Source organism: Humulus lupulus, chromosome 8, assembly GCF_963169125.1.
Source record: "Humulus lupulus chromosome 8, drHumLupu1.1, whole genome shotgun sequence".
In the NCBI taxonomy this organism is placed as follows: Eukaryota; Viridiplantae; Streptophyta; class Magnoliopsida; order Rosales; family Cannabaceae; genus Humulus; species Humulus lupulus.
The window spans coordinates 1,863,912-1,936,000 of NC_084800.1; the positions used below are offsets into that span (position 1 = coordinate 1,863,912).

Genomic DNA, 72,089 nt, shown 5'->3' on the forward strand with positions numbered 1-72,089 from the left:
ATTACCATCTTACTAGTGGTATTTCCCACAAATTAATTCTCCCTCCTCAATGTAAAAGAGTGTTGTTATTTGGCACCTTAAGGTGTCCAACACCACATGAGGTGTCGCCTCATGATTGGTTAGCGATACCCCATAACTCTTATTAAATTCAAATAAATGGGACTCGATATTAGATTATACCAATAACGGTATGCCACCTACTTGTGGTGTTGGGCACCAGTGGTGCCCCTTAGCAATTCTCCAATGTAAAAACATAAGATAAAAATCCCCATATTTAAAGATCAAAACTTGAAATAATTTTAAGTACCTATATACTATATAGATTATTCACTTGAGCTGACCGTTTTAGTCCAAAATAGTGGCGACCTACGATATAATATATATACATATAGGTGACCATCATCTACCGCCCAATGGATAATCTTAGTTTAGCCATAAATTTCGCCAATCAACTTAGGTCACTAACACAAAATCACACGCAATGATTTTGATACTTAGATACTTACTTATTATATTATCATAATGATCAGCACTCCACGACTTCACTGAAAGATTATGTCATCATAAGATAAGTATATGTTATTTTTCATTATATATGTATTATATGCTTACAATAAGGACATCGTCATTATTATTATTATTATTGATTAATGACAAATTTATGTATTCTTTTTTTTATTATTATTATTATTTCAAAGAATCAAATTGTAAAGAATCTCATTCCACGTATCTGGGACTCCAGCGAGACACCAATGGCTACAGTCCATGGCAGTGGGCCCTCCGTAGCCATAGATCGAAGGATGTCCATCTTTACGTAAGAGTGACAGGTTGGTGATGTCGAGCAGCGTCACAGGCTTCCTCATTCTGCTCAACACGTCTTTTACCACAAACAAAGCCGGTGGCAGACCGCCGGGGTAAGTTGAACCCCTCACCGGCAGTGACTGCCCTTTGCAGCTCCTTGCCCTTGGCTCGTCCCAAAGTGTGCCACTGTTTTTTTTTTTTTTTTTATAAAAAAAAAATAAATGCAAAAATTTAAATTTAAATAATAAGCTTAAATTGGTAATCAATTGAGAAAAAAAAAAGGCTAAGAGAATTAAAGTGCACATGTGAAGTGAGAACAATTGTCATGATCTAAAGAATTAAATAACCTTTCGTGATGTTAATGTTGCATCATGAAAGGCTATCATAGTTAATGTCATTGTTAAATGCCACCATGCATAAATTAAGACAAGACAATACCGGTTTTTTTTAAATCATTTATTACTAAAATTATGAGGGAATTGGTGTAAGAGCTCTACTACAAATAGATATTATACTTTATTTTTGTAAATACATCACCAAAGCTCTTACTTTTTTTTATTTTATATTAAACATTTACATTGCAACATTAATCGAATTTCTCTATTTTTTATGTTATTTAAATATTATTTTTTATTTATTAAAATACTAAAATAAAAAGAAACAAAATAAAATTTAATATAATATAATTAATATAAAAAGAGAAAAAAAATGATAATAATAAAATAATTTTAAAAATATAGAAAATAGCTCAAATTTAAGGCATTTATTGTCAGCTCATTTTTCTATTTTTTTTTATTTTTTAAAATTAACTAATTTAACTTATTTATTGTGAGTGCTTTCACGATCGTGACAGGTAATATGGATTTTTACATTAAAAAAATAAGTACTATTTGTCTATTAAAAAAATAGTAAGAAAGAATTGTTGGACGTCTTTTCCAATTATTGATTAGTAGATAGAGACTCCACTTAAATCATAAATGTACACTGTATGGGAAAAGATTGCGTAATGTACTTATTATGCTCGAAACGATATTAATCCCCAACTTGATGTAACTCTTAGAATAGCTAGAAAATGATGTAATGATCATATCATAATTGAAAGAAAAAAAAAACTAGTTACAACGAAAAGGTCAATATCGTAACAAAAGCCAAGCTAACTTTATCATTTTATTAAGTAACGGTTGTGTAGGGTAAAAATTTTGTTTTTAAATATAAAATTTGAAGTATTATTTTTAATTTTTTTCTTTACTTTTTAAAAATAAAAATATGTTTTAAAACTATTTTTGTTTTTTTGTTTTTAAATGTGTTTAATAATTTTTATTTTTATCTTTTGTTTAATAATACAAAATTAAATTAGGTGTTGATTTGAAGAAGAGAAGAAAAAAAGAAATAAAAATTTACAAAAAGGTTTGAAAAAAATTTAAAAGTAAAAAAATTCTATTTTTGAAATTTAATGAATTTTAATTAAAATTTTTAAAAATAATAAATAAATATATAGTTATTAAATACAATTTTATGCTTAATTATTAAAATTTTAATTAATTATATAAAAAACTATTTTTTTTTAAGTGTTATCAAATAGCACTAATATTTTTACTCAACCGCTTCATAAATGATAACAGTGAGTATATAGTTGTGTCCAAACCTAATAATTATTCTAAATTATATGGGTATCCTATGCCCAATAATTATTGGTTTATTGCCCCAAATTTAAGTAACATTACAATTAGTGTATAAAGTTTAAGAGTAAGGGGAATTCTCACTTATTGGTCTAGAAACCAGGCCACCCAGCAGCTATAACTAATAAGACTAATGACTTTATCAGCTAGTAATGACAAATACTAAAAGTTGGTGTTTATCCCTTTTTAGAAAGAAAGATAATATATGATATTTAATGATTATCTGTATATGTAAAGAAAAGAACAATAGTTAAATCACCATAACTACTCTGTATATGAAAAAACAACTAATAGGAAGAAAACTAAAAAGAGGAGAGTGAATAAGATAAGATAAGATATTTCTTACTTGTAATGAGATGGAGAAATTCCTTGAAAGAAAACCTTAGTTTTTGTAAAATCAACTTTTGCATCAACCCACCCTGCCCATGTGGACAGTGCTCTCTGGAAAGCAAGCATACGATCCATGTCTTTACTGACCTGCTGCCCTACTTGAATGAAATCCCACCTGCAACGTTGCATCAATCGGTCACCCACGCCACCAAAAAATAATGTGAAATCAGTCTGTGAATAAGACCGTTCATATAAATGTCATTTATATATATGGGACCTGCTGCCCTAATTGAAACTCTAATATTTGTTACATAAGAGGGTATAATGGAGATGTAGAGAATCTTTCACAAATTTTTTAAAGAAATTTTAAATAATTTAAGATGTACATTATACGTGTATGTTTGTTTTAATATTTATATGCGCATATGCAGTAAGTTAATTAAATTATGATTTCGACGCTCTAAATTATTCAAAATTTACCGAAAAATTTGTGAGAGATCTCCTATAACTACATTATACACTATCGTGTAAGAAAAATAAAATTACAATACTAAAAATAGTTTATATATAGACATACGGTTGGCTGGGACCCCTACGGTTCCACCAATGCCATGTGTTGAAAATAAGCATGTCAATTCCCAGCCATAGCTTGCTTCCCTCAATTGAATCCAATTTCAATACTCTACCAATGCTCTCTCTCACAACATCAACCAAGTAAACATTTCGGTCAAGCATGACTTTGACTCCATAATCCTGTAAAAAAAAAAAAAAAAGTCGTGGGATGAGAGTTAGAGGAGCCAAACTTAGTGATCATGACAAAAATAAAAGAGATGCAAGAAAATTCAAACTTAAAACTCTTAATAGTTGAAATGTTGGAGATTTAAGGGGAAAAAGAAAAGAGAAAAGTTGGCAAGAAAATATAAATTGTTGTGAACACATCGAGTGGAGAGTTATTAGAAAGATGCTTTGCTACGTACGATGATGAATAGTATAATCAACTCTGAATTATTTTATAGTATCTATAAAAATGTGGGACACGCTATATAAATTGATGTCTCTAGCATTAATATTTTACTTATCTTAACATGTGTGTGTCATTAAAGTGATTGGTTGGCATATAATCATCACCACTTTCTTACTCTTTGTAGGTCACAACTCATTCTCAAGACAAGACAAGACACATCTCTTGCAAATTTCAACAAAGTTGCTTAACTACGTTGAAGAAAACAAAAAACGCCAACAATTGAGCAGTAATTGAAAATTTTCAGTTGAAGAAGGAAAACAATTTCAACACATTGACATGAGAAAAGGAAAAATTGCATTGCAGCCCCACACAGATCACACCGAGGCCAGTTGTTTCTCAGGAACAGTAGAGCCTCATTAATAAACAATGGCTGTGAAAATGGGCCAGCTAAAGAGGACCACATTGTTGGTACAATGATGACAAAAGCTTTTAAGGTCTGGAAAAAGCATGAATTGGGGTTTGAAAGGTTACCATATAAAGCCATGGCCAGATATCTCATGTGATGCCTTAAAGTATATCTATAGCTAATACTATTCCACAAGAGATCACTGTTTGATATTGTTAATCAATTGAGTAGGCTTATTATTTGAAGGGTTTCTTGTTTTAGATTCTGTATTTTGTCTCATTATTTATTTGGATTCTATATTTTGATAAATTAGTGTTTTGTAAAATGATTCAAATAGACTTCTAAATAGGATTTTGATGAACAAAAAATTGAATATAACAACATAATTCTCAAGCAGAATGACTGTATTTTTATTCTGAATTGTTAGTTTGATGAATTATTTGTGATTTTAGTTCAAAAAAATTTGATCAAAATCGGATTTAGGGGTCTATTTGAACTATTTTAGATTACACAAGGTCCAAAAAATAATTTTTCAAAATACAGGGTCTAAAAAAGTATAAACCCCTTATTTTAACCAATATTTATGACATGAACATATAGTTTTAAATTAATAGCAACCTATGTTTGACACATCCTAGTTTAAATAAATTTGCATTGTGTAATTAGTGATTATTATTATCATGAATAGGAGGATATTATTTAAGAAAATGACTTACTACAATCTCAAAAGTGGACACATCATCAACTCTGGTAATGGTGTATTCGGCATAAGGTACAGCAGAGTAGAGCAAGCACGTGAGTGACTGCCATTGGTTTCGGCTTAGAGAATCTCCAACAAACATAATGCTCTTCCCTCTTAACCTCTCCAAGAAATCATTTCCATCAAATCTACATTAACAAAAAAAATTACAAGACATTTAAACCAATTAAGCTCATCTCTACAACTACCATCAATATGATCAAATAGTGTGAATAAAAAAACATGAAGTAACACCACATTACTGTCATAAAAATGTGAGATTATTCATTACATTACACCACACTTCACGTGAGTGACTCTATCTCTAAGTAACACTGAAAAGTCAATTGCCCCATAATTTAGAGAAGAAGAAGAAAAAAAACCAGGACAGTTCACCATTGTTATCAAAGCGAAATGCAACTACCATCACTTACTCCAAACTCAATTCACATGGAATAATTATGTAATTTCATTCCAACCTCTCTTTGACAAAAAACACAACAAAAAAATGTGATTGGTTTTGTCTTTTGATTTTTCGAGATGTGTGTGCGTTGGAATCTTATCATTAGGAACTTTGTTTCAAAAAATTCTTCGAATCCCACAAATAGAGCATGAATGTACTATGTGGGATGTGACCATCTCATAAATGAAAAATGGCAGATCACATGGAGAAAAGCCACAGCTACCGCAGAGCCCGTGAGCTTTCACGGCTCTAAACTACTAGTTTTATTCATATTTCAACCAAGAATGAATGTTGGGCCATTAAGTTGGCACCGACTTACTCCTAAACTTACTTGATCTCTCCTCCACAACAAGTTTAATTTTTTCAAGATATTCTTCTTTAATCCCTTTTATCAATATATGCATTAAAATACTTTACGACCAAATATCTTCTTTTATTCAGATTAATTTTTTTAATATTTATTTCATCAATGTAAAACTATGCCTAAGCTAAAAGTAGACATGTTATGCCAATAGATCGTGGGGTGTGTTACAAACTGGCATACAATTCAACTTTCAAACACATGCCACTATCTAAAGTTTTTAATAATAATAATTAAGATTTTTTAGCTTAAATCTAATTCTACATAGATTTCACATTATGTTAAAACTTTGGCTTATGTTATGTACTCATTATTCATTTTTTATTTTTTTAAAATATATATATATTTATAGAGTTTGACTTGTGGAGTTTTAATGACCCCCCACAAACACATTCAACAAAAAAAAAAGTATTGCCTAAAGCCAACTGTAAAATTAAAGCAGCAATTAATACCAAAAAAGCGTTATTTTCTAATGGGAAAAAAATATACAGCCAATAATAATAAATACATATTTAATCATTTATGCCACGTCATGAAAATTTTAGAGGAAAAAGAGAAGTTTATACTATTGTGCCCCAAGCGCGCAACGTGGGCGTGAGATTGTCAACAGTGACACACTAACAGCCCTATAATGACAGTAAAATAATTAATTTTTTTGTATTAAATATATAATTTTAGATAAATATTTTCCTTTTATTATTAATATAGTATGATAATATTTTAGTTTTGGCAAATATTCTCGTTAATAAGAACAACAACAATCTGATCTGCTCTCTTATCTACCATGCGCAGCGCTTCACGCGCTTTATTGTGAGTGAGACACACACAAATACACAATGGATCCACCAAAACAAAATTTCACATGTCTCCAGGCTCACCAGTCACCACATGGTGACATAATAGGACAGATCTATCTTTATTATAATTTTACCTCGAAAGCCTCCTTTAGTAATTATAATAATAATAATAATGTAATTAAAGTAAATTAGGGGAGCCATAAAGGAAGGATTGTCTCTCATTCTCATTAATAATAATAATAATAATAATAACAATAATAATAGATAAGAAAATGCTTGAAAATGGGTATAATGTAATTTTAGTGCATGGTGGCAAGTAGCTAAGTTATAATATCACCTAAAAGTATATAAAAAAAATAATAATATTAAGTGAACACAAAATATACATATAAATATTATAATAAGAGAGTGTTTAGTATAAGGTATAATAAAGACAGGAATGAGAATCTAAATCTATTTTTATGTTTAGTTCAAATTTTAAGGAAGTAAAGTTAATAATTTATGTGAGCCCGACGTGCATTTTAAGAGTAAAGTTAAGACTTTTGTACACAAAAATTTAATATTACCTTCATCCTAAATTGGTGATTTATATTTTCCAAAACAACTCATATGCTCAAATCAAATACCCCAAGACATTTTCTAACCAATTACACAACTTTAAAATAGTATCATTACTTATACTAAAATACACAACTTTATATTTGTGAGACTTGTGTACTAAAATGTTATGAATGAACCACATGCGTGACTCACTAGGCTAAGTTGTAACACAGATTTAATACCAACCGGTAAATACATTATCGCACGTAAACTAATAACGCCGCTGCTATTATACCGACAACTCACAAATCTTTCTACCAAAAAGAGATTTAATACAGACAATTCGTTTGCTTTTTCTTTATAGCAAGTAACTGAAACCAATTGGACCATAACTCGGAATATTTTACCAATACCATAATAATTGGTTACTTATTTTTACAAACTAATCATAAAATGCATAACCCTTTATAAACGAGGTTAAGTTGAAAAAATAAAAAAGAGTAAAGATTGTATTTGCAGGTTGAAATGGTTATTGACTTATTGTCGAACACTTAGCAATCACACATGAGACAATGTAGTGATAAAATAATTCACATACTCAACAACCATATAATATTATAACCCCTGTAATTTGAATTTGAATACTATGCCAGAGCACGATGAACGATGAAGAAACTAGATATGGAAGGCAGCTTAATAGTAATCAGAATAGTAATGAGTGAGAAGAAGTTTTGGGGCAGAGCGAGTGGTGAGAAAAGCATACCTTACCAAGGAGCAGCCTTGTGGCTGCCATTTGAACTTGGTGTAAATCAGATCAGGACGGCCATTCCTCCGGCAGGTGAACTCGTGCTCGATGAATGGGCACACAGACGGGTCGTAGAGAGGGTAAGACTGGTCCAAAACCCAACTCCCTTTGTAGAAATCACACTGGTTACTGCTACTGTTACCACTACTCTGGTTTCTTCTTTTTTTGGCTTCGGTTAGGCCATGTTGAAGAAGGAACAAAACTAGAAGACGAAGAAGAAGAGAGACCTTGAAAACAGAGGGATCCCTCTGAATCCCAAAACCCATTTGTGAATTTGCTTTCCAAACCCACTCGAGTGGAGAGAAGAGAGAATTTTAAATGGAAGAATGGGCCTAGAAGAGAAGAAGACTAGATAGAAAGAAAAGAAAGCTCTTTCTCTTTGTTTTATATTATTGTTATGTATTCAATTATTTATTACATTTGGGTATGATTTAATGAGAAAGAGGTGAAAATCAGATTACACATTAAATGGTCCAATGGGAAACAGCAGAGTTCTCCTTTTCTGTCAAAGTTGTCAGCTTTTAGATTTGCAAGTAAATTACCTTTTAGAAATATATAAATAAGTAAACGATTGCACATCATTTTGTGTTTAAAATTCCCGCCTTTAACTAGGATAGGAAGGAGGAGGCTCCTCCCACATTCACTCATTCAACTTTTTCTTCTTTTCTTTTCAAGTAATAACTTCGTACACAATTTAATCATTTATAGCAAAAATATTTTCACATTTATAATGTTTTTGGTGTAAATCATAGGTGCATGTATCATTACCTTTCATATGTAGAGAGGGTATTGCTATGATGCATACCTAAAAAGGTATGTACTAGTGTATATTTTTTCTGATTTTTTTTGTGTTTTTTGGTTTTTGAATATTTTTTAGTACGATTTTTTTTATTACCGTGTTTATTGTAGTTATTTAGAGTATCCTGCAAATTTTCAGAAAATTCCGAATAATTTAAAGTACAGAAATCTAGGTTTAAATAGGTTGTTGCATACGTGATTAATTTTTTTTATACGAGTGGAAAACAGTTTATTTGAACCTAGTTTCGGCACTTTAAATTATTCGGAATTTGCTGAAAATTTGCAGGATGCTCTAAATAACTATAATAAACACGGTCATAACAAAAATCGCGTCGAAAACTATTCACGAGCCAAGAAACACAAAAAATCACAAAAGATATACACCATAGAATTATCCTATATATATATATGGGTGAAAGGAGCAACCTTCAATTAATTTGAATAGTAACAAATTAGTTTTTTTTTTAAGAAATTATAATTAAAAACAAATTTCTTGTTTCATTAACTAAAAAAAAAATTGTCAAATTTGGCTAGAGGAATAAACATATGTGATGGGTATTAGTATTACATATAAAATAATTTTTTACACGATAATAAATAATGTTAAATTAATTTGATATGATCATTAATACTAATCTAAAAGAGACATGCTATAATTTAAGTTATCATATTAACATAATTTAACCGTATTTTGTATTATGTAAAAAAAATATATGTCTATTTACATGTCTCTCGTCCGTATTTGTATGTATACTAGATACAAATAACGTGCAATATGCACGTTTACTTAGTTTTATTTATAGATTTTTTTAATATTTTTATTAAATTTATATTAATGTCATATAAAATTCAAATAAATATCCTATTTTAATTAAATAATTTATTTATTTTTGTTTAAGTTTATATTTGTTATAATTTTTGAATTTGTAAGTGACAACAAGAGATTGCATATTATATGTTTAATGTTATATTAAATGTTATACGTGGATTTTAAATTTAAGTTTCTTGCTATTTTTTTTAAAAGCAATTTGTTGCTGATTAACAATATATTATATTATATGTTTAATATGATATTATTCTAAGTGAGTTTAAGTTTAATTAAAATTTTATTTAAATTATAAAATGTATGATTTTATTATTTTTAAATAATTATCATTGTAAAATATCTAAAAAAATATCATATGGAATTTGTTTAATTATTTATTATTTTTAAATAATTATCATTGTAAAATATCTAAAAAATATCATATTTTGATTTATTTAATTATTTATTATTGTTAAATAATTATCATTATAAAATATCTCAAAAATATCCTATTTTAATTTTTTTAACTATTTATTTTATTTTATGTATGTTAAGTGTTTACAAACTACGGTTAAATATAAGAATATTCTGTTAAATATAAGAATATTCCGTTAAAATTAACAGAAAAAAAAAAAACCGTTAAAACTAAGAATTTCCGTTATCTACACACTTATTATATAGAAGAGATATAGACATAGTCATTATATCTTACTTTATTGTGACACAACACAAATTTGGATATGTTTTAGTGTAATTTCATATTTAATATTATGGACCCAACTGTATAAAGTATACTATATATATATATATATATATATATATATGGAGTATGGACGGATGGACCCAACGTTTAATTATGTCTTGGGAGTATGATATTTTATATTGCTATGTTTTAATACTCATTTGCAGAATTAGTAAAAAAAACAAAATCTTATTTGCACTAATGTCTTTCAATAATATTAAAATAGAATATTATAGTTTACTAAACCAAGACGGATCTTGATATTCTTGCGTCTTAATAGAATTGTATTTAGAGCTCGTATTTCTCTCACGGGTATATCCAAATCTTGTTCTGGAAAAGACAGATTAGGCCTGTATTTAAGGCCCTCACACAATAAGATCCTGAAATTAAAAAAATATCAATTTTTTTTTATAAATATAAAGGTTTCAAATTTTTTAAAATGGTCACTTTATATATAATTTTTAAAAATAACATATTTTGTATAAAGTCTCTCACAATTCAGAGTTAGCCCTAAGCATATCTTCTAAACCCTTCATCTTTTTTTCTTCCTAAATGAAACACAAATGTAAAGAGGAAGATAAAAATTATTTTCTCTAATTTTGTTCAATCTCTATCACAAGAGCAATTTGTCTCATTTTTAGGTGTCGATTCTGAATTGTTATTTTGATTAATTATTTGTGATTTCAGTTTAAAAAGCTTTGATCAAAATCGAGTTTATGAGTATATTTGAAATATTTTACTAAACACAAGTTCCAAAATAATTTATCAAAACACATAATTCAAATAGATAATGAGACAAAATATAAGGCCCAAAAAAATATGAACCATTTTTTTTAAACTAAATTCCAAATAAACTTCATATTCCTTATTTTAGCTAACATTGATCTACTTTATTATTTTTTTACAAATTTGAATTTTTTTTTTAAATTAAATAATAAAGGCAAAACTAATTTAAGAGAATGAATATAAATAGTTAGATTACTATTCTAATAATGTGTGGAGCAAAATTATGCACCAAAACATTATACCAACTGATGCGATACTGTTTTTTAGAACAGTGCGTATTGCCTTAAATAAATTTGATTAGTTAGATGAAACTGTCATGACAGATGATGTAATTTTTGTGTGCATAATTTTGGGACACATTTCAATTCTATTTACTATTATAGATAAAAAACTTGAAAAATAGATTGAAGATGCTCTCAATTACTAACTACTATCTAAAAGAATGAGTCAAACTAGTTTTCATTTAGAGAATCGGTGTCAATTATAAACAATGAATATGTATGTGTTCCATTTTTGATCTCCTATGGAAAGCAATAATTTTTTCTTCTAATTTATGTATATTTCATCAAATTGATTTTTTTTAAATATATTCTTAATTTTGAATGTAAATTTCAATTTTTTAATTATCTTATTTCATCATCATCAACTTTAACTACAAGAGACTAAAATGGTGTTACAAAATGTAGTAATTGAAACTTTTGCGGTAAAACAAAACAAAGCAAAAACAAAAATTGGAAACCCAAGGGTAACAAAATTTTTATAAATTAAAAATAATTAAACTTAAAAATTATCCCAAACTATATAAACTTCCTATAAAAAAAAAACATCGAAAGATCCTCATTTTATTGATGGAGCCATGAATTTCATTTCGTTGTGCTTCTTCACTCTGGCTCTTCCAAGAAAAACAAGATAGTGAGAGCTCCAACCTCCCAGTATAATATAATCTCAGGTTGTCAAAAAGGCTAAACTTAGAACTCTGCAGATGAAAAGTATTAGACATAAAATAAAATATTCTATCATTTTCTGCTTAACTTTTTATCATCAACTAATTAGCAAAAGGGTTTATACTTTTTTAAACCTTGTATTTTGTCTCATTACTTGTTTAGATTTTATATTTTGTTAAATTACTTTTTGGACCCTATGTTTTGTAAAATAGTTCAAATAGAATGTTAAACCCGATTTTGGTCAAAGTTTTCTCAATTAAAATCACAAATAATTCACTAAACTAACAATTCAGAACAAAAATAAAATTATTCTGTTTAAAAACTGTATTGTTATATTCAATTTTTTCTTCATAAAAATTGAGTTTAGAGACTTATTTGAACTATTTTACAAAATATAGAGTCCAAAAATAAATTTTTTAAAACACAGAATCTAAATAAATAATAAAAAAAATACAAGATCAAAAAAGTATAAACACTTAGTAAAATGTAATTACATACATTCAATATTTACTATAAAGGATATTAACTATGATATGATTACCTTATTCTAACCTACATATACGACGAACACTACTGCAGCCACAAAATCTGCCAAATTAAACAAAAGAGGAAAATTGTAAGAAAATTACACTAGCACTACAAGAAAATAGAATTTTAAAAGCACACTTTCACGTTGATTATGCTCAAATTAATGCATGAAGATAAATATTGTAACTGTTCAAAGGATTTCGTTCATATACAGAAAACCACAAACAAAGTGTGTGTGCCTAGTATGTAGTTGTTATGGATTCTGTTATTAAATCTTAAATCAAATTAACAAAAATAAAATAGATGGAAAAAAAAAAGAGCATATGCAGATGGATAATCAAACAAAATGGAATTAGAAATTGGGAAACAAAATTGGGCCCTAAGGTTTATTGGGCCTAGCCAGCAACAAAATTGGGAAATCTACAAAAATATATGAAAAATATGGCGCTTTACAAAATTACAGAGCTTTTGTACAAAAACATGGAGGGGCATAAATGTAAATACGAAGTTGCAAAACTATAAATAAAAACTAGTTATATATGGTGTTTTTGTGAACAACGTTGACAAACTTGTAAACATTTGTTACAAGTGTAAATAGCTATTACATTTTTATAAATATCTCTTACAAAAATCAATTTTTAACAAAACTAGTTTTATAACTTAAAAAGTATATTATTGTAACTAACATTTACAAAAATAATTTATAATTTTAACATCAAAATGATGGTAACAAAGATTTATAAATCTAATCTAAAAATATTCAAAATTTAAAATGGCGACTATTAACAACTATATTGTAACATACAATTATTTAACCTATAACAATTGTTACTACATTATAACAAATAAACATATGTTACATTTTAGTAAAATAACTTTTACATTTTTGTGAACAATTTATAGAAAAAAAAAATTATAGCTACTTTATAACTAAAAAAATCATTTTTGTAATAAATTTTTTTAAAACTAGAAAGTAAGAAATTTATTTTGTAGCTAACATTTTTAAAAATATTCAAACAATAATGATATTGTGATTATCCTTAATTGTATATTGTAACATATATTTATTAATATTAACTTCAATTAACTATATATTGTAACGTGTACACTATAATAATCTATATAAATGTAAATATTTCTTTTAATATTAATAAATAAATTTACCTTGTATATATAATATGAAAGTTATAAAATAAAAAAGAAATATATCATTTGTTTAATTAAGAATATTATATATATATATATATATATATGAATATTAATACGCCATCAATATGTCTTTATATTCAATTAATATATCTCATATAAATAATTTAATTTAATTCTATCACAATATAAATGAAAGAGAAAAAAAGATTTATAGTTTGCTTGGAAAGCTAGTACGACTATTTGTATATTAACCGTATTTTAGTAATTATTTTGGATTACTATATAAATAAAAAAAATTAAATTACCGTGTTATTTGTAATTTTTCCAACAAAATTTAGAGCTCTGTTAATAAGAAAGTATTACAAAAATTAATATAATATTGTATTTTAATTGGTATTTTAAAAAAGTTGGGCCTTTGGGCTATGGGGGCCCGTAGGCCAGGGTCAGCCTTGTATCCATGTATAGGTATAAGTAGAATGGGCATCATCAACAAAGTAGCCAGTTTGTTTTGCCTTGAGGAGCCTTTGGCCCCCCAATTTTTTTTTTTTTTGTTGAATTTTTTTTAATAGAATTTTTATTGTTTTTTCAAAAATTATATATTTTACCCCTTCAACTATTTTTTTTACATTTTGGCCCCCTTAAGTGAATGGTTTGCTTCTGTATGTACACCCAACACACATTCATGATTATTGTTAGAATGTGGAAATTATGGTAAGTATGAGGTTTTATCTCAAAATTAATTGGTGATGAATGAAATAAATCATGTTCTTATGTATTGTCGAATTTATCCACACACTTTCTATTTTGGATAGCTCGATCACAAGTGGATCTTTGATTTTTTTTTTTTGCTCACCATTCTCGAATCACAAGTAGAGGTTCTATCTCAAAACCAATTGGTAATGATAGGAATAATCTATACTCTTATGTATTGTTAAATTTACCCATATATTTTCTATGTGAGATATTTTTCTCTAACTATTCTTTTTTCTTTAATATGGCATTTTCCCCTACAAGATAGTTTATACCATTTTGACAACCTTATTCCCAATCCCATATACATTATTCAAATTAGTTATTGAAAAAAAATGAAGAACCTAAAATATGAACTTATTTTTATTAAGATAAATCCTGGTTTTATGTATATAGACATATTCATTCCATGTATCTATACTTATTTTTATTTGATTTGTCCTATGAAAATACATAGAACATGCAAAAACATAATCATATGACGTGTGGGATCTGAATTGAGATAACCCAATTAAATTATTAATATTATGAAGTGACATTCATAGCAAATATTGATTAGTTCTCGGCGGCTTTCTGCCTCTTAGATTTCTTTTTTCCCCTTCCTCTTTCTTTTTGTAATATTTTCTACAGGTATGTTCGACGAAAACATTTAAAGTAGTATTCTTTTTGTGACCATACTACTAAACATCACTGTTGTAAATACCAGACATTGACTCAAATACCTACATGACAATAAATTAATTAAAATAATTTAGAAAATCAATTTTAAAAAACTAAATAAAAATGAATTAAGTCAAAACCTATTTAATCTCATAAAACTTCTAAAATAACTTTAAACTAAAATAGAAAAAAAATAAATAAATCAAAACTTGAAATTAAATAAAAATAAACTAAACTCAAACACTTAAATCTAAGCAACCAATAAGGGGTCACCAACCTTATTGTCGCAGCTGTTCATCTTGTTGTTTGCTAAGGTTTAATTTTTTTTTCTTCCATTAATATAGGTTAAATCATGTCAATGCTTTTTGATGTTTTTTTTTATAATGGGGTACAATCCTTATCATAAGGGTTATCGTTGCTTACACTAATCTACATCTCTAGGAGTGTTAATTTCAATGAAACTGAGTTTCCTTACTTAGAGTTGTTTCCAAAGACTTCGGACTCAAACTCTTCTATGTTTCAACAACATTTTTCCACACCACTGTTTGTTATTCCTCAACCTTCTTCTCAAATTATTTTAATTCCCATCCCATATATCCCTGTCGGGGGTGGGCGGGGAATCCCTGTTGGGGTGAAGAATTCCCACGGGTACCCATTTATTTAAAAATAAAATAAGCAAAATTAAATTATCTAAAATTAATATATATTACACTATTATAATCACTCAAAGTATTAAATATATCCGAAATAAAATTAAAAATCTTTAAAAAGTTATTAATATGCTACAAAATCACATATAAAACAAAAAAATATATAAAATAAATAAAAATTAAACGGGACACTGTTGGAGCGAGGAGTGTTATCACCGTCCCTCGAGATTAGAAAATTGTCTCTGTCCCTATCCTGTTCTCCGTTTAAGCGGGAAATCCTTGCCCCATTAGGGACTAGTACTCGCGTGGCCCCATCCTTGCGGGGAAACTCCATCCCTACTTCCCGTTATTAAATGGTGCCACTTCACGTAGGGCTGTGCAGAAATTTTTACAACCCACCCAACCCGAATAATCCGCCCAAACCAACCCGAAAAAACCGCCAAAAAACACAACCCGAATAAACCGACCAAAATTTAAACCGCCCAATATAACCCAACCCGCCCAATTAAGAATTTATTATTTTTAACATATTCAAATAAATATATAAATTAATTAAGTTTTGTTTTAATTTTTTTACTATAAATTTAAAATATTGTTTTAAGCTTAAAAAGATAAATTTCACATTATTAGTACTAGTATTTAAAAGAAAAAAATTACAAAAATGTAAAAAAAAAAAATACCACTTTTGTTTGGGCGGGTTGACCCGACTAACTCGCCCAACCCGCAAAAAAAAATACAATTTCGGTTTGGGTGGGTTAACCCGCCCAAATTATTGGACGGGTTAAATTTTTTTTTTTTCTTAATTGGGCAAGTTACGGGTCACTTTTGCTAACCCGATAATGATATTGGACAGGTAAAAATGTCTTATAACCTGACCAACCCGCCCAATACTCAGCCCTAACTTCACGTATATAGCTTTTGAAAAGTTCAAAAGCTCCCAGAAAACTTTTGCTCGATCTTACTATAATCTGAACAAGTTAGACAATAAAATATTAATACTACATAATAATTTTATTAAGAAAAAAATATTATATTTAACTGTAATAACATATTTATAAAATAAAAATCCTATTATTTGGGTCTGAAGATGAGACAATGATGACCTAGTTTCTTGCTTATTTGTAGTATATGACTATATGAGATTTGAGGATTAAATTCAAAATTGGGATCTGTGATTTTTTTTAATATTTTAATATTTGTATATATTTTTCAATTCAATGTTCGCAGTCCAATATTTAACAGGGTTGAATATATTTATTCCCATGATAATTTCTTTCAACCTTATACAACCTGCGTACGTTGAGATTGTCTACTATAATTTAGTTTTGGCAATTTTTCTAGTCAAATGTCTAAGTCACTACAATATGATAGAATTAGAATATGTAAACTATGTTATTTATTGCGTGATGGTCTGGTTGAACACTACCAAATGTAAGGTATGCATTTGAAGCTATATCTTACCTATTATATAAATGGCTATCAAACAGAATTTTGTGTGCTTAACAAAATTTGGTATGACTTTAACAGAATATGATAAAAAAAAAAGTTAAATTTAGATAAGTCATCCAAACTGAACAATTGTTTCTATTCTAAAAAAATATAATAATTGGTTCTTTACACAATCAAATAATTAATGTTAAAAAAATTAATCAATACAACACTTCAGAAGTACACATCCTTTTGCATTGAGTAACACATTACAAATACATAAATATTATCTTATATAAATATTATATATATATGTATGTATCTGTACACATAGATGCATATAATAGGAATTTGACTTTTAGAACAACTACCTTATCTGTCAAAGGTCGTTTAGGAAGTTTATAACTTTTCTGCGATAACAAGAAAAGGATCACCACGAACAGAAGACCTTCCAAAAAATAATGACCTAAAAACAAACAAACAATAAATATAATAAGATCAAATACCCGGAAGAAAAAACATAGGAAAAAATTTACAGAATCTAAATTTGAGAAGGTGGAGTACCGCCAATATGAACTCCAAAAACAACAGCTCCAGCATAAGGAGCATCCAGAGCCTGTGTCACCCATTCTAAAGTACTTTTCACCATTTTCAATCCAAAAGATTCCATTTTTTATATCTCAATTTGGTTTGCAGAGAAATACTGATGCAGAGAAGAATATAACCAAAAGATAAAAAAAGAAGAAGACCCAAACGCATTCAAACACACAAAAAATAACTTATTTTATGACTTTTTTTTTAATTTTTAATTTTATGAATTTAGTTCCCCATAAAAATTATTATTTAAATTAGAAGTAAGTATTTTTTATTTGATTATGATAATTTTAAAATGATGATGATTTTATAATGCTATAGCACGTGCCTTGTACGTGCACACTATACTAGTATATATATATATGGGGTTATTATAGTAAGGACTTATCCATCCCTAGAAATTTACGTTGTTTTTGGCATTTATAGAAATTGCAACTCTAATTTTTGGTAGTGTACATTGTAATTATACGAGAATTTTACAAATTTTTATAAAAATATGAATAATTTAGAGTACTGAAATTATAATTTAAATAGTTTGTTGTACGCGTGTTTTATTTGTCTTTTATGCGTGCCGGAAAAAATTATTTGAATTTTAATTTTGGCACCTTACATTGTTAAAAAATTTATGGAAGATTTTCTATAATTATAATACACAACGTTATTTAAAAGAAAATTGAGATTACAACTCATGGATATATCAAAATTAGACAAAATTCTTACGAACTTTTTCAGTATTCCTACCATAAAGTTTAAAAATTCCTACCGATAGGAACTTATGGATCGGTATATAAAAAATTGACAAAATTCCTACTGCTCTTTTTTAATCTTAATGTATAGTTTTTTTGTTAAAGTTTAAAAAAATACGTGATAATATATAACATTTATATATTAGCAGTAGCATTTATTTGACTTACAAAATTAATTATATACGTATTATGGTATTTTTTTTATTGAGATATATTTAATACGATATATTAATTTAATATATTTAGTGTACATAGTATTTTTATGTGCATTTTAGGTGTTTCATTTTTTGCTATTCGTATACTCATATAGAGCCTTTCAATTTTCTTTGATATCATTTTAATTATTAATATATAATTATATAAATACAGTATATTTACTTACAATTTTTTCTACAGCAAATAACATTTTTCGCTTGAACTACAACAAATAAAATTTTGCCCTCCAATTTTTTTTTGCATGGTGAAATTGCCCCCAAACTATAAAAAAATATTAAAAATGTATCTCTTCTATTGCATTTCGATAATTTTTAAAACAATTTGCTCATGTAGCTCTGATATGTTGCTAATGTAGTACAATTCGTGAATTCGAGAGTCCAGACGAAAATTATATACATAAAATAATGGTCTTGTGATAAATTCTAAGAGTATATATCTGCATTCTTAAAACTATTGTTTGTATGTTTGACACTAATAAATTATTTTTTGACTAACTTCAGTTAGTTCAATAAACCATCGTACTGTATGTGACCTATATTCACATAAGCAAATCGTTCAAAAAATGAACACAATGTAACATAAGGAGTACATTTTCAATGATTTCTATAATTAATGAGCATTTTTGTCACACAAAAAAGTTCAAGAATACTAAACTCTAAAAGAGTCATAATTTAGGGAAAAAAATATTATTTGACATTTTTCCAATATCATTTTAATGTATTAATATATAGTTATTTAAATACAATATATGTATAATGTATCCAACATATAGTTCACTTTTTTTTTTCATTTAATTTATACAACAATGTATATAATAAAATAATGTGACCGACGTAAACCCTACTAAAGTCTAAACAATAAATAAAATCAAGGCTAATAATATAAAAATAGTTTACAATTCTACTAAAATATAGTAACCGCATGTCTTTTTTATTTTTATTTTTTTGAAAATGAGTAACCGCTTGTCTTATCAATATAAATGTCTTAAGTTGGAATCTTATCAAGTCAAAAACAAAGAGTTAAATAAGTTCTAATTTAAAAAATGTGACTAAATCCATGAAAATTTAGACAAAAAAAATTTCACCCATTGAAATCAAGTGTTGTTATACCTTTACAAAAACAAAATTAATCTGTTGGCACTAAAAATATATATAGAATATATTTAGGAATTTTATGTCGTACAACCTTTTACTATATAGCATTAATGAAAAGAAAAATTACTATAACAATAATTTATTAGTAATATTATAATTCAAATTACATTTTAAAAAAAGTTATAATTCAATTTAAAACTTGGAGTTGTTAGTGTAATTTAATATCATCGAGTACCATTACTCAAAGAGATTGATTTTTTTATGTTTATATAAAAAAGAATTTACAGTTTTGGAAAGTTTTTTTTCTTTCAAAAATACAATTTTATAACACAAAATATACAATTTAAATATTTTATCAAAAAAAAAAAATATACGGTGTAAATACTCAATATATACTCAACATCAAATATACATATACTATTTGCTCAAAAAAAAAATTATGTATATATACCATATTGAAAATGATTTTGCTGCTTTAATGACAAATTCTAAAGTATTTGTTGTTAATTGGAGAAAATCAATCACAGTTAATAAAAAAAAGACAATCAAAGAAACATCAATTTCTTAATCTAATTAAGATATTACAACTCAGAAATAGTTCAAGAAATTGAGAAGTTCACACATATAATCTTTCAAAGTTTTATTATACAGATTACTTAACGAATCAAGAACCAGCAAACAATGAAAAAAGACCTGATTGAAATCTCTTTAGTTTTTGTCTGAACCAAGCTTTTGCTTCCTATCTAATCTTCAACATCTAGCTAGATTTCTTTAGCTTCTTCTTCAATCTTATGTTATTCTACCTAAAAACAATAAAGCCTGAACTAAGAACACAAAAATCTAGAGTTTATCTTATCAGAGTTAGTTTGCACAGAATAAATGATTAGTCTATTTATAGTAAAGTCCAAGTCACACGTAAGAATTGACTGATTAACCAAAAAACGTTACAGAATTTTTAACCGACTAACTAACCTATTTGGAACTAGAAAAATAACATAGTGATAAAACAAAAGACAACTCAGGCAAAACAACAAAATAATTTTACCAAACATGCCAGCCCAAAAAAGACATTAACATATATATATATATATATATATAGGGGAATTTTCCTACAGGGGCTTCACTTTAAGCCCTATCGGTAGGGCTCTCAGTGTTTACAACCTGTGACAGTTTTTGTGCGCGAATTTTTTTTATGAGCGTGTATATTGTAGCTATTTAAAGCATCTTGCAAATTTTTCAGAAAACTCAGAATAGTTTACAGTGTTATCCCCATTTCCTGCCTTGGGCCCGAGACGGTGGTCCAGGCCCATACTCTGGGCAATTGGATTTGGGCCCAGTCCAGGCCCACTTAGCAGGGGAATGACTGGGAACGACGGTCCAAGTGCGGTCCAGACTCAGACAACGTCCAGGATGGATGATCCAGGACGATAGTCCGGGAGACGTATGGCCAGTTAGGTTTATGGCCGAGGTGTACGCAAAACGGTCCTGGAGCCTGGTAAACAGTCTAGGCCTGTAGTAAACGAAGAGGGACAGAGGTAAACGAACCCAGGTCAAGTCCTCTCGATTGGCAAGAAAAGACATCCGTGACCCTGAAGCCGCCCCACGACGCGTGGGGGTTGTCCCCACTTTTCACATGCGGAAAAGGCCACCTCGGGATTGCACGGCGCTGTTTCAGACCTGCGCTGCCAGTGCACTGACTGGCTTTGTCCCCTGAATCTGCCTCGTAACTCGGAGTGCCCAGACCAAAAGTCCCATTTTGTCGGGTGAAATATAGTTCTTGGGCCGCCCATTGGGCCTTAATAATTCTTGGACTTGTGTATTTTTATCCTTTGTATTGGGCTTCTGCCAGAAAAGCCAAGAGTATCCATATCTTTGATGGGCCCGGGTCATGCCCGGCCCAACCCAGTGTTCCTATGAGCCTATAAATACAGGCGATAGAGCACTGGAGAAGGGACTCTCCCTTCAACTTGTATACAGTTACTCTGTCAAAACATAGAGAAAAACGCCATTGTAAAAGACTTTCCAAGCTCTAATACAATTGTCTCGTGGACTAAGGCTTATTAACGCCCCAACCACGTAAAAACCCTGTTTTTATCTTTCACATTCCATATCATTAATCTTAGTTAATATTCGTTAATATAGTTACCGAAAATCTCGGTTAACAGTACCGAAAACTAGGTTCAAACATGTTGTTGCACGCATGACTAATTTTTTTTATGCGCGTGGAAAACAACATGTTTGAACCTAGTTTTTGGTACTGTAATCTATTCGAAATTTTCTGAAAATTTGCAAGATGCTCTAAATAGCTACAATATACACGATCATAAAAAAAAGTCGTGCCGAAAACTGTTCACGGATCGAGAAACACTAAGAGCCCTACCGGTAGGGCTTAAAGTGAAGCCCCTATAAAAAAATTGTCATATATATATATATACCAACACTGTAAAAATGTAATTGAGAAAAACATAAATGATATATTTTTTTCATCAAAATCTATGAAAGATAAACCAAAATCAAATCTAACTAAAAAGACATTTTTCTTCATTAAAAATAATGTATGAATATAGTGCAATGGATAATATTGTTACTGCTATTTGAACATGGCTTGGTCAATAAAAAAAAATGATAGTTTTCAAACTGAAAATGAGAAAAGTTTCAAACTCCCTCCCTAGGGGACTTTACACGTAAATTTCCCTACTCCCTGCAGCCTAGCCTATGGGCTTTAATCTCGTGTGTTGGTTAAGGCTTTAATAGTAATAGTTTGGCACATAGAATTGCTAAACATGCATTTTGTTTTGTTTTTGATTTGGTTTTTGTTTTGAGAAAGCTTTTGTTATAGTTTGGCCATGTTAATTTCTTTATAAAAATGGTTTGTTTTGAAAAAACTTTATAGATTTAAGTTCAATCAATTAAATGGTATTTGGTATGAGGTTTGAGTTTTGGGGGAGCAGAGTTAAATGAGATTTAGATTAAGACAATGTGAAACTCAAGTATTTAAAGGGTTTAAGATTATCATCAAATCGCTAAAAAATATGACCCACTTAGAAACACAAACCTTCAAGCCATTAAAAATAAATTTACCAAATATAATTTAAATTTGACATTCTCATTTCCACCAAACCAAACCCGACCTCATACCTAACAACTCCTAACAGTTCTACAGGACACGTGATAATTGATTTTGATGGAGGAATTTTATGTATAGTAACATCAATTCTAATTGAAATTTCTGAATAAATTATTTCATTTTGCGGAAACTTTAATTATTTAACTTTTTAAAATGATTGAAGAAAACTACATATTCGTTTCATATTAATTTTTTTTCTAAAGACTAAAAAAATTCAAAAAAAGAGCGAAAATTCCCAAAAATTATTACTACTATAGGTATTTATTTATTTTTGAAATGGAGACCAAGTTACTACTATAGGTATTTAATATGATGTAAAGTTTATTTACATTAATAAATTAAACTTATAAGTCTACTTAATACAATAAATAATAATATATGCTGGGCAATAATAATTATGTAAAATAATGAGTTCCTAACCTCAAATATATATATATATATTTTTCAAAAAAAAAAAACAAATCCTCAATTGTACTTTCTTTTGATTTGATTAGGGCACGGTGGCCGCCCTATTAATACTTTCTTTTTGACAAACTTTAATGCAGTCGTCACTTTTTTTGAAATGCAATCGCCACCTTTTATTCTATTATTGATAATTTGTACAAATACAATTCAACTTGACATTTTATAATTTAGGATTTATATATATATATATATATATTTGGATAATTGTACGATAGGGACTTCAAAAGAAATCTGGTAGGACTTTTTTGTGTTCTCAACTTATGAATGATTTTTGGTACGATTTTTTTTTTATGATCATATATATTGTAGTTATTTAGAGCATCTTGCAAATTTTCAGAAAATTTCGAATAATTTACAGTGTCAAAAACTAGTATAAAAACAGGTTGTTGCATGCACGACTAATTTTTTTTATGCACGTGGAAAATAACATGTTTGAACTTAGTTTTCGGCACTGTAAATTATTCAGAATTTTTTGAAAATTTGTAGGATACTCTAAATAACTACAATATACACGGTTATAAAAAAAAATCGCGCTGAAAACTGTTCACAGGTTAAGAACACAAAAGAGCCCCACCGGTAGGGCTTTTTTTGAAGGCCCTATCAAAAAAATTTCCTATATTTTTTTGACTTTGTGTTTTGTCTCATTATTTGTTTGGATCCTATATTTTTTAAAACTGTTCAAATAAACCCATAAACCCGATTTTAATTAAATTTTTTTGAACTAAAATCACGAATAATTCATCAAACTAACAACTCAGAACAAAAATACAGTCATTCAACCTAAAAACTGTGTTGTTATACTCAATTTTATGTTCATCAAAATCAAGTTCAAATGTCTATTTGAACCATTTTACAAAACCTACTATCCAAAAAATAATTTATCAAAACATAAAGTCTAAACAAACATATAATTAAACAAAACACATAATCTAACAAATATAAACAGCAAATTTTTTTAATATTTATTAAATTTAAATAAATGACATCATATTAAATTACACCAAAAATAACACTGACCGAGTTGGTTTAATCGTAAATGTACATGTGGAATCTGGATAGAATTCAGTACTCCCTCCCATTGAAATTTCTTTTATGAGACGGAAGACGTGACATTTTTACTTCTTCTCATTCCCTTTTGGCGGCTTTCTCTATTTTGATTTGGAACTTCGTAACCTTTCGTGCCTTGATTTGGTTAGCCTTTTTTTTTGTTTTTTTTTTAATGTTGCTGCTTTTACTAGTTTATTCTGAACTATACTACTTTTACTGCTTTCTCTTTCCAATCGAAAACTGATAAATAATTTAAAAATAAAACAAAATCATCTCTTTCTTCCTCTCTTCGTTTTGTTGTCTCACTTTTGAATCCCTTTCGCTTCTCCACTCTTCTTAAACCCCTCTTCGTTCTTCCACAACCCATATTTTTTCTCTCTCTCTCTCGCTCTCTCTAAATGGGGTTTCTGTTGTGTACCAATAAAATTATTGCGGTTTTTGTTTTCGGATTTCTCGTTTTGAATGTTTTCATCTCCGGATTTGGATCCAACGCTCAACTTTTGCCCCAAGATGAAGGTACGCTCTCGACTATTCTATCTTTTAAGTTTTCCGAGATTTTGATTAAATTTTTAGTCACTTCTCTTAGTGAGGACTTTTCTCGTTGTTGTGAGGATTTGTATGACTCTGTTTGGGCTGAGAAAATGTAGATGGAAACCGAAGGAACATTGATAGAACTTCATCTGCGCATGTCTTAGTTTTGTTTTTGAATTTCTGTTCGTTCTTAGTCTGCAAACAGAAGGAATTTGAATATTGTTTCCAAATTTGACTGTTTTTCTCGGAATCGGATTCCTCTCCATGAATTTCTTCAAACACCTTTTTCAACCATTTTATTAATTAAATTAAAAACTTTGCGTTTCCTGGAGTAAACTTTACTTATTTTCAGTCTGATTAACAATACTAAATATGGAATCGAGTTGGAGAGGGACCACAGCGTAGCTGTAGGTGGGAACCCACTATAGTGTCTAAATTTGTAGCATAGTCTAGATATTTATATTTTTAGACTAGAGAACCTGAACAATGTGCATTTATGTGTCACATAATAATTTTTATTGAATAATAGTCAAAACTCCTGTATTTGATTTAGAGGTAGCTATTAAGATTGCTTAGTTAATACTTATTAAATTGAAATATATGAGACTCAATATTGAATTGCATTAATAATACGATGATACCTACCAATAGTAATATGACACCTATTTTTGTAGTTTGTAGTGATAGATATACTTGTGGTGTTAGACACCGTTGGTACCCTCAGCAATTCTCTTTGATTTATTATAAGTTATTTTTCCATGTGATATTACTATTTAAGGTTTGGATCATCTTAAATATCAGGAAACAGTGTACTGCAACTTGGTTGCAAATGGGCAGAATAGTCTTTGTAGTATTAAATACGTGAGCAAGTTGATTCATGGCTGTATTCAATAAAGCGTTGATGCCTTAAAAAAAGAAAGAAAGAAAAAGATCGTATATAATTTATAACTCGTCGCAGGAGTAAAACAACTAAAAGATTATACGGTGTAATTAATTTTAATCACAAAATATTAATTGGTGTGATTTTATTTGAATATTATTAGTGTGTATGATTTTTGTGTCGCTAAATATTATTACATATGTAAATATTGCTTAAGTTTTGGGATTAATTTTATTTTATTTATTTTGTTTTCTGTATTTTAATTTGTAATCTGGGTGTTACTTTTCATCATCATTCTGTTAACAAGCTTTAAATTTTCTAATGAATGAAGATTATGTTGCAATTTGATATTTTAATAATAAAGAAAAACTATTTTAAAATAATTAAAGAAATAGAGAATTGTTAAGGACCTTTACAAAGAGGTGGCATACATGTGCAATCCAATATAGTGTCTGACATATTTAAATTTAATCGTATCCTAGCTACCACCTAACTCTTAAAATATATAAGCTCTAATAAATGATTAATTATGAACTTCTGTGGACTGGAATCGAAAAAGTTGACCATATGTTTTAAAAAGTCTCCAATTTTTGGTCATCTTATCTACTTCATTAATAGGGTCAGTATACAGACATAGGCGCCCATCTTCTCAATGTGAATATTATTGACTACTAACCTGATTCAACATTTATATTTGACTATAGCTTTTTTTTACTATAGTCAGAAGAATTTTTTATGTGTTTTTATATTTTTATGCAACTGTCTTTTTTGTGCATTTTGTTTCTGCTACTTTTAATGCAAATTTACTAATACAAATTATTTTAACTACGAGAATTATGATGGTACATTTTTATATATTTGCCCATTAAATCTTCCAATAAAATAGATGATTAACCAAAGCAAAGAAAATTCTTCAATAGTACACATTTCAAATGGTTTATCTCTAGATGAATTCAGTCCAACTCCAATGTGAATTTATTTTTCTCTATAATAATTATGATGGTAAAAGTAATTTTTCTTTTATTTATAAAAAAAAACGCAACACCAGTAACAAAAAGGATGACATTGGAGATAATAACATCCAATGTTCTTCCGGAGTCAATGGTTCTTGTCCTGTGTGTGTATAAAATATAAATAAACATAGCACATGGAATAAAACAATAACTGAAGAGATCTTAAATAAATAATAATGAACCACATTGAGTTTGACAATATCAATATCAGACTATTGTGTTCCACATGGAATAAGTATAAGAATATTGAACCATTAATAAGAACATGTGCAACTTCACTAATCACTAATTAGTTTTTAGATGGAGTCTCATGATTCTTGTCATAGTATCAAGAACCAATTCCCTAGCGGGCATTCGATCCACACTGATCTAAAAGAGTGAGTCAAGCCACACGAGATCCGCGTGCGAAAAGACACTTTAGATCCAAAAAATAAGCGAGCTTAGATGGAGTCTCATGATTCTTCAGACAAAAAAAACATATATGTTTTGCACTCCCTCATTAGTATATATATACATAATATATATTATTTAGCTGAGTTTCTGTGCCTTATCTTTTTGGTTACTGATGTTGGTATGTGGCAGTGCAAATTCTTGAAACAATATCCAGAAAACTACCGCCGCTGAGCGATATTTGGAACATCACTCGAAGTTCTTGTAGGGATAATGCTGGCTTCAATATGACAATTACCCCTGAGGAAGTTCTAAGCAATGTCACGTGTGACTGTTCTTCACAAAATAGTACTATTTGCCATGTCAAAACCATGTAAGGCTTTTTTCAATTAATATATAATTTTAATTTCTAGAAACACTTATTACCATATCACTAATTGATGCTTCCTTTTCTGACGCTAATTTTTGGCAAGTTATTTATTATTGATTTTCCTTAACAAATAATGAAGTCTGACCTTTTTTAAAACGTAATATATTTAATAAAAAAAATATGATATAACAGCCAGTTGAAGGGTCTCAATCTAGCGGGAGTTTTTCCTGAAGAATTTGGAAATCTTACTCATCTTGAAGAACTGTAAGTGATATTTGGTTACTCTCTCAGTTACAAACTTAAAGTAAACATTCACATTGGATTTTGATTTTATAGAATATTGCTAGAACATGTTACTTTTAGGACATTGAGGAGATTATTAAATCTGGAATATAGCTAGTAGCTATCAAAGCTTGTGAGGCATAACTTTATAATAAATAGATTTAATAACATTCACCTTTAATTCTTACATAAATCAGTTAAGTATTTTCAGAATTTACTCGTATAAATGGTGACTGTAATAATACAACACTTCATTCAGAGTTTAATGACAGAAGTGAGTCTCTTGTGTGTGTGTGTGTGTATATTTGAATATATATATCTTAAAGATAGAAGAAGCATGGTTTTCTGAGTTTATTGCTAGATTATAAAATTAGTGTGCCAGAAGACTAAGATTTTAATAACTAAGCAGTGATCTCACTCGCAACTACATCAATGGATCAATTCCGCTAAGCCTTTCTCGTGCACCCCTGCGCATTCTGTAAGTTAATTGTGCTATTTTATCAACTATTTATATCAATATCTCTATTGCTACTTGATAGGTATAACTAACTGTCGATGTTTAGGAGTACCGGACAAGTCAGTGATTTTGTAACTGTTGGTTGGTGTGGTGCAGGGCTGCTTTGGGAAACCGACTCAGTGGTTCCATTCCTGCGGAGATTGGTGACTTTACTATGCTCAGGGAGCTGTAAGTAATGGAAGCAGTAGAATTCAATAATAACTGAACAAAGTGAAGATTAAATGTTGACTTTGATACATGTAAATGGTACTTTTTTCAGGGTATTAGAGAGTAATCTCTTTGATGGCCGTCTTCCTCCAGAGCTTGGGAAATTGAGTAACTTGGAAAGACTGTAAGATTGCCATCCTAACCCCTGTTCCTTTTTTTTAAATAGAAAAAAAAAATGAAGAGGTGGCAAGCTTGTTATGGATTGGATTTCTTCTATTTATGCTTTGAACAATTTTTTCTTAACATTTTCTATTGAACAGCCTACTGAGTGCGAACAATTTTTCTGGACCAATTCCACAAACGTTTGAAAACTTGTTGAACTTAACAGATTTGTAAGCGAAAGAAGTTCACTTTTAGTTCAAGTTTTTTTATTTTTTTTCAAGGTCAGAAATTTCTCATCATTATTTATGGTTTGCAGTAGGATAGATGGGAACAGAATATCAGGAAGCATACCTGGACTAATTGGGAACTGGACCAAACTTGAAAGACTGTAAGTACTGAATTTTTATTTTATTTATCTTGTTTTTGCTCTCTTATTTTCGAAATAATTAGAAGTTAATTTTTTTTGTGATTGTTATCATAGAAAGTCTAAATTTGTTGCAGGTATATTCAGGGCACATCCATGGTGGGTCCGATTCCTTCCAACATTTCAAATTTGAAAAACTTGACTCAATTGTGAGACCTGGCTCCTTCATCTGTTAATTACTTGTTTGGTTTGGTTTGGTTTGCCAAAGGCGGGTATTAATATTATGATTGAAATACCTGACACTTTTTATCAGGAGAATATCTGATTTGGGGGGATCTAGTACAACTTTCCCTGATTTGAGAGAGTTGAAGCTTTTGCAAGTATTGTAAGTTCAATTTGACTTGAAATGCTGCAGCTGTTATCCTATGAGACTATTTCCATGGTTTTCTGAGACTTACCAAGTTCTTGCACCAACTTTTCTTATTCAGGGCGTTGAGGAATTGCTTAATTAATGATACAATTCCAGAGTACATTGCAGAGCTGACAAAGTTGAAGACATTGTAAGCACTTAAATTGGTCTAAATATTTAACTAATGAATTGGTCTGGCTTGTGTTGCTGAAGTTTCATTTATTACGAGACACCAAATAACAGGGAATAGTAGTGAACTGAATTTGAGAATTTGATTTCCAATTACATAAAAGTTAAACTGGCAATACTGTTGCACTTATATCCCTATACCTTTGTTTAACAAAGTGAGTATTTTTTTATTTTCATAAAAGAGATTAGCTTGTTATTCGATCCAAATTTCCTACACGACTATTGGTAGTTATTAATGCCAGCTATTAACTATCATTTGGTGTCTTTGTCTTTACTTCTAAATAACTCCAGTTTTAGTATAGGATTGCATTAAATATCACTGAACAAGATGGATTGATTCCATGTATTCTTAATTTGATTGTACTCTATGATATAATCTTTGCTGACAAACTACTAAAATATATGCCTGGATTGGAATTTTGTAGGGACCTGAGTTTCAACAAGTTGACTGGTGTAATTCCATCGGTGTTGGAGAGTCTACCCAAACTAGATTTTGTGTAAGTTATGTAGTATTAGTGCACTGGTTTCATTGTCAAGGTTCTCGAGGTCTAATTTACTAAGAAATTTGCTTTGTGTATATCTTTCATTGACGTGTGGTTTATGGATGTAGGTTTTTGACCAACAACTCGCTGACTGGAGAGGTGCCACCTTGGATAATGACCTACAAAGCCAAATTGTTCGTATATTAAGTTTTTTTCCCCTTCTTTTTTCTCATTAAATTTCCTTCATTGAAGTTAGTCTTTATTCTAATGGCTCTTAAACCATTCACTGGAAGCTGCAATTTACAAATCACTGTACTATTTTATAACATGTGGTCAATTTCTAGTGTCTCAACCAGATTTTGTTGGCATAGAAAACTAAGGAATTCATCACCAATTTCATTACTAATCTGTTTGCAGTGATATATCGTACAACAATTTCACGCGGTCATCTCAGCTCAGTTGTTCAAGTTTGCCTGTGTAAGTTTGTATTCGTAGCATCTCCTGATTAGAAAATAAACTTCTATATATTTGCATGTACCGATTTCTCTATCCATTTCCGTTGTATCTTCTTCTAAGATTTTAACTTCATCATGAACAGGAATCTAGTTTCTAGTTACAGAGACTCTGAGGCCCAATCGTAAGTCCCTTCCTCATTCGGACATTTGACTTATGTTTTATTTAACTTCATTTACACATGGGGTGACTAACACTTAATTGAACAAGCAGATGGTGCTTGAAGAAGGATCTCCCCTGCTCAGCAAAGCCAAAATGTAAGGATAAATTCAATCACGCGGTGTATTCTTGCATAACTTACACACACAACTTGAATTGGTCTAAATTCTTGTTATTATAAATGTAATTCATGTTATAACTGCAGATCATTCTTTGTTCATTAATTGTGGAGGGCCGAGCATGGATGTTGATGGGAATAAATATGAAGAGGACCTAAGCCAAGGGGGTCCAGCCAACTTTTTCTCATCATCAGAGAAATGGGCATATAGTAGCACTGGGGTTTTCATGGGTGAAGAGAATTCACCTTACACCAGAAACTTATTTTTAAATGATACTTCAAAATTTTATGAAACAGCACGCCTTGCTCCTCAATCACTCAAGTACTATGGTCTTTGTTTGCGAAGAGGCTCTTACAAAGTCAAGCTTCACTTTGCTGAGATAATGTTTTCTAATAATCAGACATTTAGTAGCCTTGGCAGGCGCATATTCGATATCTCAATTCAGGTGAGTAAATGTAGATTGACATTACTACCTCATATAGCTGGTTTCATTTGTAATTTAATTCTTTTTAACACTTAATTTAGCATTGAGAGAAATACACGGTCAAATTTTGGTTGAAGTTAGCTAATGATGTTTTTTGCTGACTTGTGAATAGGGGAGTATACTTAGGAAGGATTTCAACATAATGGAGAAAGCTGGAGGTGCTCTCAAAGGCTTTACCGAGACATTTGATAATGTTTCTGTTAATGGTAGCACTCTAGAGATCCACTTATACTGGGCTGGGAAAGGAACCAACGCACTTCCTCAACGAGGTGTCTATGGTCCTCTTATATCAGCTATTACTGTGACCCCAAGTAGGTTTGACCAATAAAATTTGATTTATTTCTTGATTAAAACTTGAGAGTGTCAAAATAACTTTGTTTTTCCTCTTCAGACTACAAAGTTGATACTGGCGGCTTGTCTGTTGGAGCAATTATTGGCATTGTAGCTGCATCATGTGTGTTTGTCGCTTGTATTTTGCTTGGGCTTCGTATGAAGGGTTATTTAGGGGGGAAAGACCTTGAAGATCCAGGTAATGATAAATGACTCAGACTTTTTTTTTTCATAAAAGGCATTTGTATCTACACCAATTGTTCATTCTTGCAAATACAAACTAATCTTGGAAAAGTTTTGGACATCTGTGCATTATGCAACTCTTGGAGTGCATGTTCATGATGCTGATTAACTGCTCTATCTATGATGCTCTCGTGATATACATTTTGAGTTATTGATTTTATCTACCTTGCTGGACAAGGAGTTAGCAATCGGTACTAGCATTAGAATGTTTATAGTGTTTTAATTTGCAAGTAAAGAGTGAGTACCCTTTGCAGATGTTTTTTTTTTCCTTTTAATTTGCTTTACGTATTGGTGCTTAGTTCACATGCTTCTCTTGTTACTACCATTCTCATATGAATTATTTGATTCTCTCTCTTGTTAACTTGGTCTCTGGGCTAAACAAGTTTACATTACTTGCCTTTCTCTTTTATTGTTTTAGAGATTATATTTTTCGTCAATTACAACTTTGTCTGTACTTCAGCTGACTCATTGACACCCTTAGGATTTTCTTAATTCCTGATTAGGAAGTACAAGAAGTTTTATTTTGATTTACCTAATTTTGATGCCACACCTGTGAGAAGTATGGACTACTTTTGCTTGCCAGCACTTTGCTTGAGGCCTACAATTTTGATGCTAGCAATTGCTTTTCATTTTCCTTAACTTTTTCATTGGAGGAAAAACATCTGATACCTTCCTTTGTTACAGAGCTACGTGCGTTAGAGTTACAAACAGGATATTTCTCATTACGACACATAAAATCTGCAACTGGTAATTTTGACCCGGCAAACAAGATAGGCGAAGGAGGTTTCGGGCCAGTTTACAAAGTAAGGATAATTATTTAGTTCACTTACCATTACATATAATGAAAAAATTTGTGGTTTCTAGTCATATATCAAACATTTGATGTGGATATACTTTACAAATTTGTAGGGTACACTATCAGATAGTCGAGTGGTTGCTGTTAAACAGCTCTCAGCAAAATCAAAGCAAGGCAATCGAGAGTTCGTTAATGAGATAGGCATGATATCTGCATTACAACACCCAAATCTTGTGAGGCTTTATGGTTGCTGCATTGAAGGGAATCAACTGTTGCTTATATACGAGTACATGGAAAACAACAGTCTTGCTCGTGCACTTTTTGGTAATTACTTGAATGTCCAATCTTTGTAGCTCTGTCTGACATTTAAGAACAAGACTCATCTCGTTTTTCTTACTTTCAACATTGATAGGTTCCAAGGAACAGCAGCTATCCTTGGACTGGCAAACAAGACAGAAGATATGTGTGGGGATAGCAAGGGGTCTAGCTTATCTTCACGAGGAGTCAAGGTTGAAAATAGTTCACAGAGATATTAAGGCAACCAATGTGCTTCTTGATAAGGATTTAAATGCCAAGATATCTGATTTTGGTTTAGCCAAGCTTGATGAAGAAGAGAACACTCATATCAGCACACGGATAGCTGGGACAATGTATGGTTCTTTCTTTTTCTTCTTCTAAGAACCTTGGTTAAATTTTTCAATACTGCTAACTGTATTTACTAAGAAAATGCTTGAGAATAAATCCTTTATTGGCTGTGGCATTACACGCACTGTTGTGAACTTATCTGTTTTCTCTATAGAGGTTATATGGCTCCTGAGTATGCAATGAGGGGTTACTTGACCGATAAAGCCGATGTTTATAGCTTTGGAGTGGTCGCTTTGGAGATTGTCAGTGGTAAGAGCAACACAAATTACAGGCCAAAGGAGGAGTTTGTTTATCTTCTTGATTGGGTTAGTCATAGTTAATCCCATTATCTGGTTCTTTTTTAGAGTTGAACTTCTTATTTGCATCATATTAGTACTAAACTTGTGTGTTTTGTTTGCTTTCTCCACACGTAAATGTAATCGAAGGCTTATGTCCTACATGAACAAGGGAATCTTTTAGAACTTGTGGATCCCGGTCTTGGTTCAAAATACTCGAAACACGAGGCTCTAAGAATGCTTAACTTGGCACTCTTGTGCACCAACCCATCTCCCACTCTTAGGCCACCAATGTCTTCTGTGGTGAGTATGCTGGATGGGAAGATCCCAGTCCAACCGCCCCTGGTGAAGCGAAGCACGATGGATCAGGACGCGAGGTTCAAAGCCTTCGAGAAGCTAACACATGACAGCCAAACAGACATGTCTTTCTCCCTACCAGACAGCCACCAAGTAGGCGATTCTTCTGTTTCGGGTCAGAGTAGAGATGATTCCACCGTCATGGACCATAATTCAAGTACCAAGCTTCTTTAGGATCTTTAATCTTTTATGATCTCAATATGGTTTGATGAAAAAGCAAGCTAACTATAATACGACCAAAGTTTTCAATCTTTTTATTTTTGTTCTTTGTTCTGTTTTTTTTTTCTTTTCAATTTTGTTCGTGATATTAATTTGTAAGGGTGTTGTATGATAATTAGTTTATGCCAATTCAGTGTATGAATATTTATTTAAATTTTTATACAAGAGAAGAATAAGAATGGTTAGTACATGAGAGGTCAATTTCGACTCCCTGACCAGTGACACAGCCAGGTTTTTTTTTTTTTTTGGGTAAGTGAAGTGTATAAATTTTAAAAGTAAGGACTTGAGAATGTAGCTCCGTTACTGTTAGTGTTTAAAAGTTATAGGAAAAATATTGTGCCACTTCTATAACTAGTCAATGGAAAAATTACACATGAAAACTCATCTAATACTAAAATATATTTTGTCTGATTAGCCCATGATATTTTTCTGGGAAAATTTGTATTACGAATCCAAATATTGTCGGGAAATTTTTGTTCGAATATTGCTAGAGTTTCCAAATTACTAAGCCTAAGGCTTCATGAGTATTAATTATGTTAGGACACGATATATAATACTGTAAATTAAAAAATTAAAAACTCAATTGAAATAAAACAATGTTGGAAGTTTTATGGATTCTAACATCACATTTTAATAATAATATTGTAATGAAAAAAAAAACAAACAAATACAGATGTTCAACAATAAAAAACGTTTAGGTTTTAAGATTATCATGCTGCAACTTATCCTGTTCACCTGATCTCTAGTCTTAATCAGACCATAACTTCCTTTAGCATCTCGGGATCAACGGTTGTGCCAACACCTCATTTCAGCCCTTATCAATAGTCCAATTTATAGTTTTTAGTATGATAAGTCACTTTTTGAAGTGTCAGTTCTTCTACATTAGTAGACTAGAGATTGTAATCGCTTAACCGAGGTGAGAAACAATGTTAATCTAACTGGTTGTAACCTAGGGGAGGGTTCCCCTAGTTTTTGAGCTCTAATGAACTGATTGTTCTAGAAAAAATAAATCTTTTAGCTCAAAAGCCACTCCTTGGTGTTGAAAAACCTCTAGCTTTTGCTCTATTTTTTGCCAAGTATATATATCAATGCATAAATGCTTAACCTTTTATTTTTATACTAATCTTTTTAGTTCACTCCATGTAGCATCTCAAATTTGCTAATAAGGCTTAGGGCCTTGATTAGCGTGTGCAACGCTCTACTTCCTTAGAGCCGTTACTAAGTGAGTTTAAAACGTGCATTTAACTCGCTAATCGCGGTTTTAGATTAAAAGTGTAATTAAATCATAAACAGAGTTATAAACTTTGGAAATAATTTCATTTACTGAAAATCATAAAGTGTTCGACAATTGAATCCCAAAATACCGTTTAGAAATATTTACAACGTATAAATACAAACAAAGTCGACTAGACGACAAAATCTAGGGTTTGTCACAACCATCTTCCAAAATCACTGGCCGTGGCAGCCAGGTAGGCCAAACATGTACATGCCGCTTCATGCTTGCTACACTCATGGTTGGTTGGCTTTCTCCTTGCCCTTACCTGCACCACAGAGCACCCGTGAGCCGAAGCCCAGCAAGAAAACCTACAAACAGATAACATATGCAAAACAAACACATGGCATATAAATAGGCCATCAATAGGCTAAACACATACGACCAAGCTGTCCCAGGCGCTTTACTAGGCCCTGGGTTCGCGGTCCACACCGTGAGGATATCTCAGGTATCCTTTAGGGTCTCGCCCTGGCAACTCGCACTCCACGTGCTCAACGCTGCTCCCAGCCCCTTGCCGTACTCGGCCTCGCACTCAACGTGCCCAACGCCGTTCCCGTCCCCTGCCGACCTCGGCCTGCGCCGTTCCCGGCTCTTGCCGAACATTTACACAATATCATTCATAGCATAATAAACAAATGCAGAACACTATCAAATTCAACCAAAGGGCTACGCCCTGCAATACAGATATATTGGGCTCAGCCCTGCATACAAGCTCTACGGGAACAGGGGTTTTCTTACCTGTGTCCCAAGCTCTCCGAGCACCGATATCCCGAGTACAGTCCTTTAACTTGAGTCTCGCCGAAACCCTAGTCACAATACATTAACAATATACATCCATCAAGTTCTAATCCACTAAATAACTTTGAGCCATATCTCTAATCTCCGGAGCCTTGAATTCTATCAACCCGAGTGATAAAATCCATCCCGAGCCTTAACCTTTTAGTTCCCAAGCCTAAAAACACTTAAAAACACAAACTGGCATTAAGAGCTGCGGCCCTACCCACAAGCGCCGCGGCTAGCCTAAACCAGGAATTTGTATAATGCATTAATACTTGTGATTATTAATTTGTGTGTTATAGATGGCAGATAAAAGAGATGACAATGAGAAACATCAGGGTCGTGGTAAAACAATAATGAGTTACATGACCCAACAAAAAGCCAAAGGAATCAAGAAAAATCTTGAATGGAACGATTTGGGACAACCAATAGGTGATGTGTATACAAACATGAAATCATATCTAGGATCTAGAGTACGAGCCACGATTTCTATCAACTCAGGTGATTGGAGGAAGGTCCCACAAGATTTGAAAGACGGTCTATGGGAGGATATCTGTAACTCCCATTTCTTTTTACAAATACATTACAACAATTATGAAAAATAAGAGAAGATATTTTTATTCATACTTTTGAGTGCATTACAATGCTAACCGAATGCTAGAGCTATTAAGTAAAGTGGAAGAATAACTAATGAATATGCAACTATAACATTCATGGGCATTTCATTAGTATAATACCCATAGAATGATGCTAAATACAAGCAAACAATCACTAAAGTTATGAAAAATAAAGAGAAATTCATGTTTAGATGATGAATTTTATCTAGAAGGGGTAAGAGATGAAGAAGTTTGCAAGTAAATGGTTGAAATAACAAGTATTTATAGGACAAAAACTAGTCGTTTATGACCGTTGGTGAATAGTGATCCTGACCGTTGGGGATATAGTTGTTTTCTATTATGGGATTTTAACAATTCTAAGTTGTTGAAGTAACCAACAAGTGAGAATAATTAATTTATGGGTGTTAGAGAAACATTTTCAGAAAAGTTTGTGAGTCAAAAATGTTAAACTAAGTAATATAAGAAGATTGGGAAATTTTCATTTTTTTTCTATTCACCGGGTACTATTCATAGTGGGTCCCACAGTGGGGTCCACAAGGGTCCCACAGTAGGGTCCACATGGGTCCCACAGCGGGGTCCACCCCATGGTTCCCACATGATGATGCAGTAGTGATATAATGATGACTTTAGCAAACCACCATGTTTATATTTTGAATATTTTATTATTCCACTATGCTTTATATTTTAAATATTTTATTAGCATAGTAACCCAAAATTTTCCTATAAATAGCCCTTCCAAAACTCATCTTGAAATCACAAAAAACCTCATTTTCCTTTCTCTTACTCTACCCAAAAATCTTCTTAACACCCTTCTAAAGTTCTAAACCTTGAAGATCTAGGCGAAGTTCTGTCCAAAACGCTAGCCTACGAAAACCTTTTAGGTAAGCTCTTTCCCGAGCCTTTCATTTCAGTTATTTAGTTATTATATATGTATAGATTATTTTACTATGCCGTTATAATGCCAAAAGTTATATATATTATTTTACTATGCCATTATAATGCCAAAATTTATATATAGATTAATTTACTATGCCGTTATAATGCCAAAAGTTATATATAAATTATTTTACTATGCCGTTATAATGCCAAAATTTATATATAGATTATTTTACTATAATGCAAAAATTTATATATGGATTATGTTACCATGCCATTATAATGACAAAGTTATATATAGATTACTTTACTATGCCATTAAAATGCTAAAATTTATATTTGGATTATTTTACCATGCCGTCATATTTTACAAATGCCAAAATTGAAATATAAACTAATTTTTTTATGTATCTTTATAATACTAAACTTATATAGGCTATGGCCACACTTTGGACTATTTGGACTTTTATTATATGACCTTATTCCCTATTATTATGGACTGATACTATGACCTGGACATTTCCGTATGACCATGACCATGACTTTTAGACCGGGATCTTGCCATGGACATTTATAGTATGACCATATGCCTGGACATAAAATAAACAATAAAATAAGAAGAAAAGATAAATAGAATAACAACAACTATAAACTAAAATTACATCATGTAGATTTTATGTAAGTTAATAGTTTGTGTTTTTATCAGGAAGCTAAAAATTTCGGTTGTTTTATCAAGACGCAAGGTAAGTAGAATCCTCGTCTACAATACAAGTCTGTTATGTGTCTTATGTGCATTTATATGCTTTATATGTTATTCTGACATGTTGTTATGCATAAGTTATTTTTAAGAATGTTATATTTCTTATGCATAAGCATGCTTAATGTTCACAAACAAGTTATTGAAAGTGTTAAAGTAGAGGTGCTGCTTGGGAGACCTACGTCCCAAAAATGTAAGGAGGGAGATGTACGTCCCTATATAATGAATGTTTATGAGGGAGAAATTCCCTATTATCATGTTTATGTTCAGGTGGGAATGTGATTCCCTATTTAATGCCGGCAGCAGCATCCTCTAGGGCCCAAAAGAAAGGAAAGTGAAAGAAAGAAAATACATAACATGTTGCACGTTTATTTTAATGCATATGAGGTAGTTATTCTACTTACTGAGCCTTAGCTCATCAGATAATGTTTTGTATTGTAGGTAAGAGGCCCCAAATATAAATTATTGATGAGTATACGTGGAGCCAACATGACTGTACATATGAGGCTGACATGAAGGGAGTGGAGTTCTGCTATGCTATTTTATAAATAAACGAGAAACTTGATTTTATAATTATATTTCATTAAAAGTATTTTGTGAACTTTATAATTTACTTAAAGCTTTAAAAGTATTTCATGAACGTTGTAATTTACATAAAGCTTTTCAATTTATCGGTTGGATACATCTTCATTTCTACGTTAAGGTGTAGTAACGCCACATAAATTATTTATAAAAGTATTAAGATTTGTATGTAAGATAAAGTTTTTATTTAGTTGTGAGTATTGTACGGTTTGAAGTTATGAACATTAGTTTATGTATTATTTAATAAAGTTTTTGTAAATTCAGAATTTCAGTATTGTTATATTCAGATAAAACTTTGTTTATACACTATATATATGTATGTTAAGAAAGGAGGTCGTTACAATATCATTGTAAGAAATTATCATTATGATATTTATTTATTTCTGTGTGATATCCAAATTTAATAATTACTTTTCTTAATTATATTCTCAGGGTGGTCACAACATTCCTTAAACCTTCAAACGTGAGATTTTGAAAAAAGCTGGTCAAATAATGAGAGATTTTAAAAGTTAACTCACTACCGAGTACATCAACCTTTTGGCTGAAATGGGTATGATGGAAGAACTCAAATTTCCCCCGAAGAAGTATAGCGATATACTTGACGAGAGAGAATGGTTAAAATTTGTATCTAGTCGTCTAAGTCCAGAGTTTCAAAAAGTGCATCAAGAACAAAAAACACGTGCATTACTAATGAAGTCAAGGCATCGAACTTCTCGTAGAGGAATGACTAATATAAGAGAAGATTTGGTAAGTATAATTGATATTAAAGTTTAAATAATGGTTGATATTATCGTAACATATAACTAGTTGTGTCTTGTAAATTGCAGAAAACAGAACGAAATATTCAAAATCCAGAGATGTATCAAGTTTGGCTTAGATTGCGTGAAAAAAATAAAGTTCTCGTGACAGAGCTGGACCGACAAATTGCCAAAAAGATAGTAAGTTTTCTACGGTTTTATAATCAATATATTATTTTTATTTATATAAACTAATTCAACCAAACAATATCTGGAGTAGGAGGATGTCAAAGAAAAATTGAGTCGTGGCGAAATTACAGCTCAAGGTCGAGATGACTTCTTGACTCAAGCATTAGGGACACCAGAACACCCAGGTCGTGTTCGAGCTGGCGGGTATGATACTTTATAATAGTTGTTTTCTTTTAAGAATTATTTAGATTTGTTTATTGATGGACTTTATTGATTATTTTGTAGGTTCATTGTGACCGTTTCCAAAATGTTTGGAAAAAAACATAAAACAATGGCTGTAAAAGAGGAGATTGCTCGGCTAAAAGCTGAGATTGAAGAGCTAAAAAGAAATAAATTTAGGACAGAAGAGGAATTAGCTCAAAATGAAGAATATAATGAGGAAAATGATGAGTGTGGATGCTATGATGAAGGACAATTTGATGAAGGACAATATTATGAGAATACAAATGATGAGGGACAATATTATGAGAATACAAATGATGAGGGACAATATTATGAGAATATAAGTGATGAAGTCTATTGACCTGCCCCCAACGCAGATGATCATTTTCATCAAACCGAAGACTATCCTTTTGATGAAGATGATGGATCATCAATTTATGAGTCTCCACCACCGCTGAGCTATGGAGTTCATTTGTGTTATGATAATATTGACAATGTAGTGGCTAAGGGTGTAATCATTGTACCAAACATGGGTAGCCAAATTACCATCCATGGAAATGTACTTGATGATTTAATTGCGAGGGCTTGGCTTATAGATGTCTTACAAGAAGAAGCTGAGATCCCTATTCCCTTTGGTAACATACGATATGTTGGGGATGCACGAGACACAGTCCTGCCTTGGCCAAAAAATTTAATTATGACTTGTCAGGTATAAAATTATTTGCTTAGATATATAAATTTTATTTTTAAATGGGTACACTATATTGATATGTTAAATGCTATTATGTAGGGTCCATCTTCATCTAAACACAAATCCCTATCACCAAGCCCACATTTATCATCAGTTGGTTCTCACGTAGTCATCCCCGTTGAAATAACTCAACCAAAACCTTCAAATTATAGTTTTAGATATTTTTATATACTTTTTAACAATACTTTGCACAAAATTATATCAAAGATAATTATTAGAATTTGAATACCTAATAATAAATACTAAAAATTTTAACTCACAAATTTTAAAATAAATTAATATAATTATAAAAATATAAAATTGAGAAAAATAATAGACTTTTATTATTATTTTAATTTATAGATAATTGAAAAATAAAAATTTATAATCATTATTAATGTCAAAATACGGGCTTTTTATCGTGTCGTGCTTTCGGGCTAGTTTGTTCGTGCTTTGGTGTCGTGCCTTCAGGCTTGTCGTACCGTGCTCAGGCCCATGTCGTGTCGTGCTGTGGCGTGCCTGGCCCAAGCCCATATTTTTTCGTGTCGTGTCGTGCCTGGCCCAAGCCCATATTTTTTCGTGTCGTGTCTGCTCGTGTCGGTTTTGTGCCGTGCTAGAAAGTTCGGCCCTTATTTACAGCTCTAGTGTTATCAAACATATCAACCTGATTGTTTTTAAAAAAAAAACGCATATTATATCACACTCAAATTATTTTTTCAAATGTGTTCAATCCCTAAATTAATAACAATTTAAAAATCATTGAGGAATTATATCAAACATTTTGTATGCACACAAATTATTCCATAGTCCACAAAATAGAATGCTTTTCTATTCTTCACAATACTTAAACAATTAATGTTACAAATTAAAGGTGTAGCCCCAAATTTTTAACGCCAAAGAAGTATCCTTGATCTTGGGAGAGTTATAGGTCTAATAAAGTCTAAGATGAAAACCAACTTTGTAAAAAAAGGACAGAAGACTACTCTCACCATCAACGACGGAGTAATTGTTAAACGACACTTAAGAAAAGGAAAAATATTGTAATTTTTACGTGGTTCAAGTTATTAATTAACTATACTCTACAAATCAATTGTATTAGGAAGAAGAACTTGCAAAAATTCAAGCTCTTTTGGTATTTTGGCAGCGTTTTATAGCATGCACCAAAGTTTTTCAAATCATTTACAAATGAAATTCTAAGGCCAACCCTATTATAAGTCGTTTGGGATTAAGGGTTCTACTAGTAGAGCTAAATTGCATTAGTGATCTTTACAAATGAAATTCCAGGGCCAACCCTATTATAATTCAATTAGTAAATTTGACTGGCATAAATACAAAAAGATCGAGTTTAAGAGGTGACTATACATTGAGTTGAAATTCTAAGGAGTGTGCAATTCAGATTTTTTCTAAAATTATTTGTTTGTGCAATTTTTGAGGCAATCACCGCTTTCAACAAAATCACTGCTTATGTGTCTAGTTTTTATTAGTTGTTTTTGCTGAGAGAGTTTTTATTAGTTGTTTTTTTTTAAGGGACTAGCAAAGTCTAAGTGTGAGGAAATGACATTTTATTTTTAGTTATTTTTTATAAGTGTGAGGAAATGACATTTTATCTTTGTTTTATGAGTTTTTGATATTTAGGCTATAATACATTTTCTGAGGAGTAAATTTATAAATTTTCGTTCAATTTGTTGTTAGATTATTGATGTAAAACAAAAATACTCAAGAAAATTAAGTTGAGAAGAAATTTGAAGTGCTTTGGAAGACCCTAAACGTGAAATTCGAGACTGGAGTGGAGTAAAATCTAAGCAGCGACCTACCTACGAATTGAAGAAAAATTAAAATCGACATGGTGGACACATTCTAGGCCGCAGCCTAGGAGGTTTCGAGAAACAAAATGAAGTCGTATTATAAAAAACAGGCCATTGCCGAACTTCCTATTAATAAAATGTGGTACTTTGTTTCTAGAAATTCATAAAAAGAAGGCATTTTTGGCAATAAAAAACTAATAGATCTATATTTCACAGCGAACATTTAAATTGAGTTCAAAATGATAATTCCCGAGAAATTTTGAACTGGCTTACAGTCTTATCTCTATTTCCAAACAAGTATATATAAACTCACCAACCAAACATAGCATTAGTCAAAACTTAGAATAGGCTTGCTGCAAGTATACCCTGGAAGTACCAAACATAATGTTACCTATGCAAGAGTCTTGATAGTCTTCTGTAACTATTTGGTGTGTGTTGTTCATCTGATCCCATTTCCCAACCTAGACATCATGTGAGGGGAGCTTAGTATTTGATGAGACATCGTCCGTAGTGTGGAGAGAAACAGAGGAATCAATCCAAGGCGCATCAGAAGACATGCCTAATTCTTGAGTGTCATGAGGGTACAAAGAAATGTCTTTTTGGCTGTCAAATACTAACTTCTCAAAGGCTTTGAACCTTGCATTATGGTCCATCGAGCTGCGTTCGACTACTGGTGCTTGGACTGGAATTTTACCTTCAAGCATACTAACAACAGCAGACATGGGTGGTCTGAGACTGGGAGACTGATTGGTGCATAAGAGAGCCAAGTGAAGCATTGACATAGCCTCATTTTTGGAGTAATTTGAACCAAGAATGGGGTCAATAAGTTCCAAAATGTTGCCTTGTTCTTGTAGATAGTAAGCCTGTAGTTACATGGACAAAAACAAATGAAACTGTTATTAACATCAGACAGAAAACTAGCTTGCAAAAGGAACGTTATAACTAATATATATATATATATATATGGAAGACTTCTCAATAGTTACTACCCACAAATATAGATGGGTACTAACAATTATGATGATATGTCAACATAGTGACTTGGTATAGCAAGTCACCAACAGATATATTAATTTCGAATTTAATTCATTTTTTCGTCATAATTAATGTTGTTTCCAACCAATGAGAGACACTAGATATATTTAGAAATTGACATGCATTTGAAAAATAAGAAGTTTACAATATTATATTTTCATAATAAATACATGTTTTTTATTAGGTAACTCTTTCAAAAATTAAAAAAATCAAAATTTATTTTTATAAATATTAATTAATAACTATAAATATAGACCATTGCAAGGTGTTTGATCAAATAATGGATTAATTAGTGTGCAATTTTAAGGATTTTTCTGGTGTTTCCTAACAAACAATTTAAAGGAGGGGACATTCTTTCCAAGACTCTCTACCATGTTTCAAAATTTTGCCAATAAAATTTAAGAAATATATTGATAAAAGGAAAGAACTATAGGATGCAACACATTTGACTAACCCAATCAAGAAGATAAACAAACTCCTCCTTTGGCCGGTAATTTGTGTTGCTCTTCCCACTAACAATCTCCAAAGCCACCACTCCAAAGCTATAAACATCCGCTTTATCGGTCAAGTAACCCCTCATTGCATATTCTGGAGCCATATAACCTCTAAAGAGAAAACAGATAGGTTCACAACAGTGAGTATAGTGCCACAACCAATAAAGGATTTATTCTCAAGCATTTTCTTAGTAAATATAGTCAGCAGCACTGAAAAATTTAACCAAAATTCTCAGAAGAAGAACAAGAAAGAACGATACATTGTCCCAGCTATCCGTGTGCTGATATGAGTGTTCTCTTCTTCATCAAGCTTTGCTAAACCGAAATCAGATATCTTGGCATTGAAATCCTTGTCAAGAAGCACGTTGGTTGCCTTTATATCTCTGTGAACAATTTTCAACCTCGACTCCTCATGAAGATAAGCTAGACCCCTTGCTATCCCCACACATATTTTCTGTCTTGTTTGCCAGTCCAAGAATAGTTGGTGTTCCTTGGGACCTATCAATGTTGAAAGTAAGAAAAACGAGGCCAGTCTTATTCTGAAATGTATGAAAGAGCTACAAAGATTGGGGATTCAAGTAACTACCAAAAAGTGCACGAGCAAGACTGTTGTTTTCTAAGTACTCATATACAACCAACAGTTGATTTCCTTCGATGCAGCAACCATAAAGCTTCACAAGATTTGGGTGTTGTAATGCAGATATCATGCCTATCTCATTGAGGAATTCACGATTGCCTTGCTTTGATTTTGATGAGAGTTGTTTAACAGCAACCACACGACCATCTGATAATGTACCCTACAAAATGTTGAACACCACAATACGTGAAAACATAATTATTTTATCACCGAGACTTGAATACAATATTTTATCACAACACACTCTAAACACTTACACACTTTGTTTTGGAGCACTCACTTAATAATTTCTCTCACGCTCTTTTTAGACACACTTATATAGTACTCACTTAGACTCACACTTTTGGGACACTCTTATAAACACACTTTGCTACAAACTTGAACACACATTACATTAATTTGTATTTATAGGCTACAAAGGAAACATCCAAATCTTCTTTCTAGAATTTTCTAACTTTATAATTTATTTAACTACTTTCTATATTTTTTAAATGATTCTAGAACTCTATATATTGTCTAATTAGTTCTAAGTTTCTTCAAGAACTTTCTAGAATGTTCTATGTTCTTCCTCGTATATTCTAGAACATTCTAGAACTCTAAAGCATTCTAGATACAGTAATGACTTTTAACACAAAATTGTAAAGTGTATCCTCATCAAATATTTAGAATATATGTGATTGAATAAAAAATCTCATTATATGTAATGCTAAAAAGTATTATCCTTACCATGTAAACGGGCCCGAAACCTCCTTCACCTATCTTGTTTGTAGGGTCAAAATTACGAGTAGCAGATTTTATGTGTCTTAGTGAGAAATATCCTGTTTGTAACTCTAACCCACATAGCTCTGTAACAAAGAAAGTTATTACATTATGTTTTCCACTATTAATTGAAATAACCAAGATGGGAAATGAAAAGTGATTGTTTCAAAGAGCATATTGGCCTTAAGTGGAGTGCTGCCAAGCAAAACTAGTCCATTACTCTTCAAGTGTGGTATCACATTGTAGTAAGACAATCCTAAGAGTACTTTTCAATGTTTGAGCCTAACAAATTAAAGTTAGTAAATTTTTTAATTTTACATTTGAAATTAATATTATATGTATAAGGCCTAAAGTAACATATAACGAATGCTCCTTACGATAGTTGACAACATTTAAAATACTTGTTAAGAACCAAACTTCTTTTGTAACTGTATTTGAAAGTAAGGTATCAATGCAAGTAATCATTAATTAAGAGACAAATGCAAGTAATAATCTGTCTTAGTTTAGCCTAGAGTTTACAAGACAGAATGTTAATCAATTCAGATGAGAATACTATATCTCGTATGCACCCGAGCCATAAGAGAAGCCCAAGCATGGCAGCCAAGCACCAATGCGAAGAAAAAAAAGACACTAATGGGTACATGCAAATCAAAACACTACCAGCAAACAGCAACGCGCTAATGTGGTGTTTGGTTTAGTGGAATTGAATTAGAATAGTAACGGAATTGAATAAGAATGGTAATGTGAATAATATTATGATGTTTGGTTTAGTTTTGGAACAAACTTTGGAATTAGAATTCTTTTGTTTGGTTTGATGTAGGAATGGAATGGAATAAGCAGTGTATTAACAAACATATCCCTACTTGTTTTTTTTTTATGTATTCAATAAAAGATTTGGGTCATTTCACTTTTTTTTCTAATATTATTTTGAAAATGATTCATTTCTAATGATTTCCAATAGTTTTAGAGTGGAATGAAAATTCCACTAAACATAGGAATTATTATTCCTATGGAATTCCATTGCTCCAAACTACAAACCAACCATAGGAATAGGAATCTTTATTCCAATTCTAATCTCCATTCATGCAAACCAAACATGCTCTAAAATAAATAACGATTGTTATCTCCCATCAAGCAAGGACCGAATAAATCAATAACTCAAAATGTATATCAAGGGAGCACACAAAAGTGAGAGCATTTAATCATTCACATGCACTCCGACAATTACACAAAGCACAGATATCCAACCCTATTCCAAGTTTACTAACCTTAAGTTCAATTTTTTTTGGGCAAAACATTTATGAGGTCATGTAAGTTACCTGGATCTTCGAGGTCTTTGCCCCCTAAATAACCCTTCATTCGAAGCCATAATAAAATAAACACGACAAGCGCACATGATGCAGCTACAATGCCAATAATCGATCCAACAGAGAGGCCAGTATCAACACTAAAGTCTGAAGAGAAAGAAAAAAAAAGGGAAAAAGAAAGTTATTTCGATACTCTCAAGTGTTAAGCAAGACAGAGATCATCAAAGTTTATCATGATAGTCAAACCTACTTACTTGGTGTCACAGAAATAGCAGATATAAGAGGTCCATAGACTCCCCGTTGAGGAAGGGAATTGGTTCCTCTTCCAGCCCAGTACAAGTGGATCTCTAGAGTGCTACCATTAACAAAAACATTATCAAATGTCTCGGTATGGTCTTTGCGAGCACCTCCAGCTGCCTCCACAATGTTGAAATCCTTCTTCACTAATGTTCCCTATTTATAAGTTAGCAAAAAACATCGTTAGCTAGCTTCAACCTGTTAGAATTAATATGAAAGTAGACATATGAACAATTCTATATACATGTAGGCGGAATTAATATATGAATGAACATATGCAAAAAAGAATCGAATATTGTATACCTCCAGCCATTGCTATTGATAACCTCGATCTAGCTTTAGATCTACAAAAGAAAAGAACAGAAATTAGAACGAGTACACGGGCTTCCAAGCTCTCACTAACTCTTTTAGATGGAGTTACTGAAAGTCAGAATGAGTAGCGAGCTTGGGGACCGGTACTCTATATTTATAGAGTGAGACCTACCATCAGAGTCTCTGCCACAGATTGAGATATTTCCTCAATCAGTTGGGATATGAAAAATCGGGTAACAACAAATCAGGTAACAAACAATGTTGACCATTAATTAGAATATTTTGTCAATAAATTAAATATTGACTTTAATATATTAAATCAATTAGTTGATTTTATATACCAAATAAATAATATTCTAACATTCTCCCACTTGGTCAGCATTTAAATTAATGTATTACTTAAGCCCGACGATCATCCTTGTTAGATAATAAACACATGAATCATGGCGATAGGTCCTCTTTTTATGACGAGTATTATCTTCCATGTATTACAATATATTTATTACATAACAATGTAATTTATGTGGCTATGTACTTAAACGAATAAACCTTATGTTTATTCAGGTCCTATGAAAGTAAAATTTTCTCAAATAAAATTAAGATGCGCATAAATATGAGAAAATATCAAAAATGAGAGTTTCATTGATAATAACTTCAGTTTGTACAATAAATTTACATAAGGGAACCAAGTCCCATGTTCACTACATGATCCTTGAATTTATGAGGTGGCAAGCCTTTCGTCATAGGATCAGCAATCATCAATTCAGTGCTAATGTGTTGAATGACCACTTTATTTTCTTTAACACGTTCTCTCACGGCTAAGTACTTGATGTCGATGTGCTTGCTTCGACTACCACTCTTGTTGTTCTTAGCCATGAATACAGCAGCTGAATTGTCGCAAAACATTCTCAATGGCCTAGATATAGAATCTACAACTCTAAGGCCTGAAATGAAACTCTTTAGCCATACACCATGCGATGTAGCCTCAAAACACGAAACGAACTCGGCTTCCATAGTAGAAGTAGCAGTCAAGGTCTGTTTGTTACTCCTCCATGATATAGCTCCACCGGCAAACATAAACACGTAACCAGAAGTTGATTTACGTGAATCAGTACAACCAGCAAAGTCTGAATCTGAGTAGCCAACTACTTCCAGTTTGTCGGTTCGTCTGAACATGAGTTTGTAATCCTTAGTACCCTGAAGATACCTCATAACTTTCTTTGCAGCTTTCCAGTGGTCTAATCCCGGGTTACTCTGAAATCTTCCTAGCATTCCGACAGCAAAGGAAATGTCGGGTCGTGTGCACACCTGAGCATACATCAAGCTTCCAACAGCAGAAGCATATGGGATGTTCTTCATTTCTTCCTTTTCAAAATCATTCTTTGGACACTGGCTCAAATTTAATTTATCACCCTTAACGATAGGAGCAACACTTGGTGAACAATCTTTCATCTGAAATCTCTCTAAAACTTTGTTAATGTAGGTTTCTTGAGATAGACCTAAGATACCTTTGAATCTATCTCGATGGATCTTAATGCCAATGACATAAGACGCATCACCCATATCCTTCATCTCAAAGTTCTTTGAGAGAAATTGCTTCACCTCATGTAGCATGCCCTTATCATTGGTTGCAAGAAGAATATCGTCCACATATAAAACAAGAAAACAAATCTTACTCCCACTGACCTTCTGGTATATACATTGATCCATGACATTCTCTTCAAATCCAAAAGAAGAGATGACATCATGGAATTTTAAATACCATTGGCGGGACGCTTGTTTTAAACCATAGATGGACTTCTTAAGCTTGCACACCAAATGCTCACCATTACTAGAGGAGAATCCTTCTGGTTGTTTCATGTATACCTCCTCCTCTAGGTCACCATTTAGGAAGGCAGTTTTCACATCCATCTGCTGTAGCTCTAAATCGAAATGAGCAACTAATGCCAGGATAACTCTGAGGGAATCTTTCTTAGATACCGGAGAAAAGGTCTCCGTGTAGTCAGTTCCTTCTTTTTGAGTGAATCCCTTAGCAACGAGTCTCGCTTTGTGTCTCTCAATGTTGCCTAATGAGTCTTTCTTTGTTTTGAAGACCCATTTACACCCAATAGCCCTCGCCCCATTAGGCAACTCAACAAGATCCCAGACTCCGTTGCTTTTCATAGAATTCATTTCTTCATTCATGGCATTGTACCACAGTTCCGATTCTTTGCTATTCATAGCTTGTGAAAACGTTTCTGGATCATTTTCGCCTCCAATATTGTAGTCAGATTCTTGCAAATACACAATGTAGTCACTAGGTATCGCCGATTTTATTGTCCTAGTGGATCTTCTTAAGGCTACACCAGCAGGCTCTTGAGGAGCGGGTGGTTCAGCTTGTTGTTCAACAATTATAGGCAACTCTTGAACAACTTGATCCATTTGAACTTCATCATTGACTTGTGGATCTTCAACAATTGGCTGTGGTGGTTCAACATCCATTTGGACTGCAGGGGTGTTATCGGCCACAATCAATCTTGCTCTTGAGGTGGAGGGTTCTAAAGGATCTTTCTCAGAACCTAAGTCCTTGGATTGATCACTCCCACTAATCAAGGCATTTTCAAGAAATTTTGCATTCCTTGATTCCACAATCCTAGTGCTATGAGATGGACAATAAAACTTGTAACCTTTAGACCTTTCAGCGTAACCAATAAAGTATCCACTTATGGTCCTTGGGTCCAGTTTCTTTTCTTGTGGATTGTATACCCTAACTTCAGATGGGCATCCCCAAATGCGTACATGTTGCAAACTCGGTTTCCAACCTTTCCATAATTCAAAAGGAGTTTTGGAGACTGCCTTGGTTGGAACTCGATTTAATATGTACACGGATGTCTTTAGAGCTTCAGTCCACAAGGATTTAGGAAGTTTAGGGTTGCTGCTAAGCATACTTCGCACCATGTCCATCAATGTTCGGTTTCTCCTTTCTGCAACACCATTTTGCTCGGGTGTACCGGGCATGGTATATTGGGCAACAATCCCATTTTCTTGAAGAAACTTTGCAAAAGGACCAGGTGCTTGTCCATCTTCAGTGTATCTACCATAATATTCTCCACCTCTATCTGATCTCACTATCTTAATTTGCTTGTTGCATTGTTTCACTACTTCAGCTTTAAATATCTTAAAGACATCTAACGCTTCGCTTTTGTTATGAAGTAAGTAGATATACATGTAGCGTGAGTAATCATCTATGAAAGAGATGAAGTATTTCTGACCATATGAGTCCATGTCTGGACTACATATATCAGTATGTATGATTTCTAATAGGTCAGAACTCCTATGGACACCAGTTTTCTTAGACTTGGAGGTATGCTTTCCCTTAATGCAATCCACACAAGTATCAAAATCAGTAAAATCTAAGGTATTGAGTACCCCATCATTTACTAACCTTCTAATTCTATCAATAGAGATATGTCCCAATCTCCGGTGCCATAATGTAGAGGAATTCTCATTCATAACACATCTTTTATTGCCAGCGTGAACGTGCATAGTATTATAAGAGGTATTGTTTTGTAAATTAAGGCAGTAAAGACCATCAGACAAAATACCATTTCCAACACATTCAGATTTATTATATAAATTAAAAGATTTGTCTGAAAATGTAAAGGAAAAACCAAAAGGTACAAGTCTTGAAACGGAAATCAAGTTTCTAGAGAAACTTGGTACATAAAATGTCTTTTCTAACTTTAAAACAAAACCGCTACTTAAAACTAAATGGCACGTTCCTATAGCCTCCACATGTGAGCCCATCTTGTTTCCAGATAAGATGCTTTGCTCACTTCCCACTGGCTTCCTTAGGTTTTGTAAACCCTGCAAGGAATTTGAAATGTGAATTGTCGATCCAGAATCAATCCACCATGTGTTAATATTAACATTAGCCATATTAGATTCATAACATACGAATGAAATTGGATTACCTTTGTCGTCCATCCATTTCTTGAACTTGGCGCATTCCTTTTTCGCATGTCCCTTCTTTTTGCAGAAAAAACATTTGATGGAATCCTTCTTTATATCGCCTTGGGGAGGCACTTTATTTTTCCCCTTGTCCTTCTTGGATGGTTTGCGTTTCTTGCCTTGGGTGGCCATGTGAGCACTCTCACCTTGTTCCTGCAGGAGCCTTGCTTCTTCTTGAGCACACATGGTTATCAGTTCATTGATAGTCCATTTGTCCTTATGTGTGTTGTAGGAAATTTTGAAAGGCCCATATTGAGGTGGAAGATGGTTAAGGATGTAGTGGACCAGGAAGGTTTCAGGAATGACTACATCGAGTTTCTTCAGTTGAGCAGAAATGTCCCTCATCTTTGAAATATGTTCTCTAACTCCTTTGACACCGGTGAGTTTTGTGGATGAGAACTGGTGGATGAGGTTGTTGTAAAGTGGTTTGTCCGAAGTGTCGAACTGCTCATCGATCAGTTTGATCAAGTCTTTGACTTTCTCAGGTTGCTCCACCGATCCACGCATTCCCAGAGGGATCTTGGACATGATGAACATGATGCTGAGGCGATTGGACCGCTCCCATTTCTCATATAGTGCGATCTGAGCAGCAGTGCTAGTCGCAGTGATTGCAGCAGGTTCGTCCTTCCTTATTGCGTAGTCCATGTCGGCGCAGCCTAAATGAAGAAGAACTCGTTCCTTCCAGATTTTGAAATTATCACCCCTAAGCTCAGGAATTTCGGTAAGGATTTCAGCAAAACTAGAGGATGATGAAGAAGCTGCATGAATAGGATTACAAACTTAGATTTAGAAGATTGAGGCTTAATGAAGTCATGTTTTACCAATGTATAACATGCTGAAGATTGAAATTTTATTAAACAAAAGTTGCCTGTGGGCTAAATTTTTAATTTAATAAAATTGGATGTAAAGGATGATAGATTATTCAAACGAATTATTTGGGATAAAGTAAGGTTTGAAACTTCTATCTTTATTAAACTTTATGATAAAACTATTAAATTAATTATCATAACTCCTGTGGGTAAATTAAGAAAATTAATTTAATATATTATCCTAATTAATTATATAAATATAATAAAATCCCTGTGGGGTAAAATTGTTATATTTATATAATCAATCACAATTTTGTCCATTATGTGATCCTTTCAAATTAATATATAATTTTATATAATTAAAGATGCTGTGGCTACTCCCTAATTATGTAAAATTATATGGTTCACTAGACATTATGTTTTAGGCTCTAGGAAGACCTAAGAACAATTTCGTTATAACATAATAGGCAATCACAGAGAGTAGTGCTCCTAGTGTGGTCGTCCGAAGATCATTAAAAACCGTTCTAGATTGAGCATTTGTCTCAGTTTCATGCGTTCTTATGTCAACCACAAAATTGTTTATGAATTATTCATAATTTTAATCACCCTAAATGTTTTATGAATATTTTATGAATAATTTATGGAGATTAATGTGCTAAATATTATTCAACCTATCTTAATGTTTTGAATATAATCTAAATATATCTAGCACAATAATGAAATATATATAATGTATTTAAAATTATAAAGGCATACATATAAAATTAAAGATAATTATACTCAAAATAAATTTTGCATGAATAAGAACAAAATAATCATACAAATTAGTATAATTAATTATATGTACGAAAATACAATAATTCCATATATATACTTAATGGTAGAAAAAATCATGCTTAATAAGACAATAACATCATTTACTGATTTCGTGAATTAATAAAATAATTGCACAAACTTAATTGTAAAAATTTCTTACATTCTTAAAATAGCACAATTATTTAATATTGCATGAATAAAAGAAATATACCATACACCAAAATCAAGTAAGTGCACATTTTAATTAATTTCCAAATATATAATTTACCAAAATTATATATTTTAATTAAATTGGCAAGATAAAATTTATTGTCCAAATTGGTTCGAAATTCATGTCTAAAGAGATTCATGACGTTAGATTGATTAAACAACAACAAAAAATCGAAATTTAATATCAAAATTGTTTTTGGCCATAACCGGGTACATGAAGGTTGCAAAACTGATTTTGGATTCTCAAAACTTGATTTGGAAACATAGATCATTAGAAAAAATAATCTGAAGGATTTCTAATGGTACTTATGTGGAAAATTAGTTTTGAAACAAAAAATATGAGACATTAAAACTCTCTATCAAAATAAAAATAAAAATAAAAATTATGAATATGGCCCTCAAACAATATATAAAACTATATACACGAATATATAATATATGTGTATAGATGAAGACATAGGCACATCTATAAATCATAAAAAAATATATGTGTATAATTTGTTTATATTGCCAAAATATGTTAGATATAACATATATGTAAACACAAAACAATACAAACACAATAAAATTACCAAAAGAAATTTTGTTAAATGTAGGCCAACCAAAACCGAAGATATATGTATATATATATATGAATATGAATATGAAGGCATATATAAATCAAATAAATATACATGCAGATAAAATTAGCAAGGCAGAGATGTAGACTGGCGACTGATACCAAATGTTAGAATTAATATGAAAGTAGACATATGAACAATTCTATATACATGTAGGCGGAATTAATATATGAATGAACATATGCAAAAAAGAATCGAATATTGTATACCTCCAGCCATTGCTATTGATAACCTCGATCTAGCTTTAGATCTACAAAAGAAAAGAACAGAAATTAGAACGAGTACACGGGCTTCCAAGCTCTCACTAACTCTTTTAGATGGAGTTACTGAAAGTCAGAATGAGTAGCGAGCTTGGGGACCGGTACTCTATATTTATAGAGTGAGACCTACCATCAGAGTCTCTGCCACAGATTGAGATATTTCCTCAATCAGTTGGGATATGAAAAATCGGGTAACAACAAATCAGGTAACAAACAATGTTGACCATTAATTAGAATATTTTGTCAATAAATTAAATATTGACTTTAATATATTAAATCAATTAGTTGATTTTATATACCAAATAAATAATATTCTAACACAACCAAAATTTCATTTATAATTAAAAACAACACATCCTATTTTTTTTAATTAATCTAACTTATATAAATATTATATTCATATTTAAAAACAACAAATATTATAAATACATTATATATAAGTATCATGTTTAACTAGGTACATTATATACAACACTATAACTAGGTTCAAACATGTTCCACGCGTGACTATTTTTTTTTATGCGCGTAAAAATCAACATGTCTAAACCTAGTTTTCGGTACTGTAAACTATTCGAAATTTTCTGAAAAGTTGCAAAATACTCTAAATAGCTACAATATACACGTTCATACAAAAATTGCACCGAAAACTATTCACGAGTCGAGAACACTGAGAGCCCACCAATAAAGTTTAAAATAAAGTCGCTATAGAAGAATTATCCTCCAAATAAGAATTGTCCTCCAAATATATATATATATATAAATAATATTCTAGTAATGTCAATCTACATTTACTGACCTGAATTGTGATATGGAATATGCGCCTGCCAAGGCTTTGAAATGTCTGGTTATCAAAAAACATAATCTCAGCAAAGTGAAGCTGCACTTTGTAACTGCCTCTTAGCAAACAGAGGCCGTAGTACTTGAGTGATTGAGGAGCAAGGCGTGCCGTTTCATATAATTTTAAAGAATCATTTGATAAAGTCAACCGTGTGGTGTATGGTAAACTCGCTTCACCCATGAAAACCCCAGTGCTACTATAGGCCCATTTCTCTGATTGTGAAAAGAATTTAGTCTCACCCCCTTGGATTTGGTCCCCTAGATATTCATTCCCATCAACTGGCATGTTCTCCCCTCCGCAATTGATATACAATGAATCATCTGCACTTATAATACCAACTACATTTAAAATTTGTCTTTTCTGTGTAAGTTATGCAAGAATACATGGGGTGATTTCAATCCCTGGCTGACTCTAGGGATGTAAATGCGGCGGGTCACCCTAAATAGTTGTAGTAATTATTTTTTTTTAAAAATTATTTATTGAAAAATAAAAAAAACAACAACTGGATCGGGTCGTGATTCGACCCGCTTCAATTGCTAGCGGGTTGGGTCGGATCTCGACCCGACTCGGTTTTGCCCCGCTTATTTTCGGATCATAGGTCGCCCCGTCGGGTCGGGGCTCCGACCCGCCCCGATCCACCAGGTTTTTTTGCCATCCCTAACGGACTCTCAGGCATGTAAATGGATCGGATTTGAACCGATCCGAAAGAGAACCGACTCGATTTGCAAGGGATCTGCGCGAGCAGGTTGGATCAGATCTGACCCGGTTGAGGTGGGGCGGGTTAGATTTGATTTGGATTTACCATTGTAAAGAGCAGGAGCTGAAAGATTGTAGAATTTTTTGTTTAAAAATAACTATTCGAGGGGGGTCAAAACCCAACCCACATCTAATATAGCCCTGCGCCCCGATCTGAATTTCACCCGATTAGATCGGGGCAAAGTCGACCTCACAGAGCGAGGCCCCGACCCGACCCGACCCTACCAAGCAGATTTTTTTGCCATGCGGGTGACTGTTGAATGAAAGCTTGAAGGAGAAAGATATACTTACGTTTTGGTTTTCCTGAGCAGGGAAGATCCTTCTTCAAGCACCATCTGCTCGTTTAATCAAGTGTGTTGGTCACCCCTTGTGTTAACGAAGTTTTAAAAAAACATGTAGGCAATGTTAGAATGAGGAAGGACTTACGAATTGGTCTCAGAATCTCTGTAACTTGAAACTAGATTCCTGATCATGATGAAGTTAACAAGTTAGCAGAAGATACCATGGTAATAGAAGGTGAATTCGATACACACAAAAACGTATTATGTATAGCCGTTTTTGTCTAGTCAAGAGATGCTACGATTACAAACTTACATTTTTCCCAAATCTGAACAATCAAGCTGGTCAGCTGGTTTCGTGAAATTGTTGTACGATAAATCACTGCAAACAGATTAGTAATAAAATTGGTGATGATTTCTTAGTTTTTTATGCCAATGAAATATGATCAACGACACTAGAAATTGACCATATGCTGTAAAATAGTACAGGGATTTGTAAATTGCAGCTTCCAGTGAATAGCTAAAGAGCCAAATAAAATAAAGACTAATGAAGGGAAGAAAAAAAAAGATTAATATACGAACAAATTGGCCTTGGGGTTTATTATCGACTCTGATACCACTCCAGTGAGCGAGTTGTTGGTCAAAAACCTGCATCCATAAACTACTCTTCAAAGAAATATATTGAGAAAACTGATGTAATAGTAAATTAAGCCTCGAGAATTTTGAGAATGAAACAAATGCACTAATACTAAATAACTTACACGAAATTTAGGTCGGGTTGACTAGTCCCCATTCCCTTTGGAATTACACCAGTCAAGTTGTTGAAACTCAAGTCCCTAAAACATTCCAATACAGGCATATATTTTAGTAGTTTGTCAGCAAAGATTATATCATAGAGTACAATCAAATTAAGAATACATGGAATCAATCCATCTTGTTCAGTGATATTTAGAAGTAAAGACAAAGACACCAAATGATAGTTAATTGCAGGCATTAATAACTACCAGTAGTCATGTACGAAATTTAGATTGAAGAACAAGCTAATCTCTTTTACGAACATGAAATAATAATCACTTTGTTAAACAACGATAATAGGGATATAAGTGCAACAACATTGCCAATTTAACTTTTATGTAATTGGAAAATACAATTCTCAAATTCAGTTCACTACTCTACCCTGTTATTAATCGTTTCATAATAAACTAAACTTCAACAGCACAAGCCAGGCCAGTTTATTTGTTAACTATTTAGACCAATTTTAAGGGCTTACAATGTCTTCAATGCTGTCAGCTGTTTAATGTAATCTGGAATTTTATCATTAATTAAGCAATTCCTCAATGCCCTGAATGAAAAGAGTGAGTACAAGAATTTGGTAAGTCCCGGAAAACCATGGAAATAGTCTCATAGAATAGGATAACAACTGCATCATTTCAAGTAATATTGAACTTACAATACTTCCAAATGCTTCAAATCTCTCAAATCAGGGAAAGTTGTACTTGGTCCCACCAAATCAGATATTCTCCTGATAAAAGTGTCAGGAAATTCAAACATAATATTAGTACACCCTCCTATGGCAAACCAAACTAAACATGTAATTAACAGATAAGTATCCTGGTCTCACAATTCAGTCAAGTTTTTCAAATTTGATATGCTGGAAGGAAGAGGACCCTCCATGGATGTGCCCTGCATATCCCTGAAACAAATTTAAACCTTCAATGTAAGTAACTTCCAATGATTTCGAAAATGAGAGAGCAAAAAAAAAGATAAATGAAATAACAATTCAGTACTCACAATCTATCAAGATAGATCCAGTTCCCAATAAGTGCAGGTATGCTCTCTGATATTCTGGTCCCATCTATCCTACTGCAAACCATAAATAATACTGAGAAATCTCCGACCTTGAAAAAGAAAACTTGAACTAAAAGTGAACTCCTTTCACTTACAAATCGGTTAAGTTCAACAACTTTCCAAACGTTTCTGGTATTGGTCCAGTAAAATTGTTTGCACTCAGCAAGCTGTACGATAGAAAATGCTAAGAAAAACTTGTTCAAAGCATATATGGAAGAAATCCAATCCATAAAATAAAAAGAAATCTTACAGTCTTCGCAAGTTACGCAATCTCCCAATCTCTGGAGGAAGATGGCCATCAAAGAGATTAGCCTCTAATACCCTGAAAAAAATGACCATTTACATGTATCAAAATCAACATATTTAATCTTCAGTTTGTTCAGTTGTGATTAAAGTCTTCTTTACTTACAGTTCCGTGAGCGTACTAATGTTACCGATCTCCGGAGGAATGGAACCACTGAGTCGGTTTCCCGAAACAGATCTGCACCACACCAACCAAAAAATCACTGACAATTACTTATAATAACACATTTTAGACCCATTAATTATAGTTTTGATTTAAGAGACAAATTATGAGACGTTGATATAAATAAATAGTTGATAAGTACCTTACAGATTACGCAGGGGAAGACGAAAAAAGCTTTGTGGGATTGATCCACTGATGTAGTTGCGAGTGAGATCACTATTATTTAGTAGAAAGTTTAGTCTTCTGTCACTTGATTTTTGAAGGTTAATTTTCTTAAAGATAGATACTGTATATAGTAGTGTCATATTTTTACATATTAAGTTTTAAAATTCTATATTTTTAAAAAGATCCCATATATAAATATAACCATATATAAATATATTTTTTTATATGCCAACTTAAACACACTTCTCATTAATGTGTCACCAGTCATGTTTTGGACAAAAATAATTATTTCATAAACACTCCTCATATTAATGTGCACCAATGACTAATTTTTGTTTTTAACATAAAAAATTTAAGGCTTTAAATATGTTAAACTTGTAGATCTCGAAAAAATACTAAGATTGAAAAAAATAAACTAAAACAGACATTTCAACAAAAAGTTATGGCTCATCATTTTTGCAACAAAAAAAAATCAAGTTTTCATGATTGGATCGATTTTCCATCGAATTTGCACAGTTTTGGCCAAAAATTGATTTTTTGGCCAAAACTGTACAAATTCGATGGAAAATCGATATAATCATGAAAATTTGATTTTTTTTATGTCATTTCGATGGTTTTTTTATGTTCTTGCGATGCAATCATGAAAATTTAATTTTTGGCCAAAATGATGCGCAATCGATGATCCATCGATGCTCTGCGCTGAAATTTGACAAAATTTTTGGTGAGCTATAACTTTTTACTTAAATGTCTGTTTCAGTTGATTTTTTTTTAATTTTAGTATTTTTTCGAGATCTACACTTTTAACATAATAAAAGCCTTAAATTTTTGGATGTAGAACAAAAAAATTAATAATGAGTGCCCATTAATGTGTGAGAGAGAGTTGGAAGTTTAATGGATGGGGTATTATAGTCAAAATCATACAAAATAACATATATTTAGAATGCAAATTAAATTTGTCATAGATGAAATTTCATATATTATTAAGCTGAAATTTCCCAATTAAAATCCAATATAAATTGAGTGCTAAATTGTAAGACCATTTATTATCATGTGAAAATATACATATATAGTAATCTATGTATGTATGTATGTACAAAATAAAAAATTAAGCTGATAAATTGACAGAGTAATCAAATATCACTCACATTACTTCAAGATGAGTAAGATTTCCAAATTCTTCTGGTAAAACTCCCACTAGATTGAGACCCTTCAACTGGCTGTCATTTTTTTTTATTAAATGTATTATGTTTTAAAAATAAAAAAAAGGTCAGAGACTTCATTCTATGTTAAGGAAAATCAATAATAAATCCCTAGCTTACTAGTAAAAAATTAGCGTCAACAAAGGAAACATCAATTAGGAGCGATAGGGTAATAAGTCTTTCAAGAAATTAAAATATAAAAAAGGTATATTTACGGCATAAGTTTCCAATATTTGAGTTTTGTACGTGGTATAGACTCAATGTTTATTTTCAGTGACAATAGTATCCAAAGTCAGTAAAAGTGTAATTTCGTCAGCCTCCTCCGTTAGGTCTTCGTTTCGTGATGACTGGACCAACACGTGTCAACCCATGATTAGTCTAACTCAATAATATTTTAAAAAATAATTATGATTTGAACCAATAAAAACGTGACATGTGTCTACCTAATCATCTCATTAGATCTAACGGAGGAGACTGACGAAATTACACTTTTACTGACTTTAGGTACTATTGTCACTAAAAATAAACATTGAATTTATGCCGCATATAAAACTCAAATATTGGGTACTGATGTCCCAATTGTCCCTATAAAAAAAAAATAATAATAATAAAAATAATAATAATAAGGGAAAGGCTTACATTTCTTTGACATGGCAAAAAGTACCATTTTGTGCAGAACAGCCTTCACTACATGTGACAATGCTTAGAATGTCAAAAGGTTCTGTCGAATTTGTCATATCGAAGCCAGAAGAATTCCTATTCATACAAGAATTTGGAGTGATGTTCCAAATATCGCTCAGCGGCGGTAGCTTTCTGGATATTATTTTAAGAATTTGCACTGCCATATAGTACATACCAAAACATAATTAACTAAAAGAAACTCAATTATTATATACAAATTAAAGTTTTTATAAATAATTTTTTCAAGAATTTCTAAGTTAATGCACTTCTCTCTTTTGGTGTTCTATCAACGGGCCATTTTTGCTTGGGTACACTTTAGAATTAATTCATTTTATCAATGGATGCCACCGTGATGGGACTTTTGTACTTTTTTTTATGTATATATAAATATGTAGCAATTGGTTAATTAAGTAGTTTGTTTAAGGGTTATTAGTTTGATGAAAATAATTATGATTTATTCGAATATGGATTGATTGGAATACGAACAAAAAATTATTGACTCGAAGGATATTGGATTCGACCTCCGTTTTCACCATTGTTGTAAGTGTACTTTAAATGTGAAAATATTGACTTAGATTATTTCTAATGAGCATGAGCTTCTACTTAGGACCAAACAAAAAAATATATGGTCAGAAAAAACTGATCCCATTTATCGATAGTGATGATACTTCTACACTACAGTCATGTCCTTTTTTAAAAAGAAAAAAATTATAGTCTTCCTCTAATGAAAAATAAAATTCTCTCTCTCTCTCTCTCTCTCTCTTTTATAGAGATCATATAGCTATATATTGATATCAAACACAACGACTCTGAACGCCACACAAGTATATCTGGAAATAAACTAATAATTAAGGATGATCACATACAATAATAACATAATTAAAGAGAAGCTGGGTAAGAATCAATAGTGAATATATATCATTACTCAAAAACTGTTCAACCCCAAATAAGTGTTTGTTGATAACAATATATATGGACAATTCACAAAAAGTTAGCCTATCAATTGAAAAAAAAAATTAATTAATGGAGAATTATATTAATTCCTCACCTTCTTCTGGAGGCAGAGGTTCAGCATTAGATTCAAAACCATTAAAGCAAATCAGAGCCAGAAATCCATATACAAACACAGCTACAGTAATACTATATCCCATCGATCTTAATTTTGAGTGTGAGAGAGATAGCATTGAAGTTGTAGTTTAAGGTTGGAAATGAAGAACATATATATAATCAGGGACGACGGATTCTAATGGTCTTCTTGTGGGGACCTATATCTATAAGTTTATATTTGATTATTCATAGCAGTGAGACCAAGTCATAATTTTGAAAAAATGAAATTCATAGGAGTGGTCCCTCATTTCTTAAAATAAATAATAATACATATTTATAGAAATTACACTAGATTTTTTCAAAAGTTTACTATAGAGTATAGAATTTAAAAGGTTCTCCCTTTTTATGGGTATAATATGACCCTGTTTAGTTGTTCTTCTATTTCTGTTTTTAGCTTTTCAATTTTTCAGGAAGCTTTATTAAAATTGACTTTTGTTAAAAGGGTTTTTTAAAAGTAAAAGTTGAAACTCAGTGATAACCAACCAGCAGCAGAAGTGTTTTTGAAGCTTCAGAAGCCCAAAAACAATATTTAAAAGTTCAGCCAACCAAGACCTATATATAGAATTATTTTCCCATACTTTTTATAAAAATATATATCATATTATAATTTTTAGTGATTTTTATAGTTTTTATTTTGAATTACTTTTAAAGTTGCTATTGTTACTTTATATGTACATTTTGGTTAGTTAATAGTTTTATTTTGAATATATTATACATATATATATTTATATGTATTTATGCAAGTACTAGTTAATTCGACTCGGATACTTATAAATTAAGTTAAAACATATTTAATATAAATAAAAGTAAAATAAATTCAAAAACCTAAAATTGAAATGACCTAACCTATATTAATGGAAGAAAAAAAAAACTAAGCGAGCAATAAGATCGACAGCGGTAACAATGGGTCAACGTCTTTTTTCTTTCTTTCATTAATATAGGTTTACGTCTATTAAGTTATGTCTTGGTCTATTTTTTGTTTTAGATTTTTTAGTTTACTTTACTTTTGTTTAATTTCATGTTTTGATTTAGTTTTTTTTTCATTTCAATTTTAGTTAAAAGTTATTATTTTTAGAAGTTTTATGGGATTAAATAGATTTTAATCCTGATATTTAGAAAATAATTTATTTTGTAGTAATTGGTGGCAAGTTATGATTTGGCGGATAATGTTGTTGAGTGCTGAATTTGGAGGACAAGTTATTTGGAGGAAAACTATGTACTACAAGAAGATGCAGTTTAATGCGAGAAGATAATGTAGTTTTAGGTGGTCTTCCAATAACTTAATTTTCTCATAATTTGTTGAGCGGTTTATAACATTTAAAGTAGATGAAGTTTTTCGATTTAGTTCATTTATTAGCTTATCTTTTTTAGATATCTTAGAGATGCTGAAATTGTATTTTTTTAGTATTCTAATTTACTTGTTATTTGTCTTTTCGGGTGTTATTTTTTGAATTAGCTAATAAATAATAAGTTCACTTGGTTACAAGAAATTCTATCAATATGTTTGAGACCAATGTAATAATACTTTTATACATGAAATTGGTCTTTTGTAACAAAAAATTAATTTTTAAAGTAAATAGATTAATTTTTAGGCTTTTTTTAATTTGATTTTAGATTTAAGTTAATTTGTTGTCATGTAGGTATTGAGTCAAAAAATATATAGTACTTTAATATTTTCATAGAACATGCATTTAAAAATTATTATTATTATGAGGGAAAGAAAGAGGAAGGGGAAAAGTGATAGTAAAAGAAGATCAGTAGCCAAGAACGAACTAATTAATATTTGCTAATCTACCTGCGTTGACGATACACTACTACAAATATAGCATTTCTCTGCGGTTTTTTTTAAACAATAAATAAAAAGCGCAGTGAAAAGGTTTGAAAGAGTCAAAAAATGTATATTTAATGTCTGTGCCCTGTTTTATTGCGGTTTTAAAAAAAAACGCAGTGAAAGGTTTGAACGGGACACTTTTCTCCGCGGTTTTGGGTATAAAACCGCGGAGAAAGGTGGTCTCCACCCACTAAAGCCCATAAAACCTATTTTCCCACTCATTTTCCCATCTTCTTCTTTGTTGAAGGTCACGGCCGAAGCTCTCTCCCCACGCCTTCCCTACCCACGGTACCCACATTGTCTATTTCTTTTTGTTTTTTTTCTTCCATTTATTTGCATATTCATGCTTGAAATCATGTATATATAGTTAATCTTGAGTTATTTTGAAGTTTTAGGGTAAAAATGAAGAAATATTGTGTGGGTTTAATGGTGGTTTCTATGTATGATCATATGGTTATTTTTTGTAATATTTTTGAAATTTTATATAGGATTGGAGGACATTTTCATTGTTTAAAACGTGTATTGATCACTAAAACTTGATTTATTTAATGTATATTTCGGTTTAGGGTATTTTTGTATTATTTTATTTAGAATAATGTTGTTTACATAATTTTTTATATTAAAAATTAGTGCTTGCATAATTTTGTATATTATTTAGGTAATGATTTTTTTAAAGTATATTTTTGTTAATTATATTATTTTAGGATAAATTCAATTACCATATATTTACTAATGTTTAACTTTTTATTGTAGGAAATATTTGTTTGAGTGTGAGCTCCCACTCAAGGTTGAAATATTTGTTCGAGGTTGAAATTGGTGAATATTAATTCTTAAGGTAAGTAGTAATTACTACTTAATTTTTTTTTTTTTTTTTTATATTTACAAACTATTGTTAGAGGAGTTTGAATATATTAGATATTCATCCATAGTGAAGTAGGTTCTGAGATAAAATTGTGTGCTGCGGAGATAACAGAAGGTTGAGAACATGTGTGCCTTAGTGAAGTAGGATCTGTGAATTTTCTGTGTGCTGCGGTGATTTATGGTTGAGAACATGCATGTTGTTTGTTATATGTTTTGTTTGATGTGAATTTATAGGTAGATAACTTGTGAGATGCTATAAATACAGAGGAAACTCTGCCCAATTTTTTTTTGATGATATTAGTTGAACATGTTTTATAAGTTACTATATATAATAATAATGTTTTTGTTTTTGTTGAAATTTTAAATACATATGAATTTTGGATATGTCATAGAAATAAATGAAACTCTGTCCATTTCATTTTATAATTTAATAATTGAACATAATTTTAGAGTATTACTATACTAATTTTCTTTTCATTATCAACTTAGGAATTAGGTAGATATTATCATTATGGATAAGTCATGGATTCTTGAGAATAGAGAAACACAACAATTTCAAGACGGATTCAACCAATTTTTAGAATTTTGCCAAACAAATTGTAGTGATCCGGAAAGAATTCATTGTCCATGTATAGATTGTGGTAATGGAACAAAAGGAAATATTACCATGATAAAAAATCATGTATTTTGTCGGGGATTTGATACAAGTTATCGTACATGGTATTGGCATGAGGAGTCATTGAAAAATAATAATCCATATCCATTCGGGAGGCGAGGGGTTGATGATTTGGGTTATAGTGATTTTGACGATCATCCTATGGAATTGCTCGATGAAGCACAAGAAGAGTTTGTTGATGATCCTTCAAAATTTGATAAATTGGTTAGAGATGCAGATAAACCATTATTCAATGGTTGTCTGAAACAAAGATTACCAACGATGGTAAAATTTTACAACATAAAAGCAGAAAATGGAGTTAGTGATAAATGTTTTAGTCAATTTTTAGCTGCTTTTAAAGAGATTTTGCCGTTAGATAATTGCTTCCCTGAGTCTACGTATGAAGTGAAGAAAACTTTAAATTGCATAGGCTTGAAGTATGAGAAGATCCATGCATGTCCGAATGATTGTGTGTTATATCGTAAAGAGTATGCAGACATGGACACTTGCCCAGAATGTGATTCACCCCGCTACAAACCTAACAAGAGTAAGGAGATCAGGAAACTTATTCCTCAAAAAGTGATGTGGTACTTGCCCTTGATTCCGCGGCTAAAGCGATTATATCGAAGTGCAGAACACTCTGAAAACTTAATATGGCATGAGACTAGGCGAGTGAAAGATGGTAAACTTTGACATCCTGCAGATTCGCAGGCTTGGAAAAAAGTTAATAACTTAAATCCAGAATTTAAAACTGAAGCAAGACATCTTCGTCTAGGTCTAGCTGTCGATGGTGTAAATCCACATAAATCTCTAAGTAATAGGCATAGTTCGTGGCCTGTCTTCCTTGTTATGTACAATCTTCCTCCGTGGTTAGTGATGAGAAGAAAGTTTTTGATGCTCATGTTAATGATTTCAGGCCCAAAACAACCAGGACACGATATAGATGTTTATTTGGCACCATTAATTGATGATTTGAAAGATTTGTATGAAAATGGTGTTGAGGCATATGACGGTTTTAAGAAAGAAGTCTTTAACTTAAAAGCTGTTTTGTTGTGGACTGTTAATGATTTCCCTGCTTATGGTAATCTATCAGGGTTAGGCACAAAAGGTTACCAGGGATGTCCAATATGTTGCACTAACACAAAGGCTATTCGTCTGTCTAATGGGCACAAAATTTGTTATATGGGTCATAGACGATATTTGCCCCTAAATCATCATTATAGGGACAAAAAAAAAAGCATTTGATGGTGATAAAGAACAAGGTGTTGCTCCTTTGCCACTTTCAGGGCAACAAATTCTTAAAGAAGTAGAGAAAATTGATTTCAAGTATGGAAAAATGCAGAAAAATAATAAAGTAAGTGGATGTTTCCAAAGGAAATCAATTTTTTTTCGTCTCCCTTACTGGAAAGATTTACTTGTTCGACATTGTTTGGATGTCATGCATATAGAAAAAAATGTGTGCGAAAGTATTATAGGTACATTACTTGATATTCTCGGTAAAACTAAGGATGGTTTAACTAGTCGTTTAGATCTTGTTGAAATGGGTATACGAACTGATTTAGCACCTGAACAGAAAGGTAAACGCACATATTTACCTCCTGCTTGTTTCACGTTGTCCAGAGAAGAGAAAAAAGTTGTATGTAAATCATTTGCAGAGATGAAAGTGCCTGATGGCTATTCATCCAACATTCGAAACTTGGTATCCATGGGAGATTTGAGGCTGATGGGTATGAAATCACATGACTGTCATATGTTGATGCAACAATTACTTCCGATTGCTATTCGATCATTATTACCGAAAAAATTTCGAGATTGTTTAACGAATGTTTGCATATTCTTCAATCATTTATGCGGAAAAGAATTAGAAATGAAAAAATTGGATGAATTGCATTATAAGATAGTGGAAACTCTATGCAACCTTGAAATGTTTTTTCCGCCATCCTTCTTTGACATTATGATTCATTTAATGGTTCATCTAGTAAGGGAAGCCAAGTTGTGTGGACCAGTTTGGGCGAGATGGATGTATCCATTTGAAAGAAGTATGAAGGTGTTGAAAAGTTATGTGTGTAATCATTATCGTCCTGAAGCTAGTATGGTTGAATGTTATATATCGGAAGAGGCAGTAGAATTTTGCTCAGAATACATGAGTGGGGTTGAAGCAATCGGAATCAGCAAACCACGAAATAACTCAGATGGAGTTGATAAAGGACTACGAGGGAATGGAACAGTGACCACCGTGTCTAGGGCAGAATTAGATCAAGCTCAATTAGTTGTGTTGCAAAATAATCCCGAGATTCAATCATATATAATGTAAGTAGAAAATATATTTCAATCATATATATTAGAGCAGTGATTTTCTTTTTGTTGTTTAAACTTTTTGTTATTTCTTTTATGTTTCAGTGATCACATAGAGTTATTACGGTCGATGATTCCAAACAAGATTAAAAATAAACAAAAATGGGTTATAGATGAGCATAATAAAACGTTTTGCCAGTGGCTGAAGAATTCAATTTTGACGAAGTTGGGAGAAAAAAATCATGGACTGTCGATTGAGTTGAAGCGCATATCTCTTGGAGCAAGCATTGATGTAATAAAGCATCAAGCTTACATTGTTGAAGGGAAACGATTTCATACTAAGTCAAGAGATGATGCGCGTCTAGTTCAAAATAGTGGAGTAAGTGTAGTCGCAGAAGCTATGCATTTTGCCAGTGCAAAAGATAAAAACCCAATTTCAGGCACAATGACATACTACGGGGTTGTTGAAGAAATATGGGAGCTAGATTATTCATTATTTCGTATTCCACTTCTTAAATGTTCTTGGGTAGACAACAATACTGGAGTTAAAACTGACGAACTTGGATTCACTCTGGTTGATTTAAGCAAGAAGGGAAGCAAGAACGATCCTTTTATCATGGCTTCCCAAGCGAAACAAGTGTTTTACATTCTTGATCCAGTTAATGATAAATGGTCCGTTGTTTTATCAGTTCCCGAGCGGAAGTTCTCAGAAAAAGAAGAGTACGATGAAAATTATGATTTATATCATGACTGTTTCATTGTTGGACAACCGATACATGAACAAGTTGAGAATATTCAGGAACATGATAATGAAAGTGATAGCGATGATCGTGATTATCTTAGAACCGACATCGAAGAAGGAATATGGGTCGATTGTGAATCGACCAGAAATAAAATAAGAAAAAGAAGAAAACATGTTTAGTAAGTTATATAATTCATTAATACTTGTGATTATTTATTTGTATAATGCATTAACACTTGTGATTATTTATTTGTATAATGCATTAACACTTGTAATTTGTGTGATGCAGATGGCGGATAAAAGAGATGACAAAGAGAAACAACAAGGTCGTGGTAAAACAAGAATGAGTTACATGACCCAACAAAAAGCCAAAGGAATCAAGAAAAATCTTCAATGGAACGATTTGGGACAACCAATAGGTGATGTGTATACAAACATGATATCATATCTTGGATCTAGAGTACAAGCCACGATTTCTATCAACTCAGGTGATTGGAGGAAGGTCCCACAAGATTTGAAAGATGGTCTATGGGAGGATATCATTGTAAGAAATTATCATTATGATATTTATTTATTTATTTATGTGTGATATCTAAATTTAATAATTACTTTTCTTAATTATATTCTCAGGGTGGTCACAACATTCCTCAAACCTTCAAACGTGAGATTTTGAAAAAAGCTGGTCAAATAATGAGAGATTTTAAAAGTGAACTCACTACCGAGTACATCAAACCTTTGGCTGAAATGGGTATGATGGAAGAACTCAAATTTCCCCCAAAGAGGTATAGCGATATAATTGACGAGAGAGAATGGTTGCAATTTGTAACTAGTCGTCTAAGTCCAGAGTTTCAAATAGTGCATCAAGAACAAAAAAACCGTGCATTACTAATGAAGTCAAGGCATCGAACCTCTCGTAGAGGAATGGCTAATATAAGAGAAGATTTGGTAAGTATATTTGATATTATAGTTTAAATAATGGTTGATATTATCGCAACATATAACTATAATTATCTTGTACAATGCAGAAAAAAGAACGAAATATTCAAAATCCAGAGAGGTATCAAGTTTGGCTTAGATCGCATGAAAAAAATAAAGTTCTTGTGACAGAGCTAGACCGACAAATTGCCGAAAAGATAGTAAGTTTTCTAAGGTTTCAGAATCAATATATTGTTTTTATTTATATAAACTAATTTAACCAAATAATATCTTGAGTAGGAGGACGTCAAAGAAAAAGTGATTCGTGGCGAAATTACAGCTCAGGGTCGAGATGACATCTTGACTCAAGCATTAGGGACACCAGAACACCCAGGTCGTGTTCGAGCTGGCGGGTATGATAATTTATAATAGTTGTTTTCTTTTAAGAATTATTTAGATTGGTTTATTGATGGACTTTATTGATTTTATTTGTAGGTTCAGTGCGACCGTTTCCAAAATGTTTGGAAAAAAACATAAAACAATGACTGCAAGAGAGGAGATTGCTTGACTAAAAGCTGAGATTGAAGTGCTAAAAAGACATAAATTTAGCACAGAAGAGGAATTAACTCAAAATGAAGAATATAATGAGGAAAACGATGAGTGTGGATACAACGATGAAGGGCAATTTGATGAGGGACAATATTATGAGAATACAAGTGATGAAGTCTATCGACCTGCCCCCAACGCAGATGATCATTTTCATCAAACCGAAGACTATCCTTTTGATGAAGATGATGGATCATCAATTTATGAGTCTCCGCCACCACCGAGCTATGAAGTTTATTTGTGTTCTGATAATATTGACAATGTGGTGGCTAAAGGTGTACTCATTGTACCAAACATGGGTAGCCAAATTATTGTCCATGGAAATGTACTTGATGATTCAGTTGCGAGGGTTTGGCTTACAGATGTCTTACAAGAAGAAGCTGAGATCCCTATTCCCTTTGGTAACGTACGATATGTTGGGGACGCACGAGACACATTCCTGCCTTGGCCTAAAAATTTAATTGTGGCTTGTCAGGTATAAAATTATTTGCTTAGATATTTAAATTTTATTTTTAAATGGGTACACTATACTGATATGTTTAATGCTATTATGTAGGGTCCATCTTCATCTAATCACAAATCCCTATCACGAAGCCCACATTTATCATCAGTTGGATCTCACGTAGTCATCCCCGCTGAAATAACTCAACCAGAACCTTCAAATTGGTTAACAGATAACCAATGGGACAAAATTGATCTGAGTCTAAAATTTATAGTGAAGGAGTATTATTCCAATAAAGGAATAGATGGGGTTGTACAAGTTCCCGTTGACCCGGAGTTTATAGGAGAACGCGAGGCTATCTTCATCACTTCGGAAGACGTTTATCAAGCAGCCTCCATGGATAATATTGGATCCTCAGCTATGCTGTTTGGTATGAGGTATGTATCAATCCGTTATGTCATTACAAACTATTAGAGAAGTTTGAATATATTAGATATTCATCCGTAGTGAAGTAAGTTCTGAGATGAAATTGTGTGCTGCGGAGATAACAGAAGGTTGAGAACATGTGTGTCTTAGTGAAGTAGGTTCTGCGAATTTTGTGTGCTGCGGTGGCTTATGGTTGAGAACATGCATGTTGTTTGTTGTATGCTTTGTCTGAATTGAATTTATAGGTTCTAATAATTTTGGATATGCTATAGAAACAGAGGAAACTCTGCCCAATTTTTTTTTGACGATATTAATTTATTAATTGAAAATGTAATATGAATGATTGATTCTCTACAGATGCATTTGGGAAAGCATGCACCCAAATTCACGACAATTATATAAATTTTTTGACACCGAACATCTTTCTATTGGCAATGATGAAAGTAAAAACTATACGGTGGATCTTATAGTCAAATGGATGATGACTATGGATAGACGAGGCCAAATATATTTCATTCCTTGGATTGTTGAGTAAGAACGAACTACTTAAACATTATCACTACTATGGTTGAATTTTAATTTTATAATAATCATATTTTATTATTATTTTAGTCGACATTGGATGTTGGTGCTCGTGATGATGCGGGGGATGACCATAATTTTGGACCCTTTAAAAAATCATAAATCTCCACCAATAATTACGGAGGTTATGGAAAAGTAAGTTCTTCATTTGTAATGTATGCATTATTAATTTTTAAAAGTTGAGAGCATAATATGTATTTAATTAATTTTAATTTTTGTAGAGCATACGCACAATGTTTGGAAAATGAATACATCGGCACATTTACAAAATTGGTGAGAGGTTCTTGTCCAAAACAACCTGAAAGTCATGAATATGGTTATTATGTACTAAGATACATTTATGATCTTGTAAATGCACCGAATCCAGCATAAGTTATCAAGAAGAAAGTATGTTATATTTTAAACTCTTTTTTGCTTAAGAAATACTAGATATTGTATTTAATTATCTAATCTATATTAACTTTTCAATTTTGCAGTGGTTTGACAAAAAGCAATTCAATGTCAAAGATGATCTACTACCACTACAAAGTGATTGGTTAGCTAGATTAATGCCATTTGTTTATGAAATCTAAATTTTTGTATGTATGTAAGATTAAAGTGCACACTTATATTGGTTAGAATGATTAAAGTCTTTGATTCATTACTAGCCATTTATTTTGTATTAGATATGAAATGTATATATAATAATTTAACAAATTAGTTATACTATTGAAAATCATTATTTATTAAAATTGAAAATTAATTTTTTTTATTAAAAATGCTCGGTTATCAAGCGAAATTAAAAATTTTTTTTATTGAGAAAGCCTTTTTCTCTGCGGTTGTAGTAAGCCAACCGCGGAGAAAAGAGAGCTTTCTCTGCGGTTCTAATAAGCAAACCGCAGAGAAAGCTCTCTTTTCTCCGCGGTTTGCTTATTAGAACCGCAGAGAAAGCTCTCTTTTCTCCGCGGTTGGCTTACTACAACCGCAGAGAAAAGTGTAGCTTTTCTCCGCGGTTT

General features: G+C 31.7%; 3 protein-coding genes across 4 annotated transcripts; 1 reads left to right on the top strand and 2 right to left on the bottom strand.

Annotated features, from left to right (window-relative positions):
• Window positions 1–561: 561 nt before the first annotated feature.
• LOC133794109 (protein trichome birefringence-like 41) lies at window positions 562–8,263 on the bottom strand. Its single transcript, XM_062231305.1, has 5 exons — window positions 7,844–8,263; window positions 4,897–5,068; window positions 3,388–3,563; window positions 2,827–2,985; window positions 562–987 (listed from the first exon to the last, which is right to left on the bottom strand). Exons 1-5 carry the CDS (start codon window positions 8,149–8,151, stop codon window positions 693–695), a joined length of 1,110 nt encoding a protein of 369 aa, XP_062087289.1. The 5' UTR covers window positions 8,152–8,263; the 3' UTR covers window positions 562–692.
• Window positions 8,264–24,615: 16,352 nt separating this feature from the next.
• On the top strand, window positions 24,616–34,491 carry LOC133794115 (probable LRR receptor-like serine/threonine-protein kinase At1g53430). Its single transcript, XM_062231313.1, has 24 exons — window positions 24,616–24,930; window positions 27,421–27,601; window positions 27,791–27,862; window positions 28,290–28,358; window positions 28,494–28,565; window positions 28,657–28,728; window positions 28,865–28,936; window positions 29,023–29,094; window positions 29,208–29,279; window positions 29,384–29,455; window positions 29,559–29,630; window positions 30,094–30,165; window positions 30,279–30,344; window positions 30,568–30,627; window positions 30,749–30,787; window positions 30,877–30,920; window positions 31,028–31,386; window positions 31,538–31,736; window positions 31,817–31,954; window positions 32,683–32,801; window positions 32,908–33,118; window positions 33,207–33,444; window positions 33,594–33,744; window positions 33,865–34,491. Exons 1-24 carry the CDS (start codon window positions 24,813–24,815, stop codon window positions 34,243–34,245), a joined length of 3,021 nt encoding a protein of 1,006 aa, XP_062087297.1. The 5' UTR covers window positions 24,616–24,812; the 3' UTR covers window positions 34,246–34,491.
• Window positions 34,492–54,403: 19,912 nt separating this feature from the next.
• Window positions 54,404–61,845, bottom strand: LOC133794110 (probable LRR receptor-like serine/threonine-protein kinase At1g53440). 2 transcript variants are annotated; one of them, XM_062231306.1, is made up of 18 exons: window positions 61,681–61,844; window positions 60,591–60,789; window positions 59,898–59,969; window positions 58,735–58,803; window positions 58,531–58,602; window positions 58,372–58,443; window positions 58,217–58,288; window positions 58,065–58,136; window positions 57,895–57,966; window positions 57,724–57,795; window positions 57,544–57,615; window positions 57,035–57,109; window positions 56,856–56,921; window positions 56,590–56,655; window positions 56,422–56,460; window positions 56,287–56,330; window positions 55,198–55,559; window positions 54,404–54,542 (listed from the first exon to the last, which is right to left on the bottom strand). In XM_062231306.1, exons 1-18 carry the CDS (start codon window positions 61,814–61,816, stop codon window positions 54,534–54,536), a joined length of 1,641 nt encoding a protein of 546 aa, XP_062087290.1. In that variant the 5' UTR covers window positions 61,817–61,844; the 3' UTR covers window positions 54,404–54,533. The 2 variants fall into 2 exon arrangements, with proteins under 2 accessions (XP_062087290.1, XP_062087291.1); XM_062231307.1 differs by lacking the exons at window positions 54,404–54,542; window positions 55,198–55,559 and adding an exon at window positions 55,752–56,059 and having other exon boundaries at window positions 61,681–61,845.
• Window positions 61,846–72,089: the final 10,244 nt, after the last annotated feature.

Coding starts and splice junctions, on each gene's coding strand:
- LOC133794110 (XM_062231306.1), bottom strand. CDS start 61,816: ATGCTATCTCTCTCACACTCAAAATTAAGATCGATGGGATATAGTATT. Junction 58,137..58,216: donor TTGTTGAACTTAACCGATTT/GTAAGTGAAAGG, acceptor TATGGTTTGCAG/TAGGATAGATGGGACCAGAA. Junction 56,656..56,855: donor ATAAACCCCAAGGCCAATTT/GTTCGTATATTA, acceptor ATCTGTTTGCAG/TGATTTATCGTACAACAATT.
- LOC133794115 (XM_062231313.1), top strand. CDS start 24,813: ATGGGGTTTCTGTTGTGTACCAATAAAATTATTGCGGTTTTTGTTTTC. Junction 24,931..27,420: donor ACTTTTGCCCCAAGATGAAG/GTACGCTCTCGA, acceptor GGTATGTGGCAG/TGCAAATTCTTGAAACAATA. Junction 33,745..33,864: donor TTGTTTATCTTCTTGATTGG/GTTAGTCATAGT, acceptor ATGTAATCGAAG/GCTTATGTCCTACATGAACA.
- LOC133794109 (XM_062231305.1), bottom strand. CDS start 8,151: ATGGGTTTTGGGATTCAGAGGGATCCCTCTGTTTTCAAGGTCTCTCTT. Junction 3,564..4,896: donor TGTCCACTTTTGAGATTGTA/GTAAGTCATTTT, acceptor TTTTTTTTACAG/GATTATGGAGTCAAAGTCAT. Junction 2,986..3,387: donor CGTAGGGGTCCCAGCCAACC/GTATGTCTATAT, acceptor GCAACGTTGCAG/GTGGGATTTCATTCAAGTAG.